This window comes from Medicago truncatula, chromosome 8 (assembly GCF_003473485.1).
Source record: "Medicago truncatula cultivar Jemalong A17 chromosome 8, MtrunA17r5.0-ANR, whole genome shotgun sequence".
Classification (NCBI taxonomy): domain Eukaryota; kingdom Viridiplantae; phylum Streptophyta; class Magnoliopsida; order Fabales; family Fabaceae; genus Medicago; species Medicago truncatula.
Window position 1 is genome coordinate 27,616,967 of NC_053049.1, and position 60,748 is coordinate 27,677,714.

At 33.1% G+C, this 60,748-nt stretch overlaps 5 protein-coding genes, 1 non-coding gene and 1 pseudogene across 6 annotated transcripts; 2 read left to right on the top strand and 5 right to left on the bottom strand.

Moving 5' to 3' along the window:
* The first annotated feature begins 1,860 nt into the window (after positions 1–1,860).
* On the top strand, positions 1,861–3,188 carry LOC25502825 (disease resistance protein RPV1-like; annotated as a pseudogene).
* A 1,095-nt stretch (positions 3,189–4,283) lies between these two features.
* LOC120577320 (receptor kinase-like protein Xa21) lies at positions 4,284–13,935 on the bottom strand. Its single transcript, XM_039828495.1, has 3 exons — positions 13,304–13,935; positions 4,944–6,929; positions 4,284–4,737 (listed from the first exon to the last, which is right to left on the bottom strand). Exons 1-3 carry the CDS (start codon positions 13,494–13,496, stop codon positions 4,385–4,387), a joined length of 2,532 nt encoding a protein of 843 aa, XP_039684429.1. The 5' UTR covers positions 13,497–13,935; the 3' UTR covers positions 4,284–4,384.
* A 2,912-nt stretch (positions 13,936–16,847) lies between these two features.
* Positions 16,848–20,094, bottom strand: LOC25502829 (LRR receptor-like serine/threonine-protein kinase EFR). Its single transcript, XM_024773544.2, has 2 exons — positions 19,434–20,094; positions 16,848–16,990 (listed from the first exon to the last, which is right to left on the bottom strand). The coding sequence occupies exons 1-2, from the start codon at positions 20,053–20,055 to the stop codon at positions 16,848–16,850; spliced, it is 765 nt and encodes a 254-aa protein (XP_024629312.2). The 5' UTR covers positions 20,056–20,094.
* A 3,289-nt stretch (positions 20,095–23,383) lies between these two features.
* On the bottom strand, positions 23,384–25,220 carry LOC25502830 (uncharacterized). Its single transcript, XM_039828497.1, has 3 exons — positions 24,588–25,220; positions 24,054–24,465; positions 23,384–23,856 (listed from the first exon to the last, which is right to left on the bottom strand). Exons 1-3 carry the CDS (start codon positions 24,631–24,633, stop codon positions 23,808–23,810), a joined length of 507 nt encoding a protein of 168 aa, XP_039684431.1. The 5' UTR covers positions 24,634–25,220; the 3' UTR covers positions 23,384–23,807.
* A 7,461-nt stretch (positions 25,221–32,681) lies between these two features.
* On the top strand, positions 32,682–34,966 carry LOC25502831 (AMP deaminase; the record flags this gene model as incomplete). The annotated part of the gene is made up of 7 exons (XM_024773009.2): positions 32,682–32,789; positions 32,976–33,029; positions 33,106–33,216; positions 33,377–33,550; positions 33,652–33,732; positions 34,043–34,141; positions 34,829–34,966. Coding segments are annotated over 7 exons (696 nt in total), but the record flags the coding sequence as incomplete, so codon positions are not given.
* An 8,918-nt stretch (positions 34,967–43,884) lies between these two features.
* On the bottom strand, positions 43,885–55,575 carry LOC120575828 (probable LRR receptor-like serine/threonine-protein kinase At3g47570). The gene is made up of 3 exons (XM_039829088.1): positions 54,934–55,575; positions 44,433–46,418; positions 43,885–44,237 (listed from the first exon to the last, which is right to left on the bottom strand). The coding sequence occupies exons 1-3, from the start codon at positions 55,553–55,555 to the stop codon at positions 43,885–43,887; spliced, it is 2,961 nt and encodes a 986-aa protein (XP_039685022.1). The 5' UTR covers positions 55,556–55,575.
* On the bottom strand, positions 53,895–54,001 carry LOC112417670 (small nucleolar RNA R71). The gene has a single exon (XR_003008263.1). It is a non-coding gene; the product is annotated as a small nucleolar RNA R71 (small nucleolar RNA).
* Positions 55,576–60,748: the final 5,173 nt, after the last annotated feature.

Genomic DNA, 60,748 nt, shown 5'->3' on the forward strand with positions numbered 1-60,748 from the left:
AAGTGTTTGGGAAAACTAACAGTTCAACTATCTGATAAGTATAAAAATGCATTATTAATTCATACTAAAATTTAGATCAATTAATTTTTTTTTAAATAATTAATATTTTAGTATTTAAATTTTTCTTAAAAAACTTATTAATTTAATATATGATTTATATTATATTTTTTTTCACTGCAATTTTATTAATTTTATAGTTATTTGATTTGAGTGTTTATACTTCATAAACAATTTTTATTCTCTAAAAACTAGTTAGATTTTTTTTTTTTATGCTTTGTTCGGGTTTGAACCAATGGTCTAACTCTTTATCCTTTAGCTCAAGACATTTGAGCTGCATAATCTCCATTTTATAAAACAAGAAAAATATTAAAGAATGTCCTTAAGACATTGGTTAAGAAGATAAAAATAAAAATATTATATTGAAAATAGAAAAAAATGATTAATTTTATTTTTTTAAAGTTAAAATATTGTTGTATCCAATTCAAACATTTTATTTTTAGTTTCCTTAACAAATGTCACTTGTTGGCATAACCCATAAAATAATTAAAGGTAGCGGTGACAATTACTCAAAGGTATTTTCCTAAAGAAAAAGAGTAAAGCTATATGTAGAGAAAAATAACTTCGGGAAGTTTCACAAGCGCGTGCTTTATGAGGCAAAAAGGTAATTGCATATCACATTTGTCTGACTAAATCCCTGAATTGGTGGAAATCACCCAAGTAGTTAATATTATCTCACTTCTTCTCTGAACTTTATTATCTCACTTCAATCTAATCCGAACAGAAGTAATTGGCTAAGCGTGCTAGAAATTGGGGTAGGTATGTGTAGAATTTACTTGTCTCTGTGGTGTTGCATATCATTTGAGTACTCTGGATTGAAAGAAATTATAGACGGTTCCAGAATAAGTCACAAACTATGATTAGAATCTTTCATCAGGCTTTGACAGAGGTTAGGCTAAGTAGCTCTCTCATCAAAGGGAAATATTTATATAAAATCAATTTTGTGAAGACTAAAATTTGAATTCATTATCAAGAGTAATTGAGGTGGTAATCAATAAACTATGAAAATGTAAGTAATTTATTTGTTATGTAATATACTTATAACCAAATTAATGTTTTAGATGTTTTTTTTTTCATTCAAAATTTTGAGGCCAAAAATCAGTGGCGAACCCAAAAAAAAAGTTCGGATGGGCAACTAAAAGTAATAATAATATATAAATATAAATTAAAGTTGTAATAAACATCAAGTACGAAGTTGAAATGATAAGGAGTTTGACAAAAATGTTAGGGTGAATACTTAAATAACGAGTCTTGTTAACGAGTGCCCCCGAAGCATTTTTTAAGCATTCCAAATTAAGAAATTATTCTTTAAAAAAAGTAAAATAGTCCAATTTCCAATGCATTAAATACACTTGTTTTTATAAAAAAAGCTATTGTTTAAAACCCTTAACGAGTGCCCTGGAAGCACTTGTTAACATTTCCCTTAAATAATTACATATTTAACAAGTACTATAAATTATGAAACTTTTTTGATACATTACAACTATTAACTGAGAGATATTTCCGTTGATAGGACAATATGCGGGAGATTTAAAACTCATGCAAATTCGTAGGACCATAAGCCTCCGCTAACATGCGTATAAGCATCACAAAAATCATGTATGTCACTTTTGAAACCGCGAAAAACTATAACCGTTGAAAAATTGTTCAAAGTCTCGCAAAATAGGCCTATAACTAAATTATTTAAATTTTTCGGATGGGCTACTTCACCACTTTGCGAGAATTTGGATCAACTAAAACCTAAAACCGACACAAAATATATAAAATCTCGCAAAATAGACCTATAGTCGTTAATTTTTTCGGATGGTCAGGACTCCGCCACTGCCTAAAGCTCATCGCAGGCCTTTGAGCCCTTTGCAGGATTTGGAGGTCATTTGGTACCCTCCCACCGTGGGTTTGTTGAAAGTTAACGTGGATAGCAAGCCTTTGAGCCCTTTGCAAGAACACTCTTTCCGTCGAAAAAGAGAAAAAGAAGCTGCAGATACTCTTTCAGTTATTCAAGGAGAACATCGTTGAAAACTTGAAATAAAACTCAAATTCATATTTTAAAACTAACCCAATATTTTAAACTCCTTTTGATCCTCAATTCACTCTTTCTTTAATTTCTACATACTTTAATAGGCAAAGAAGCTGCATAGATCGAGCATCGATCTATATAAAAAGGGAAGTTGTCAAGTATATTAGATAATAAGAGAGGAAAAAATTTCTATATCCAAACAACTCTCGTAAGCTATAGCAAATACTAAATGGCAAAATCATCTTCCTCTTAAACAAACACATGAGGTACTCCTTAGCTTCAGAGGCGAGGATACTCATAAGACATTCAAAAGCCATCTCAATAGTGCACTAAGAAGGTTAGATATCAAGACTTACATAGAGGATAATCTTGTAAGAGGAGATGAAATATCACAACCACTTCTCAAGGCGATCGATGAAGCAACTATGTGATTGATTTTTCAAAAAACTATGCAACTTCAAAATGGTGTTTGGATGAAGTTGTGAAGATACTCGAGTGTAGAAAAAACAAAGGGCAAATGATACTTCCAGTTTTCTATGAAGTTGATCCTTTTCATGTTCGACACCAATTAGGAAGTTATGCCGAGGCATTCATTAAACATGAGCAGCGTTTTGGAAGTACAATGAATGTTTTGCAAAAATGGAGGGATGCTTTGGGAGAAGCAGCCAACCATTCTGGGTGAGATTGCTCCATCAACAGGTAATTGTTTTTTATCATATTAATGTTATTTGATTAACTATTGGAAATTTAAGATTTTTAAAATGTTTGTATAAACAGAACAGAAGCTGAACTTGTTGAGGAAATTGCGATGGATGTGCTGCAAAAGCTGAAACATGTTTATGTTCGTGATCTGGATCACCAAATTACTAAATTAGTGCAACTTGCACAACTTCAGCTACAATACTATAAAAGCATAGATACTTATGAAAATCAACTAAGTCATGAGGCAACGGTTCAACGCATAACTGAACTTAAGATGAAGAGAAGCGTCCGCATGCTTCGTTTGACTCATGAGATGCTTTCATATATGAAAGATTCAGAAGCTTATGAAAAACTATTTTAGGTGCATTATAAATGTGCTTCTTCTTTTACATATTTATCAATGTATGTGTTACAAAACTTTTATTTTATTTTATTGAAAGAATGTGTTATAAAACTTTAATCAGCACAAAGTTTAGCGCATGTAGTTGGAGCACAATGTGTGTAACTGTGATTTTAGTGAACTCAAGGATATCAAAATAAAGATTCTTAGATAGCATTAAACAACAAGTAAACTCTTCAATTTTTCTTGAGGCATACTATACGTTTGTCTGTTGCTACAAAACAGAGTTAATAACTCATGCATTGATCGTGCAACAGAGTCCCATATAAATCCAACATTGTCGCTAGGCCCTAGCCATGGAAGGCAAGCCATGTAATAAGTAAATATCTAATAAAACTAAGGTTTTTGAGAACTGTCTGAGAACAAATTCAGTGTTAGAAAGAATCTCAACATAGAGTTTAGAAAGAAATTCGTGTTCTTAATCCATCAAACTACTGGTACCATAGTTACCGTCATCCTGAAGACAATGTTTACAACAATTCTGAGACATTTTGTGAGGTCAAATCGACAGACACGAACACCTGACGCGATACTACATATTGACATTTGAGAAAATGAATTAATTGAATGTGATCACCTAGGAAGACATTGTATTTTAATGTGTAAAGATCTTCTACAACATCTCCTGCGCACAGTCCAAGCTACTCAAATGAGGAATTGTTTAATGCAAAACTCAGTTTTCTTATAACCAAGAATAAAAATAAATCCTTTGTCTCATCTTACTATAGTTCTTATATATTATCTCTTAAATAGAAACTTATACTGTTCTTGTCTCATCAAACAGATTTTAAGATAAATTCTTAGCCAAAACTGTAAAATCAGTAATTATGCAAAAACCAGAATCATCCAAAGGTGAATGGACCACCATGCATTTGAAATTTAGTTTTTCTTTGTGAATTTTTGTAAAAAAAATTTCAGAGACAAAGGCAGCAACAACAATGCATGATATATAATATATTTTTGTACTTTTGACACAAGATAATGATTCCAAGCTTAGGATCTGAAAGTTCATCTTCATATATGTGGAAAATAATTTTAAGCTTGGAATTATTACAAGGGGATAAAGCACTATTAACCCTTATTCACTAGTCGATTTCTTTAAAAGCAAAAGGAAATATATTAAGGAAATAGCCTAGACTGTGTTTAAAACAATATTTACAACATCAAACACAATAACATCTGCCATCAAACACAAATATTGAAAATAACTAGACTGTGTTTGCGCCAACAACCAAAGTGTTGATTTTGATTAGCGTCGCAATAACATCTGCCATATTGATTCTTGCTTCAAGTGAATCTTCACAACAACTCAAGGCTAAACTAAAAATAGATGACATGTGAGTCAATATATAATCAATTTGGTCCCCAGTTATTTGGACTAAATTTGAATCCATGACCTCCATAATGGAATTAGGCAATGATCGACTGATCCATGTCTTCAAGCTTAGTTCTGCAACAAACATATCATCTGTTGGCTTTTTTCTTGTGAAGATTTCCATAAGCATAATCCCATAGCTGTACACATCTCCTTTGACAGAAACAATTCCTTTAGATCCATACTCTGCATGTTAATACTAGTTATTACGAGTTATCAAATATTTTTAAAAAAAATAAGGCTTAGATCTATACTGTCTACACATTAATTACTAATATAACATGTTGATGACTAACGTGTGATAGATTTTTGTTGTTGACATAATCAAATAGATTGGTTGGGACTGTAAATATGAAGAGGAAAATATTAAGAAGTAAAAGAAAAGAAATGACCTGGTGCGATGTATCCAACAGTAGCCAAAGTTTGTGTAAGAGTTTGAGATTGTCCTTCATCCATGAGCTTTGCAATACCAAAATCACTAACATGTGCAACCATATTTTCATCCAACAAGACATTCGAAGGCTTTAGATCACAATGAACCACAGGCATTGAAGAACCATGATGGAGATATTCCAATGCATATGCAACATCTATCATTATATTTAACCTTTGCAAGAAATTTAGACAATAGTTATTTGAATATAACCATTTGTCTACACTTCCATTTGACATGAACTCCATCACCAATGATTTGAAATCAAGATTTGAGCAACTGCTGATAATCTTTACCAGATTCCGATGTCGTAGATTTCTCATCGCATTGCATTCTGCATCAAAGCTCTTTGATTTTGCTTCTGATTGCAAATCAATTACTTTAACGGCAATCATCTCACCATCAAGAAGCTTCCCCTGATAAACAGAGCCAAATCCCCCCCTTCCAAGGAAATTACTCTCATTGAATCCATTAGTTGCTTGCACAATTTCATAATAGGATATTCTTCTTGGAGCTCCCAAAGTTGACAAACCCCTTCCAACATTATTTTTATTCTTTCTCCTTTTATTATGTTTTAAAAGTATGATGCACGCAACAATCAAAACGACTGACACAACTATAGGAAGTATGCATTTCAATATAAGCTTTTTTTCCATTGACCATTTCTTAACTTGCTTACCACATGTAGGTACTTGAAGGCGAGGATCACCACAAAGTGCATCATTATGCATAAATGATTGAGCTGTGAAATTTTTGAACCGTCCACCATCAGGAATCTCTCCTTGTAATCTATTATATGAGAAGTTGATGTTTTGAAGATACAAAAGTGATTCTAAGGATTTTGGAATAACACCAGTTAACATATTTTGGGACAAGTCCAAAGAGATCAAGCTTACCATTTCACCAAGTGATTTGGGAACTGAACCATTCAGTTTATTATCTGCTAAGGAGAGATTCTGCAATGTTAATAAGGAATTAATGGTTGTTGGAATGTTGCTTGAAATCTGATTTCTTGATAGGTCTAATAGTACAATTGCTCTCAAATTCCCAATCTCAGGTGGAAGAATACCAATTAAAGAATTTGATGAAAAATTTATCTCTAATATATCTCTAAGCCTCCAAAGAGATAAAGGTATTCTAGAGTTCAAACTGTTAGATCCTACATGTATCCTTATAAGAGAAATCATATTTCCCAAACATGTTGGTAAAACTCCAGAGAGCTTATTATTTTGTAGATACAACTCACCCAAACTCTTCATTTCACAAAGTTCCTCAATAAATGATCCTTGTAGTCCATTGTTGCTAAGATTCAAAACCTGAAGTTTCTGCAACCTTTTGAATGTAGGAGGTATTGGTCCAGTTATATTATTCCCAGAAAGAGAAAATTGTAGCAAGTTGCTCATGTTTCCAACTTCTAGGGGAATATAACCACCAATTCCACATGATTGTGCCCTGATGTATTCTGAAGTTATGTTTCCAATTGACTTAGGAAGATTGGGTATATGATTCCCGGATAAGTCTAGATATTTCAAATATCTACAATTTGTCAAGGAAGTAAAGAATTGATGAGAATCTTCTATTGTCAAATTGTTGTCATCTATGAGAAACGATTTAAGCAATCCTAAATCTCCAAAAGCAGTATTGGGTAGAGTTCCAGTGAATGCATTGCCATTCAATTGAAATTGAATAAGATTAGAACAGTTGAATATGTTATTTGGAATATTTCCAACAAAATTGTTATCATTCAAGAATAGATATTGTAGACTAGGAAGGCTATATCCCGTATTTGATGGAATTGTGCCTGAGAGGCTATTCTGATCAACCCCCAAAGATGTGAGTGATGACATGTTGAAGATTTTGGAAGGAATAGATCCACTTAACCTATTGTTATACAATATTAGCAGCTCAAGTTTATCAAGATAGCCAATCTCCTCGGGAATCGTACCTGAAAATGGATAAGAAACAATGTTATTAAGATGGTTATTTCTCGAGGGACAATAAACTAGACGACCACTTTTTTCCTTTTTTTTTTTTTTGCTTGCAGAGCTAACACATACTTCATGTCATGTGATAAATAGGATTGAACAATATTTGACATTTAAAAAAAAAAAAAAAAATTAAATTTAAAGATAAAATAAAAAGGTAAAGAGCTAAATAAAAAAAACAATTTGTCAAAAAAAAAACATACAACGAATTTGTCTTTTGTGGAATATCACGAATGCTTTTCAACCGTTGGATATTTATTTTTACGTTGGACGATGTTTGGTTTTCATGTGTTTTGGTTTAGCTATCTATTCACGTGTTTACAGTTGGCAATATATAGAAATCCTTATAAAGAAATATTAGAATAAAAAATTTAAAATTTAAACATTATCATTAAGGTTGTAACAGTTTGGTTTGGATCGGCTCTCAGTCAAAAAAATGTTCAAACCGATGAAATCTTCATCGGTTTGGTTTGGTTCGGTTTTCACTCTTTTTTAAAAAAGGAACCAAAGCAAACGAATCGGTTTGGATCGGTTCGGTTGATCGGTTTATTTGAAAATACTATTAAAAAAAATTCATATTCTCACAAATTTGTATTTCATGCATAAAACATACGTCATACTCAAATATTTCATGGAATTTGTATTTCTTGTTTTGTTTTTTCATGTTATCTATTTTTCAAACAACTTTTTATAACTAACCTTACTCAATATTTCAAAGGCATAGAAAACGATATATTTTCAAAAGTTTAAAGGCATAAATATGATAAAACTAACGAACATATGAATGATCTCAGCGGTGATGAGGAACGTTGGGATAGATCATGGGCGTGGTTGATGGCTAGGATAGAATATTATCTATGTAAAACTCTCCTTTGGTAGATCATGTAATTTGTAAGTCAAGTAAGTAAAAAGCAAGCTAATATGAAATCAAAGCACCCTTTAAAGAAATAGAAATAGTCATTCTCTTAACGGCAGCTAATTTAGCACCAATTCAAAATCATGAATGTGTAAGTTAACAACCTATTTGACAAAAAACCTATTTGACAAAAAGACTAGTTTTGTAAGTTTACTTTAATTAATTTAAAAAATATCATGTTTTTAAATTCCCCTTTTCGTGGGTTGTTGTTCCTGCTCCCTCTATGTTACTGATATATATTAATCCCATTTTCTTTCTCATATTGGCTTAATTACTTTTTTATTGACGAATAATGGTTTGAGTACGTTTTTTTTTTTTTAACAAATGGCTTAATACTTGTGATGTTTGATTCCCATTTTTTTTAATAAATAATCAATTTAATCCATAAACTAACACTCTATCCTCAATTTAGTATTTAAACAATTAAAATCCACTAAAATATCCTTAAACAATGAAAAATACATCAATTTAGTTTTCAAACTACCATGAAAAAAACCAATGTTGCTAATTGAGAGAGTAAATAGTTAAATTGACTGTTTCTGCATTTTATTATTATTTTTTAATAATTTCTAACAGCTAATTGAGGGACTAAATAATTATAGGATTAAATAGTTCAATTGATTGTTTTTTTTTTTTTTTTTATAATTTCTAACAGGAGTTTTTTTAATGGTAAATTTTGTATGTAAATTGTTGTATTAGTTATTTTTTTTCTTTATCGGGATTTAAACCCAATATCTTCTACTTCTTAACTCTTAGCTAAAAATAGTTCAGCTACCCAGATCCCTTCATTTCTAACGTAAGTTATATTAAATCTTTTTGATTCATCTGGGATGAACCTTTTCTTATCAACTCAGTCTTTTTTTATCAAGAATGTTATTAATATTTTTGAACGGTTGCCATTATTTCATGATCGATGATGAATATTGTCGGAAGCATTGTGGCTAATAAAAAAAGACTTATTTTTTCACCCTATTTATTTATTTATTTATGGCGTGACCTATTGTTTTTGACGAAAATTTCAATGTGATTTTTAGATTCCATAATATGAAATGAGTTTTCCCCCTGTTTTAGGTGGAAAAAAAAAAGGAATTTTTCATCAATTTGGATTTTAAAATCCGAACACCTTGCAGATCCTCTCCATTTTCATAGACAATTGAGATCTCAAGTTTATTGCATATGAACTTGACAGAGAAGGATTTGGTGCCTTTAGCTTCGGTGTCTTTAGTTCATTTTAGATGAGAATGAATGATTAAAATAAATTAATTAGATGATAGAGAATTAATGGTTTAGAGAGAGATAGGAACAAAATCCATCAAAGGCACCTAAACCAAAGACACATAATCCTCTCCCATCCTTATATTATCAATCAACTCATCCACTTCTCTTTGAACTACACCACTTATTATGTAATTGGCCACTTGCACCATATATATAGAAGACGTATGGAAACATTGGGGAGCAGATAAGTTGTCAAAAATCAAGTTCATTGTTTTATATTCTATTCTCGATTATTTTGGGCATTGTTTATGAAGCTCCAAAGTGCTGGCCTCGAGTGCACGAGTTCAGATACATAGTTGTGTAAACCTTGGGGAGCAAAACCGGATATTGGATTGCACCGGAGGTCCACCGAAAATTTGCTTTCATTTTAGTGACTTTTTCCACGGCACAACATCTCTCTTCTATCTTTCCGAAATCTATTTCCTATTAATATTTCCAACAGTAATATATTGTTTCCCTCTCGCTTTTTACTTTGTATCCCAATGGTTTCTTAATGTATAGTTATTTCTATAGGAATCCATTCAAAAAGGCATACTTCTCGTCCATATGAGGAGCTCTCAACTCGTGTTTTTCAACTTGTGAGAGTACTATTCTTACGGTATTTTGATGAGAGACTTGCGAAAAATACTATATTTCAATCAATCTTTCAAGTGTAGCCTTTTGCAACTATTCTTTCCTTGTGTCCTTCATTGCACACTTTCTAGACATTGGTAGCCTTATGCTTTTTTAGAAGGGTGTCGAGTTTATGGATTGTTCCCTTTTTGTTTCTTATCTTTTGTAGCTGCTTCTAAGTTTGTGTATGCATAATTTGAAAAGAGACATAAATAATGTATGGATTATCCATTCCCTCATAGATATCTTTAAGTCATCAAGGTGATAAGAGCTCTGTGTTGTCATAGTGGTATGAATACTACATGTGCATATCACGATCCTTTCCCTCATAATGTCTACAGAAGTGGAAAATTTTGTTCAACTTCTCTAAATTTTTCTTCTTCAAATTCTGGAAGAAAACCGTATTCCTTTTGGTGAGTAATAACGTCTCACTCTCCTTCTTCGATGAAGACCACATCTCGACTAATTTATATCTTGTTGTTGTTCATTTTTGACAACATGATTCCCTTTGAACTTTGATGATAACCAACAAAGTTGAATTTCTGTCGTCAAGTTTGGCTTTCTTATCGTCTAAAATATGAACATATGTGACCCTCAAGTGTGATATTCTAGAATTTCTTCCACTCTATGCATCTTGTGATGTTTTTCACACACTAATTGTTGGAGATCTATTAGTTAATTAGACTACACACGCCACAACTTCAACCAATAATTATTTTGGTAGTTAATTCATATCCTCGGTACGTCCATATAGCTTTTAATTATCTGCAAGCTGGTTCTCTCCATAATAGCTTTGTTATTCTTGAAAAAAAATCTTATGATCTCTGCTTCAAGAAATAATCTCATGTGTTTTCTTCAAAAATCATTGATGAAAAGAAGTTATTTTTGCCTAGTGAACTTGGCTTTGATCGATCCACAAACGTCCACATTTATTCAAAAATTTCATCATTTTGTTGTAATTTTTTTTGGATAATAAAATTGTGAAAAAATCACTAAAAAAAAGCTATTTCAAATAGTTTTTCATAAAGAAATAAAATAAAAACTAATTTAAAGATGTCATTTTGAAAAAAAATGTGATTTTTACAATGTAAAATTTCGAACGATGAATATTTAAGTTAGAGAATGTTAAAATCTCTTTTTTTAACTTATGCCAAGAAGTGAGTTTGAAATAACTTCCACTATTTTCTAGTAAATTTCCAAAAAATCCATTTTTAAAAATACAAAGAAAAATTCATTTTTTAAAAATCTATAACAAACGGACCCAGCATGGAAAGTTGAATAATGCAGCCTTCTTAAGTGATTGTATAAGAGGAAGGAAAGCAGGAGAGGGGGTAACGTCTGGAAAAGGAAGAAATAGGTCCCTCAAAGTATATGTACCGTCATTCTTAAAGTTGGAATAATGCATGTACACATCTATTCCACATATATGCGGTGACATCTATTCTTAGTTAGTGTTTGATAATCACATTGTATTGTTTGATTTGTATACCAATAATTTCATATTTTGTGATAGGTCAATTGTTTAACCATACTGCTTTTGCTTTTTTATAATCTGGAGGAATAGGAATAGCTAACTATGCTTATCTATTGAATAGATGAGATTGCAAGGTGCACAAAAATTATAAATCCAATTCTAATCCATATTATGGTTAACTATGGTTATCTACCAAATATGTTATGGATGTGAAGCAGATTGCAAAGGTGCGTATAATAAAAATACTTCACAACAATCCTTATTATATAGGAGAACATGTATTATAACTTTGATTTTGCCCCACCTTAACACTCAGTAGTCAATACAGCCTAAAAATGATTCATTGTGTTAACAAATTGTGCATGGGATTAAATTTATATAAACCGAGGAATCAATTACTCCCTCCATTCCTTTTTAAGTGTCTTCTTAGTGTGAATTTTTCATTCCTATTTAACTATTTTTTTGCTATTTTAAGGGTATGATTTATCAATTATACCCTTTGTTAATTACTTTTATCCTTTTCAATAAAACTAATTAATGCTATCTATTTGGAAAACTAAAGTTTGTTTTATTTTAAGCAAAGTTTGTTTCTTATTATCTTTAAATTTAAACAAATTTTGTTATAAACAATGGTTTCAAGAAGAGTTTAAATTCTATAAATAAGATGAGTAGCAGTTGTTAAAAATTTTAAGTGCAAAGTAAAAGAACAAATTTGAGAGAAGAAAAATAAAAGACTTCATAAATTATCGGGATCGTGTGAAAGACAAATTGCATGCAAAAGATTGTAAAAAAATGATTTGGGGTTTTTGTTCTAATTGAAAGCTAGATTTATCTTCGCATATAAATATCTTAGATCAATGACAAAATAAATTCTCTCCAAGTTTGCTGGACAAACGCCATTACGCAATCTTCTTGAGAGTACGATATGATATACATTTTGTAAACTTAAGCAGCCACAATACCAGAAGAAGCAGTAGGGGTGCCTTTGAGTCATTGTCTAAAAAAAAAAAAAAGTAGCACAATTTTGGTTGGAGTCATGGTTGTTGTATTAGCAAAAGGGGTGCCTTGGAGTCATTGTTTAAAATTAACGTGAGTTATCTCACGTAGAAATTAAAACTAGCGTGAGTTAAGTCACGTAGATATTTACACTAACGTGTGAGTTAAGTCACGCAGAATTAATAATAGCATGAGTTAACATGAGTAGGGGTATTTTTGTAATTTACTTTGAAAATGAGCAAAAACGTATGGGTAAAGAGCAGATTTCTTGCATTTATTTCTTTCCGTTTCTTTTTTATTGGGTTGGGTCATAGTTAAGTTTCTTTTGTTGTGAAAAAAAAAAAAGTCATTTTTTTTTTGGTTGAAAGTTGGGTGGTCGTAGCTTATTTTTATTTTCAGTGTTCCAAAAGTTAAATTAACTTAATGAATTCTTCAAAAAAAAGTTAACTTAATGAAAAAAGAAATAAAATAATGTTAAAAAAGGGTTATAATTTAAATACAATTAAAAGGGTAAGTTGGTCATTTAATGTTCAAAATCAATTAAAAGGCTTATCCAACCACTTTTAAATAAGTGTATCCAAACATAATCAATTCACATCCAACTCACTTTTAACCAAAATCAATTCTCCTAAACTCAATTTTATCAAAATCAATTCTTACCCCCGGCCATACCAAACACACACTTAGACTACACCACTTATTATTTCATTGGACTTAACACTTTATTATCCAACTACACACATGTACACACACGTCATTAAATTTAGTGATCAGAAAATTATGAAAATAATTTATTCTGAATTTTTAATTCTATTTCTTAAGGGTTAACTATGCATTTTTTTACGAAAAGTTGTTCATATTAAAGAACATTTTCAATTAAGAGACTATTTTATTTAAGAATATTAAGAGAATATGATTCTAAAAATAAAAAGATAAAATTCAATAAAAATAAATAAATAAATGCTTTTTAAATGCTTCTACGAAATGTAAAATAATTGAAAATGATCAATATGCATCTTATTTCGGGTAAATATGTCGAGATAGAAAATAAAACATACCTGTCAAAAAGTTTGATGCTAAATTTATGTATATCAACGATGTGCAGTTACCAATTGATTGTGGAATGCTTCCTTCAAATTGATTGTTCTTTAAAATAAAGTTTTCAAGTTGAGGTAGCTGATTGAAAAAATCATTTGGTAAGTTGCCATTCAAATTGTTATAGCCAAATTTGACCACCCTCAAAGAAGTCATGTTGTTAAACGATGGAATTTCACCTGCATGTGTGTAATATTAATATCACATTAAATGTTTATTAAGATAAGACATCAAATTTTCTGACTTAACATGTTGTGATCTTGACTAATTTTCTCTTTTTGGACTGGAATTATTTGGTGTTCTGATGCTCTGTTTTTATTTGATTAGCGATTTTACAGGTTTAAGCAATGTATCTGATTTGCTTGTGTCTTGTAATTGAGGATATCTTGTACGTCTTGTGCTTGGTATTGGTGTTAGTAATATTTTGCTAAAAAAAATAAACAGGTAATTGGGATGATATTGCGAGAGTATTTTGACTAAAATATGCTAGTTGGGATTTTAGGAATCAACACTATTTGATGAGCTTCTTTATTGGTTAAAAACGTATGAATGATATTTCGAGAGTATTCTTAATAAAATATGTTTATGCATGTCCTTATTTTTTTTTCCCTTTCATTTTGAATAAAATTTAAATTATAAATAAAATAGATATATTTATTAACTACTCTATCGTCACGGATTGAGATTATTTTTTTCCAAACAAGCGGTGAAAGAATTGAGGATCCTATTAAATACTTTTATTTTTTTCCAAATCAAATAAAAATAACCAAAAACATACTTCTTCTCCCCCCATTCTTTCACTTAGATTTTTAGGTAATAATTTTCAAATAAGCAATGAATTTAGCACAAGATAAATTAGGTAAGAGGTTCCTACGGAATACCGTAGACGCTTAGGGTGCTAGCACCTTCCCTTCGCGTAACCAACCCCCGAATCCAAAGTCTCGATGAGGGTTTTTACTCATCTTTTCCTTTCCCATGAATAAAAATCGAGAGTTCAAAGATTGACGATTCAAATCAATTAATAGTTTGATATCCGAAAATCACGAGCACAAAGAGTTATGGGGCTTTTTAACAAGCACAGTAAGTTATCTTATAATCGATAGATTATAACTGTTAAGCTCTTATGACTAATTAAAAAAGACCTATTTAGTAACCGTTATGTGATTACGAGTTTATAACTAATATGTTTACTAGCTTTAAGCTTATCATTATTTATTTTTCTAATTTTTACAACTGTTGTCTTAATTGGAAGAAAAAGAAAGTAAACAAATGTTTTTAATTTAATTTCATATTTATAATAAGTTAGTTGATAGCTAATAGTAAATGATTTAATAAGTTAATCGAACCATTAATTTTATCGGTTGTTTTACCAAATAGTGTTATGATGCCTCCACCACTCTTTTTGTGCTTTATTAGACCAGTGTGGGATCTATTACATCTTAAACTAAAATTTGAATATTATAGTGATAATAAATTGGAAAGAGATATATAGTTTTATGAAAATTTACAAAAAAATCGGATTGTTGTCAATCTTAAATTATTGTGTGATATGTTTTACTGGCAAAAGGGGATTGCGGCCAATCTTAAATAAAATCTTAGAAATACAGATTTTGCAAAACCTGGACACTTTCATCGTTAAAGAATTAAGTTGTTTATCAAGTTTATAAGCATATACTATAGAGAAACAAGTATAAAAACAATAATGTTGTCAGTGAAAATATCTTACCCTCCAAGTTGTTGCCCATAAGATATAGTTGTTGAAGTTTGGTCATGTTTCGGATGCCACCTGGCATGGGTCCTTTGTTGAAACTATTGAATGATAGATCTAATCCCTCCATCTCTTCACATTGATGCCAGATAGTCGGCATCTCACCGGAAATATCATTATGATAAATATAAAATATTCTAAGATTTGGAAGCCCATGACAAATATTTGATGGAAGATTGCCTGACAAATTATTGTAGCTAAGATAAAAATCTTGCAACAATGAGTTGTTGAATTTGAAAATCGATGATATGTCACCTGAAAAACGAAAGACGAATACTTAATTAGCATAGCTCAAACACCCAGTCAAAATAAATAGTTAAATACCACCGTCATCACTAAAAACAAAATTGTCTTATTTTATAAGTTGTTTTACAATATTAATATGAATCGTTAAATATATTTTATTTTCCTATCATATTATTTACCATTCATTACTCTTTTTTTCTATTTTTTTAAATTTATCTTTCTCAAATTATAATGAAGTGTAATTTTGTATAATAACTTATAATCTCTTTATTTCATACATCATTAATAATATTTATAATTTTGTATGAAATTATCAAGTGACTTGAAATTTATAATGGGTATTGTAAATGACGGTACGAACATGATGTTTTAGTTTAAACTTACATCTTTTACATCGAAGTATATGATTGTACCGTCCAAGTTATTTCTTTTTATTTTTTATTTTTTTATTTACAAGTGTCCAAGTTAGTTATTCTTGAGTTCTTTATTTTTTATGATTAAAATTTTGATTAGGAAAGAGACATATCCCATGTTGATCTAGGAATGGTTCATGAGAAACAATAATCTCAGTTGATGTAATGTCTAAGAGTGCAGCCATGTGAGTTGCCAATTGATCTTGGAATGGTTCTTCAAATTGATTGTTGCATAAAGTGAAATTTTCAAGTTAAGGAAGCTGATTCATAAAATCAGTTGGTAGACTTCCATTTATGTTGTGTTCTTGAGTTTTCTTTATGCTGCCTAGTGTTCTTGTCCTGCTGCTCTGTCTGTTGTTCATCGGGTTGTTGTCGTTTTGGTGTTCTCTGGCTCTGGCTTTGTATTATTTTTTTTATTTTTCTTTTAAAAACACCGTAAGTTACAAAAGTTTTGAATTTAGTCCATGTTGTCAATTGTTGTTAAAAAAATTTGATTTTACAAACAAATGATGATGTGGCAAAAATTTGGCTAAATCATAAAACCGAGGATCAAACCAAAAAAAAATCATAAATCGAAACGACAAAAAAAAAAAAAAAAAACTCAACACTTGTCTTAATTGAAACGACAAAAAAAAAAAAAAAACTCAACCGAGGATCAATTTTTTCTAATTTTTACAACTGTTGTCTTAATTGAAAAAAAAAAGTAGACAAACGTTTTTCATTTAATTTTATATTTATAATAAGTTAGTTTATAACTGATAGTAGATGACTTATAAGTTAATTGAACCACTAATTTTATCGGTTGTTTTACTAAATAGTGCTATGATGCCTCAACTGCTCTTTTTGTTCTTTATATAAGACCAGTGTGTGGTATCTATTACATCTTAAACTAAAATTTCAATATTATAGTGATGATAAATTGGAAAGAGATATGTAGTTTTATGAAAATTTACTAAATAATCGGATTGCTGCCAATCTTAATTTATTGTGTGATATGTTTTAGAGGCAAAAGGGGACTACGGCCAATCTTAAATTAAATCTCAGAAATACGGATTTCGCAAAACCTGGACACTTTCATCATTAAACATATACTACTATAGAGAAACCAGTATAATAAACAGACAATGTTGCCAATGAAAAAATCTTACCTGAAAGCTGGTTATCCGTAAGGGCCAATGATTTTAGCCGTGTAAGATCACCCAATATCCCTTTTGGAATTTCACCTTTAATTCAACAATGAAAAAAGGGAAAGACAAATACTTAATCAGGATAGTTCAAACACCCAATCAAAATAAATAGTTAAATTATAAATAAAATAGATATATTTATTAACTAGTCTATGGTCACGGATTGGGATTATCTTTTTTCCAAACAACCGGTGAAAGAATTGAGGATCCTATAAGGCAAATACTTTTAATTTTGTATTTTTTCTAGGAAATTCTTTTACGATTTAAGAAGAGTTATGAGGCTTTTTAACAAGCACAGTAAGTTATATTATAATCGATAGATTATAACTGTTAAGCTCTTATGACTAATTAAAAAAGACCTATTTAGTAACCGTTATGTGATTACGAGTTTATAACTAATATGTTTAGTAGCTTTAAGCTTATCAGTATTTATTTTTCTAATTTTTACAACTGTTGTCTTAATTGGAAGAAAAAGAAAGTAAACAAATGTTTTTAATTTAATTTCATATTTATAATAAGTTAGTTGATAGCTAATAGTAAATGATCCCTTCAAAAAAAAAAAACTAATAGTAAATGATTTAATAAGTTAATCGAACCATTAATTTTATCGGTTGTTTTACCAAATAGTGTTATGATGCCTCAACCGCTCTTTTTGTGCTTTATTAGACCAGTGTGGGATCTATTACATCTTAAACTAAAATTTGAATATTATAGTGATAATAAATTGGAAAGAGATATATAGTTTTATGAAAATTTACAAAAAAATCGGATTGTTGTCAATCTTAAATTATTGTGTGATATGTTTTAGTGGCAAAAGGGGATTGCGGCCAATCTTAAATAAAATCTTAGAAATACAGATTTTGCAAAACCTGGACACTTTCATCATTAAAGAATTAAGTTGTTTATCAAGGGGATTGAGTCATTGAAGCTTAATAACTCTACATACAAGGAGAATTGATTACATTTTTCGAGGTTAGTCATGATTTAATTAATTTAAATTCTTTTATTGAATTTGATTACACATGTTCCCTTATTATTTAGGGGATGGACATATCATAAGGCAAATACTTTTAATTTTGTATTTTTACTAAGAAATTCTTTTACGAGTTAAGAAGAGTTATGAGACTTTTTAGCAAGCAATAAGTTATCTTATAATCGATAGATTATAACTTATAAGCTCATATATGACTAATTAAAAAAGATCCATTTGGTAACCGTTATTTGATTACGAGTTCATAACTAAAATGTTTACTAGCTTTAAGCTTATCATTTTTTTCTAACATTTACAACTGTAGTCTTAATTGAAAAAAAAATGTTTTTCATTTAATTTCATATTCATAATAAGTTAATTGATAGCTAATAATAGATGACTTATAAGTTAATCGAACCACTAGTGTTATGATGCCTCAATCGCTCTTTTTGTGACTTGTGGGATCTATTACATCTTAAACTAAAATTTGAATATTATAGTGATAATAAATTGGAAAGGGATATATAGTTTTATGGAAATTTACAAAAAAATCGGATTGCGGCCAATCTTAAATTATTGTGTGATATGTTTTAGAGGCAAAAGGGGATTGCGGCCAATCTCAAATAGAATCTTAAGCTGGTTATCACCTTTAATTCAACAATGAAAAAAAAAAGGAAAGACAAATACTTAATCAGGATAGTTCAAACACCCAATCAAAATATGTGTATATCCTTTAAATTGAAAGGGGATATAATCAATTTGGAAAAGCTTTGTAGCACTTATATGAAAAATAAATGTTTTATATTTTTTGTTGTAAACCATGGGTTTAATCATATAGGAATAATTCAAGATGGTTTGCCATGTTATGGAAGACTAGCTCCTTTTGCTATAACAACTTTAGTATCCGCATTTGTAAAAATTACTCGTACCCGTACCGTCGTGGACAACAACTTTAGTACCCTTTCCCATACCCTATGGGTACTTAAGTGCCCATACACGCTCCCATTACCTGCACTTTAACTATGAAAAGAAAATAAAAACATCACAGTTGAAATAAAACTATGGTTTAAATCTTTTAAAATTAAATATGAATCGTAGTATTTAGTCAAATTAAAAACATCCAAAATATCTTTAAAAAACTGTACACCGGCAGGATGGAGTTGTTATTGTATTAAACAGTTTTTTGGTTTAGGTTTTAGTTTCGGTTTAAATAGCAAAATAAATTATTTAATTATACACTAAAAATAAATAAATTACTTATGATATTAAATAAATATGTATATGCGGGGTTGCGGGGCTGGACAGTATAATACCCTTACCTGTGCCCATCTTCAATTAAATTCGTGTGTATTATCCGGACCCGTCCCCAGACCCATGATAGCGGAGTTTTACCCTACCCATTGTGGGTATTTTTTATGCGGGTATCCAATATTGAAATTATAAAATCATAAATAGTGTGAATACAAGAAATATAGAAAATATGACACATAATATCAGAGCTAGCATTACCTGAAAAGTAGTTAAGATGTAAACCAAGATATTCAAGTGAAGACATGTTTGAAATTGTTTGAGGTATGGGTCCAAACAACATGTTTCGACTAATATCAAAACTTTTTAACTGGCGAAGATTACCAATCGATTGGGGAAGAAAACCGCTAAAATTGTTAGCGCCAAGATGCACAATTTGAAGTTGTGATAAGTCCCCCAACGCTTCAGGAATTCCACCAACAAACTCATTAAAGGTGATAGAAATAACCTTCAATCGATGCAACCGATATATCTCTTTAGGAAACTGACCACTGAAGCTATTGCGGGAGAGATTAAGTATAACAAGGAACGACAAATTCCCCAGGTTTGGGGAAACAGTACCTCTAAGACTCATGTTTCGGAGAATCAAACTATGGACTCTGTTGTGTCGCTCATCGCAAGTGACACCAACCCAAGTGCATACAGAAGAGGATGTTGACCAATTATTAGACAACATATCATAGGGGTCTGAAGTAATTAGTGATTTGAATGCTAAAAGGGCAGATTGGTCAGTTGTGATGTTTTTTGTATTGGTAGCTAAGCAAGCCACAAAACAATGCAATGATATCAAAAAAAGTAAGAGACGAGATAATACATTCACCATTTTTCCTTAGTGTGTGTATGAGAGACAAGGCAAGGGGCTGATGGGATGATACATATATAGTGGTTTAAAAATGAGTTTCCTACGCTATTATTAATAATATTAACGTTTATTTCACTCTCTACTTTTCGTCATTTTGTGTAAATGTGATAGATTCTCATACCGAGAGTGTTGGTAGGGGCAGTGCTTCAAATCAACCAAGTCTAGATAGATAGATAGATATTGGAATGATTTTTTTCCCAAGTTGCAATTTAAAAGTCAGTCAAGAAAAGAAGGACAAGAGTATAGCGTACATAATTGCATGGAAAATTCTAATATGTCCAAGAATAATTCATTACTATCCGACGATGACTATTAAGCATTGATTTTCTACCTCTTAATTCTCATCTTCGCGCATTCTTGTGGAAAAAAATAATAATGGTATTTTTATTTGAGTTTAATTAGTATATTATGTCAATGTCAAAAAAAAAAAAAATTAGCATATTATGTCAATGCATAATATTGTGCATATGCATTAAATAATGTATTGTCACGTCAATTAATAAATATGATAACTCATGCGTTTTTATATTAATTAATTGATGTGGGAACACATTATTGAATGTATTTGTAAAATAATTGTATCCTTAGGACACATGTTATATTAATAACTTATGCTATTATGACACATGTTAAGAAATCCTAAAAAAGTACGGCAGCTACATGCCTACTATGGAAGGCATCTATCGTTTTGGGATCAAGCACAAAGTTGATGTGATGAGACTACATATCACTATGTTGTTCTGCCGTGAAACGTTGTAACAACAAAAAGATCGCTTCTGTTGTCAAACTAGTGTCAGTGACAGTCTGTTGAATGTCGTTCCAAATGTCAGCCTCAATCCAAACTTGGATTGCAAATGGCGAAGTAAAAGACACGTGAGCCAAATCTTAATCAGAAGAAACACAACTAACACACTTTGTAGGGCATTGGACACCTTTATCCTCTAAACGAACTTTTGTAGGCAAACAACCTCAGCACATTCACGAGACGAAGTTTTTATTCTCTGAAGCTCGAATACTACAAAACGGAGACGTACCCGTATCGGGATACCAATACTCCACGGATACTCGCGGATACGTACCCATGAAGTATCAGAATTAATTATTTTAATTTTTAAAAAATATATTAATGGATACTTATATGATAATCCACAGATACACAAGGATACTTATAAGATACTTCGCATATATGTATCCTAGAAAAAGATGAAGGGTAAAAAAGTGAGACAATGTTGTAAAAATTCATGACAGATATATATGATTCAATTTTAGATATGCATTAGTAGAATTGTTTCACGATGAACCACTTAAAATTATACTTCTTGTGAATGAAGGTAATGAGAGAGGGGTGATTCAGTTAATCAACATTAAATAAAATATGTGTTGAGTTCTTTTAATTATTCTTCTCTCGATAACAAAACATATGAAAATATAATATGGTTTATAAGAAAACCTTTACATTTTTTCATTTAATCACATGTATTGTTTTAAAAAAAATTGTGTCTTTTATAATAAAATAATAATGACGAGTAATCGAAGTTTATTTTCAAGTATTTTACATAGAAATAGGTTTTAGTATAAAAAATTTGTTAACGTATTTCGGTCGTATCGTATCTTAAATTTAAAAAGATTCGTGTATCTGCGTATCCGCACCTGTATTTGTATCCGGCTTCATAGTTTTTTATTTTCAGAAAAACCTTTAACCGCCAAATCCAGCCTAGAAACCTAGTTTTCGGAAATGCGATGTATCCACCGAACCTTCCATACAAAGCCCATATACACTTTTTATTTTATCAATTTGTCATCTGACACCTAATCAAACATATCGCAAAGAGAAATGATATTTGTACAACCATTTTTGTACAACCTTCTATCTCATACTCACATTATCTTCTTATTCTCTCTCTTCCTTTTTCTCTCTCTATTGTTTTTGACCAATAAGAAGAGAACACAACAAGGTTGTCCCAAAAGTTGTACCAAAAGAGTTGTTCAAATATCACTACTCTATCGCAAAATATTAGTATATCAATCTAACAAAAATTAATCTGCCATAATCAAACATATCGCAAAATACTAGTATATCAATCTAACAAAAATTAATCTGCCATCTTTTTTTTACTTGTTTAATCTTCTATTATTGCATATTGTATTAAAAAAAAAAACATTTTAAGGGGATTTGAACCCACTTCCTCTTGCTCCTTTAAAATATTTTATACCATTTGTCCAGCTATTAATTATTGATAACACTTGAAACCAGTTAATATATATTCCATAAAATATTGGCACCCCCGACAAATTAACTCAAAATCCGCCACTCGAGACTAAAGATCTAACCAAAATTACACATTCAGAAACCAATTTAACATACAAAAATCAAAATTAAACAGCACTGAAATTCCTTCGGTATAATTTCCATTATTAAGGACTCATACCATAGTTTAACTTTAACAATTAATTTGGCTACAAATACACACATATTTTAGCATCTTGGATATATTTTTTTTACATTCTCAATCAATCATAACCGTCATATCATAACAAATGTTTGACTTAAATCATAACTACTGAATTCTTATGTGAAATTCACAAGCGTACGGTTCTATCAAAGTAGTAAAATATCGTTCAACAAGGAGTTGTTGTAATTACCGATTTCCTTTCTAAATATCATCAGCTGAAAGGTTTAAAGTTTAGAAGTTTAGCAGATTGATTGATATAAAATTCAGATAATAAAAAGCGTCTCGGGATTATTGGTTAGTCGTAACGACAATTCATTCACAACCCAAACCTATATTTTAATCTTAGGTTAAATCCGTTTCTAAAGACAAGTTTCTCTAATGTATTTTATGTTTCCTTTCGGCATCCACAAGTGTATTTCAATGGCAATCAAACCTATTCTCATGGTTGATTGCTATCGAAATCCATTAAGAACGAAACTTTAAGGTCTCAAGGTTTACAAAATTATTCTCATGTTGTGCAAAACTTGTCTAATCTCACTTGTTCTAATACCAACCTTCATCTTTCGATCCTTCGATTAGTATTTGAAATATGAATTAATAATGGTGAGATTAGATTAGAAAATAGATTCATATAAGATTAGGGTTCTAGGCTTGGTTTGATAGGAATTAAGTCATTAGACTCATCCAACAATCCCAAGACATAGAGATCTAATCAGTCATGTTCATCATAGACAAATAGATTAAAGTAATGGAGTAGAAAGACATGAAAGTAAACGGCTGAAAGTAAAGTTGCAGAATTGTAAAGAGCAAGAATTGTAAAGAACAAGAAATTAGGGTTGCAGAAAAAATAAAGACTTTGATTCAATGGAAACAATTGTCACTAAATATTCCAAGATGAACATGACTGAGTAGATCTCTATGTCTTAAAAACAGCCCAAATTGGAACATAATTTTGCACAAAATCAGCTTAGGCCCACGCGCACGGTCGTGCTTGCAAGGCACACGACCGTGCTTGGTTCAATGCACAACAGCAGAATCTGGAAGTTAGGACCGCGCACGGTCGTGCGTTTCACACGCACGGTCCGTGCGTAGCTCTCAACATTGTGAATTTAACTGGGCACGGTCTCACTGGAAGGGGCGCACGGTCAGTGCAATGGCACGCACGACCCTACGCGATAGATAGGTCAGAATTTCCCTTCTTTCTCTTCTCAAACAGGCTTCAATCTTGCATCTTTCATGCTTCATGCCTCAATCATGCTTTTAGATCCCTTCTTTTGCTTTAAGACTTGGTCCTTCATCACTTGTGATCCTGAGAATAAAACAAACAAAATTGCAGTAAAATAGTTCTAAAAAGGAACTTAAACAAACAAAATTCTATAATAATAAATACTCAAAAACCACTTAAATTATGACTTATCAAATTCACACATATAATTGGTTGTGATTTGCTGACGAATCGTTGAATTAAACAACCAAATGAAAACTTGAAGAGAAAGTCATACATACTTATCTAGAAAACCGATCAGATTTGAAGGAAAGAGCAGAAGGAGTAGAAGATCCAAAATCAAGAGAATCAGAATGAGGAATTGGAGGAGGAGGAGGAGGATTTCCAACATGAATCTCAAGAACATCAACATCCCAAAGAATCCAATCCTGAGTAGCACTTCTATGATGAATCTCAAGCGAACTGAATTTCTCCAAGGCAGTAACCCACCATTACCTCTAAGAAAATTCCCATATCTTGTTTTCAGCTTAACCTGTGCACCTTCCCATTCCACAGATGAATCGAGTCTCCTTGGCAGTGTTTGAATTACTTTTTGACCCATGACGCCTAGAAGTAAAGGCTGGTTTGATGCTGTTAAGTATTTGTTGTAACAGCTTTTGAGACGGATGATGTTGTCGTATTCTGGGATGTGTTCTACAGTCCATTTAGCGTTTTTTGATGATCCATTAATATTTCAAATGAATCCTATATTAATATTCTAAAATCAGAGATAGTGGGAAACAAATATAACACATTATATCAAAAAGTACGAGTACCTGAAAAGTAGTTAGAAGATAAATGGAGAACTTCAATGGAAGACATGTTAGAAATTGTTTGAGGTATGGGTCCAGACAACTTGTTCTGTATGGTATCCAATTCTATCAACCCATGAAGGTTACCGATAGATTGGGGAATAAAACCATTAAAATTGTTAGCGCCGAGATACAAATATTGAAGTTGTGATAAGTTCCTTTATGCTGGAGGAATCCCCCCTTCAAACTCGTTGTAGCTGATATGAAGAACCTTTAATCGGCGCAACGAACATAACTCTTTAGGAAACTGACCACCGAATCTATTGTTTTTTAGGTCAAGTATAACAAGGAAGGACAGATTCCCCAAGTTTGGGGAAACGGTACCTCCTTGACTCATGTTTCGGAGAATCAAACTGTGAACTCTACCGTGCCGCTCATCACAAGTTACACCAATCCAATTGCATACGGAAGATGAGGTTGACCAATTATTAGCCAACACATCATAAGGGTCTGAAGTAATTAGAGATTTGAATGCTAGAAGAGCATATTGATCAGTGGTGATGTTTTTTGTATTTGCAGCTAAGCAAACAATAACACAACAATGCACTGAGAGCGAAAAAAGAAAGAGATGAGATGATAGATTAACCATTTTCCCGTAATGTGTGTGAATTATAGATGACGGGAATGATAAATACATATATAGTGATTTAAAAATGAGTTTCCTACGCTATGATTATTATTAACGTGTATTTCACTCCCCACTAGTGTCGTTCAAGTCAACCAGGTCGACAAAGATAGATATTGAAATGATTATTGTCTTTGACGAAAATACGATACGACCAGGAAGCAACTATAGATGAAGAGATTTCCACTTATTCTTAAAATAATAATGTTAAAGACGAAGGGCAAATGCAAAGAATCCCTTAAAGTTAAGTTTCTATTTTAAAGTCAATCAACGAAAAAAGGACAAGAGTATAGCATACGATAATATGTTTTATTATTATTTTTACTGAATCAAGAGTGAGGAAGACATCAAAGAACCGTTGGACATCCCGACTAAATCGGCACCTTCTTGTATAAATATATTGTCTATACAATTAAACTAAGCTCACAAGAACTACAATAATATGTTTTTAATACCTATAAAATCATCAATTTTTTCTTTTAGTTCTTACGAAATTTTGACTAAATTATATATTTCTTCCCCTAAAGTTTTTTTTTTCTTTCCATTTTAATCTTTTAACTTATAAACAATAGACACTAAGATCTCTTAAAAAAATTGTCAAAAAAAAAACAAATCTCTTAAAAAATTGTTTTATATTGATCTTCTAAATTATAAACAGTATACACTTTTGTTAATAATTACTACTTCCGTCTCTAATTATAAATATCGTAAGGAATCTAAATTTCATGCATTTTGTACCTTAAAAGACCAAAGTGTGTAAAGTATAAAATTAAATAAACAAAATGAAACCAATAAATCTTAAAGGATTTTAAAGTGTCAAATATTTGTAATTTAAAAATATTAAAACAAAAAACTAATGGAACCAAATGAAACATTTTTTTTTTTACTAAATCAAGAGTCAGGAACACATCAAGGAGCTGTTGGACATCTCGACTAGGTCGGCACCTTCAAGGGACTCCAATCCTCTGCCGCTCACTCATAGAATATATATATATATATATATATATATATATATATATATATAGAGAGAGAGAGAGAGAGAGAGAGAGAGAGAGAAGGGAAAAATTTTGTACAAAAGGGGGGGGGGGGGGGGTGGGTCAAACCAAAAAAGAAGAAAAATTACGGAAAACGAAAATTAGGTAACCCATAACGGTCCTTATAGAAATCATCCCTAACAAAGATGGGAAAAGACTCCCACCAACCCGTATCTAAAATAGTGTGACCGTGAGTAGCAAGCTTTTTTGCGCAACCATTGCCCTTGTGGAAAATGTCTGAAGAGAAAACCTCCATACTATGAGACATTGAAACGCATGTAGTTCCGAACTAACCAAAAGGTATGGAACATGTGAATAATGCCGAAAATAAGTAAGTCACGAACTTGTGAGCTGCCGCGTGTGGGGATACAAGAAAGAGTGGAGACAACCGTAGATGTATCAATAGAGCGATGGAGCAGCTCTCCAAGCCAAGTCCAAAGTTGTGAAGCAATAGGGCAACAAAGGAAGAGGTGTGCCGATGTTTCAAAATTCTGCAAACACAAAACACAAATTGACACCACCGTATAACCACGCCTCTGAAGGTTCTCATATGTAGGCATTTTATCGTGCATAAGACGCCAAAAGATAAAGGAGTGTGAAGGGGGGATGCTTACTCACCAAATAAGGGCCACCGAAGAGAGGACACCCACTGAGGGGCGAAGGAAAGCGTAAGCATGCTTAGAAGAAAGATCACCGTCGGAGGAATGTAACCAAATCAAATGATCTTGCAACGGGCTGATTGGAATAATAGTCTTAATAATGCGGTGAGTCACCAAAGGTAAAAATAGCTGCACCTGCGGGAGATCCCACTGCCCATTTGTGATGATAGATGAAACTTTCTCGGGAAGAGAGGGAGCTAACGAAGCTACGAGGTCAAGTAACGACAACAAGGAATCACCCAACCAATTGTTGGTCCACATATTAATTTGTTCATTGCTGCCCACAATCCACATCGAATTGCTAAGAACAGTTTCCATATGGTTGCGGATGCTCGGCCAAACGAAGATTTAAAGTGACGGTGGAGAGGTCTCCTAGCCGCAAAAAACCGCTTCCGAAACAAAATCACGGGTTGAGAGGTCAAGACCACCCTCCTCCCAAGGCATACATGTTTCCATGCTGCCGTACACACTTTCTTTGTATGAATATCGTCGCTCCAAATAAAATTCTTTATCCAAGTGTCTAACATCTTTAGCAACTTCATCGGCCATTGGCAAACATGAAACAAATAAACCAACTTTCCATGGATAATAGATTTTATTAGATGAACCTGGCCCATGATTGATAATAAAGAGCCCTTCCAAGTAGCCATTTTCACCGTAATTTTATCTACGATAGCCTGGAAATGAAATATTTTGGCTTCCCTCTAAAAATAGGGCATCCCAGCTCCCAAGTAAGTAAAAGTAATGACACCTTCGGTAAAACCAAGCATGTTCGAAATCATAGTAGTGCGACTATTTGTTATAGCTCCGGTGTAAAACTTGCTCTTAAGAGGACTAATAACTTGTCCCGAAGCTTGTGAATAATAGTGAAAAATTTGCAGCAAGCACATATTTTCCTTGGAGGCAACACAAAAAATAATAATGTCATCGGCGTAAAGAATATGAGTCGGAAAAGAAACTCCCTGGTAATAAGACATAGGAAAGAGTCTTCCTGAGTTCGCAGCAAGAGATATAGCACGGCTTAACACTTCCTCGTTTTGAGAGTTGGCAGCAAATGAAACCTAATATTAACATAAAAGACCCCATCAATTGCGTGAATATAGTTATGTTAGGCCACCGAAGGACCAAAGATTTCAAAAAATATATTTAGCCCTTTTATTTATTTTAGTTATCCTTTATTTTAATTTAAAAAGAACAATACTCCCTCCGTCCTTAGTTATAGGAATACTTTAAAAAAACGCACGTATTAAGAAAAGTGGTTAGAGTAATAAATTATCTCAAATGTATTAAGAAAAGTGGTTTTCACTTTTATGTTGTATTTTAAAATACTTTAAAAAATATTCAGTGTAGGGGTAAACTTGTTATTTAAAAAATATTTAGTGGAGTAATATTTTTTAATTTAAAAAGAACAATACTCCCTCCGTCCTTAGTTATAGGAATACTTTAAAAAAAACGCACGTATTAAGAAAAGTGGTTGGAGTAATAATTATCTCAAATGTGTTATTTTGACAAGTTTACCCCTACACTAAATATTTTTTAAAGTAGTTTAAAATACAACATAAAAGTGAAAACCTAAAGGCGTATTCAGTCCGATCTTTTGATGAGCATATGTCATTTCTTATGGCTGGCCTTAAGGCAAGATACATGTAAATTTTCTGTGTCAAAGATCGAGACTACATACGGACCTCTCCCTCGGCTAGACAACTTTTTCGCTTGAATGAATTTCCCTATCTGTGCACCTCGAGAAACCAATTAGTTCAAATCATAGCAGGTTTGTCCAACCAATTAGTTCAAAGCTCCGTTGCTGAGATGGTTAAGCTGATGCTTGAAGTTTTCTGCAAAAAGTTAATCAAAATCATGTTAGTTTTTAATTCAAGTTAGTCGAGATAAGCTCAAGTTAGTTAAGATAGAAATTGGTTGAAAAAGTTTGTTATGTTTGTTAGCTACTTTTAAGCAAGTTTGTTAGTTTTGAATAATTACTTTTTTAGCAAGTAATGTACATAGCTTGTATATACCTATGATGTAAACCCAATTTCATTGTTAATGTGAGTAACAAGTTTTCAATCAATAAGAACTTTCCCTTCTTTTCTCTCAATTCTGTATGTTCGAAAACAGATAACTTGCACCGCAAGTTATCACTGCCGCGCTAACAGTTCAATGGTTAGTTATGTTGTTGAAAGATGAGATTTGGATATAGAATTTTATATGTACAGGTTGTTATATTTAGGGATGGAAAGTATATGACGCTGAAGGAGGTGTTTGAGAGTTTGGATTTGACCGGGTATGCATTGTCCTCTGATAATTTAATCTAGGTTTTTGAAAAATGTGGTCAGAATATATTTATGGGCTTGCATGTTTCTAATTAGTAATGATTATGATGCAGATATGATCTGAATGTGGATTTGTTGGACGTCCATGCAGATAAGAGCACATTTCATAGATTTGACAAATTCAACCTAAAGTATAATCCTTGAGGACAGAGTAGACTCAGAGAGATATTTTTAAAGCAGGATAATCTTATCCATGGTTAGTTTGGAAATGAGAATGATTCCTATTATTTAAGTGTAAAGTTTAGGAACTCCTAATGATTATTAAAAGTGTTAGTTGATGTTTTTCGACTCCGTAAAGCTACCCGTATAGGTTTCTGGCTGAAGTAACAAAGCAAGTTTTGTTAGATCTTGAAGCAAGTAAATATCAGGTAAATTTTTCAGTGATCTAAGTTGCTTATTTCACATGTGATATTTGACATCTCAAACCACTTTTGTTATAAAATAAAATTTTCAGATGGAAGAACAGAATCTCTGTTTATGGAAGAAAACAGAGCAAATGGGATCAGCTTGCAAGTTGGTTTGTGAACAATGCTCTTTATAAAAAGAATGCCGTATTTTGGTTTGGCTGCTATTGTTGCAGCATTATTCTATCTCTTTCTATCATGCCTGGTATTGTGGGCTCGATAATATAGATTCTTTTCACTTTTGGCTGTGTCAAAATGTCTGATCTGTCTATCTTATCTTAAGTGGTTTGATATTTTCACTGAGATTTGTTTAGACTTCTTATGAGTTTATGTTAAATGTCGTTTCAGTTATAACACACCATTTTCCTATTAAAGTTTGACTTAATTGCACTTTTCCCCCCTATAGTTTGCCAATTGTGCGATTTTGCACCCCATAGTTTTAATGTGTGCCACGTGTGTAATTTCATTTTAAAAAAAATTAAAAAAATTGTATTTTTCAGATTTTGAGAGAAGGAGACACGTGATATTTCTTCTTAAAATCTGAAAAATCACGTGCCCCTTTCTCTCAAAATCTAAAAAATACCATTTTTAAAAATGGATTTACACACGTAGCACACATTAATTGATAAAAAAACTAACACTAAATGTCATGGGGACCATAAAATCAAAAAGGGGGAAACTATAGAGGGCAAAATCGCTCGTTTAAAACTATGGGGTGCAAAATCGCACAATTGACAAACTATAGGGGAAAAAGTGCAATTAAACCTTAAAGTTTTAAAGGACTCCACTACTTAAATGGGTCTTTGTAGAATTTTTTAGCCTTAGGATCAGCATAAAAATGACGGAGAAATAGAAGCATATGTAAATCATCGTATGCAAGCAGGATGGTTGAAATGGAGAAGAGTCTCGGGTGTTTTGTGCGATAAGAAAGTACCACTTAAGTTGAAAGGAAAGTTCTATCACACAACAGTCAGACCGGCGAGGATGTTGCGCTGGATTAGTGGTAAGACTAGATGAGATAGGAATAGGAACGATACCATTAGAGAGTGGGGGTAGCAACTATAAGAGAAACCATTCGAAAGGATTTAGAGATCAATGAGTTGGATTCAAATATGGTAATTTGATCTATGTAACTAACCCCACTTAGTGGGATATGGCTTGGTTGTTGTTGTAGGACCAGCATAATTTTTGGCTTGAAATTGCAATAGACAGTTTTACAACGCAAAAATAATCACGTCAAAAATAATCACTTGTCACTTAATATTAGGTCTCTAAAGTGCGTTATATGGTCCATCTTATCAAAAGAGAATCTTTTCCTTTTTTCTTTCCTTCCTAATTATAGGATTAACCCATGGCTCATTACTCATTAGTGCTATTACCTTCTCAAGAAATATATAGCAAGCCTGTTACACTTATCATTGTTGTAAATAACAATATTTTGTTATCCACCTTTTTCCTTTTTTACAATCTATCTATCCTTTTTGGATGGATATTCTACCTGAAGTGATTTTTATGTTACTTTTATTTTGCGAGTATAATGATTGTTGACAATAGAAAAATGTGACTTCCTGGTTTGAGCAATGGTATGCGATGCTGATTGGAATGATCATTTAGGCTAAAGACTATCACAACATCCCTGTTCCCACAAAAGTAGACCCCAAAAGGAAGTGACTTAAAAAAATTTGACCTTGAAACCACATGAAGGTAAAGTTCCATGTGAATAGTGGAACATACAATATAATGTTCTGTTTTGAATTTTTGTGGTGCTGCATTCTCTAGAGTCTTTTATATTTATCATTTTGCTCATTGACTCTTTGTTTTCTTCTTTCTTCGCACAGTTACCGCGTCTATATAATATCTACAGGAGTATGGGAATTGTTACCTCCTTTCAGAATATTCTGGATAACGTGTTTATTCCTCTATTTGAAGCCACAGTAGATCCAAGTTCTCATTCTCAATTACATTTGTTTTTGAATCAGGTTCGTCAATCTGTATATTTATGCTCTTGTGCACACCTCTACTTTGTATGCATGGTAGTAACAGTCTGCGGGGCAAGAAATGTTACAAGAATTTTAAAGAAAATTGTATTAGATTAAAGATAATATGGACACCTATTTGGTCACTCAAAAATAAAAGTTCCAATTTTGCACTGAAAAATATCAAATATCTATCCAATTATTCTTTTATAAGATGATTTTCGGGAATATTGATTTACTCGTAATCAATAGAAACAGCTCAAAGAGCTTTGTGAATTCTCTAGAATCTATGAACCCTAGCTTCAATTTCTAACATTATGACATTCTCACTTAAAATTCTTATAATCTTATCTCAATAGCGTTATTACTGTAGCATGGAAAAAGGTCTTGCTCCATATTGCAACTGTCTGTGGCCTATACTGAATGCTTTAGACGAAAATACTTGTTTCATAGCCTTGTTTGTTTTCTTGATTTTTTTTTTTTTTGTTATTTACTTCAGTGTTCTTCTACATAAAGGTGGTTGGATTTGATCTTGTAGATGATGAAAGCAAACCAGAAAAGCGTCCAATGTAACACCCCGTTTTCCCAACATAAAAATTTCATAAAAATAATCAGAGTATTCACATAAAACGGAATGTCACATTCTTTTCTTAAAATCATAAACTGAATAAATAACTATTTATCCTTTAAAATTCAATAACAAAATCTTTAATACTTCGCAACGGAATTTATTCAATAACTAAACAGTCTTTGATCGTACGTTATATTTTTTTTTCTTTCTAAAATAGGTTTCTCCTATTTATAACCCTTTATTCTATTTTATCTTATTTCTCTTTCTCCCTAAAATTCTCTCAAATCTCATAACAACCCTTAAACTCAATATTATTTTATTTTCAAATCTTATTCTATTAAATAATATAATAAGCTACCTAATAAATCATATAATCATATAATATATTCTAAACTCTTCTTAATAAATTTTATACTCAATTAAATAATTAAATAAAACAAATAATTCAAAAGGGCGTTACATCCAACTAAGCATATGCCTACTCCTGCTCAATGGACAAATGAATTCAATCCAGCATACTCTTATTACCTCTATTACTGCTATGCAAACTTGTACACACTCAACAAGGTTTATGTTATTCACCATTCGTCTCTTTACTGAACTCTAGCTAGGTCTTTAACAATTGACCAATGCCTTCACTTCCCTTTTTTCACTAGTGAAAATGAGAAAAAGGTGGGGGCAAGACTGGACTCTAGAAAGGAATTTTTGGTTATTAGCCCACAAAATTAATATCTTACTGTCGGTTGGTTTCAGCTGCGCGAGTCTAAAGGAATGACAACAATTAAATTGCGGCCTCATTGTGGAGAGGTTATTTTCTGCACCCTAACTGTATGGCAAAATTTTGTATGTTTATTAAGTTGGTAATATTGATTTACTCATGCAGGCAGGTGATAGTGATCATTTGGCTGCTGCCTTCCTCCTATGCCATAACATTTCCCATGGCATTAATCTACGGAAGACTCCGGTTTTGCAATATTTATATTACCTTGCGCAGGTTAGCTCTCAGGCAGGAATATTCATGTAACATATTTGTTGTTTTATACTTTAAATCTTTGTAACGGGAAATTAATGTATAAATCATTTTATTTCCAATATTTTAGATTAGATCATTCTCTGTTTTGATGCATGATAATATACCAATATCTTCTCTTTAGGTTGGATTAGCTATGTCACCGCTTAGCAACAATTCCCTTTTCCTGGACTATCACCGCAATCCTTTGCCAATGTTTTTCCAGCGAGGGCTGAATGTCTCTCTCTCTACTGACGATCCTTTGCAAATTCATTTGACAAAAGAGCCACTGCTAGAAGAATATAGCGTTGCAGCAAAGGTTGTTTTCTGCAAATTCTTGGCATATTTGTTTCAAGGGTGATCAAATATTCTGTTTCCTTTCCTACAGATTATATATCATACTAAAATGTGCATTTGCAGGTATGGAAACTCTCTGCTTGTGACCTGTGTGAGATAGCTAGAAACTCTGTTTACCAATCTGGATTTTCACATCAAGATAAGGTAATTGGGAAGAATGTGGGAATTTTATGCTTTTACATAAATGTAATTATACTAAACGCAAACTATTGACTGTCAATTAATATGCATGTTTTGACTTTTTATGTAATGATTTCTTTTTCTTTTTTTTTGAGGTTAAAAAATTTGCTATTTGAGGGTTCTATCTTTTTAGGTCCTTTTTGAGTGTATATCAGGATCATTCTCATATTTTTGTAGTCTCTCAAGCTCTTGTTTGCTAAATTCATTTCATATTTATTCGTTAGTTTCTTCATTTTTTTTACATTATTATATAATAAGTTTTTTCCTTTTACAGTTACACTCGCTAGGGGATAAATATTTCTTAAGAGGTTCTGAAGGAAATGACATTCACAAGACAAATGTTCCCAGTTTGAGGATCTCTTTCCGATATGAGGTTGGAAGTTTGATACAAACATTTTATTTTAACTGGGCTTTTTTATTTAGTATTGAATAATGCTAATTAGTACGATAACATTTTTTCGTTCTAAACGCATGAATTGAAAGGCCTTATTATTATACACGTTTGACCCAATCAATTAGTACTTCTTTCCAATCTTCCATTATTTTGTTTTCATCTCCGATATCAACTTTCAATCGGAATTGAGACCAGCCATTAACGGTTTTTTGGCTGGTAAACATAACTTTATTCTATTGAATGTTAAAAGCCTCCAATGACTTCCTTAACAAAAAAGAAAGCCTTCAAGGACAGCGATGATGGCTCTCTTCTCTTGGATGGTAAAAACCAAATATATTTACAAGCATTCTTCCTTGTGGCTTTGCAATAAGTAAAGCCCAACTGTTGTGAATTGATGGCGATGGTTTGTAGAACTGGAGGGGCACAAATCTTTGGCGGTGTGTTGAGAAGGGAACCAAAGATAGTTCTATCATCGAGGGATTGATATGTTGTGTTAATTTTTTTATATTTCATTTTAATTAATTTTAAAATATAAACACAAAAACCAAGGTTTCGTGTATTTCGTGAGCGTATGTCTTCATACCAAACAACATCTCTCTTTAGTTATTTGTGCATGATTTCCATTCTTGTATTATATCCTGATTAAGGTTCTTGGTGCTTGTGCAGACATGGAAGGATGAAATGCAATATATTTATGCTGGTCAAGCCACCTTTCCTGAAGATGTAGATCCTTGAAACATGCCAAATGAAAGTCATTGTTCACCCTTGATATTAGATATTTACGTTTTGGCAGTGACAAGCTATTATTCGTTTAAACCAAGTCACACTTATGCTTATAACATAATTAACAAGCCAATGAATCCCATGCTCTCTTGCAAGTCCTGTTTCATATTGCCCCTCAATACTACTACTATCACTACTACTAATGATGATAATGTTGGAAGTCAATAGTATTATAGTAGTTAGTAATTAATAATAGTGTAACAATTTTGTTCTTCATCAGTATGAATAGGCTGAATTAGGGTTTCTAATCCTTTGTAACAAAAACATGAGTCTTTTAAATGAAAGATCCTCTTATGCATTTGTTTATTTTAGATTGTTGCAGAAAGATTTTAAAAAATTAATGTGTTATTGACATTTTTGGTGTAAATTGGGTAGTTTTTACGTTAGCATAGACTAACCCCTCGAGTCGGGTAGGACCACAATTTTAGTTGGTTGGTAAAGTAAAATTACCTGAGACATGTTAATTTTGGTATAGAATGTTGTTTTAATTCTGCTTGTGAATTGTTTTGTTTCAAATCTTGAAATAAGTCAATTGGATGAGTAAAATTTTGATTTTTTTTTTCTTTCCAGATTTTTAAGGTACAATCATTCAATGGAATCGATTTTGTTTAGATGTTTTAAGGTACAAACATTCAATGGAATTTATTGTTTAATATTTAATTTTCAATTGATATTGAAGTTATTTTATTTAATCTTTGTTTAAATAGTACTTCTTTTTTTAGTGTCGTTTTGAATAGCACTATATTAAGAAAATGGATTTTTGAAACTTTTTTTTACTTCCTATCATACCCTCATTTTAATCCATCAATAAAATCATATTTTTTGCACACTTTCTTTTTTCAATAAATTGACCGTCTTATCTTTATCTCAAAACTAACAAATTAAGTTTAGTTACTATCAATTTCTCCAATAAATTCCTATTATTTTTTAACACACTATCCCTCTTGCATAACAAACAATTGTCAACAATTTATCCCTCTTCTCTTTTTTTTTTTTTTTTTTTTTTTCCAATATAAGTTTCCTACTATTTCTTCTTATAGAACATTTATGGAGTCTTTTATCTTTTCTACTAGATTTGTTCTTTTAGCATTATTGTAGGAAATATTTTGTAAGGTATTATTGAAATAATAAATAATTTAACCCAAATTCCCATATTCCCTTTATAAATTGTTATAGATAACATTGTTCTTGTTGTAGTGATGTCTGTTTTTCACAATTAGATCAATAAACCCATGATATCTCATTTTATTCATCGGTGAGATTTATTGAACTAATGATAAAAACTAATTTGTTCAAGATGCAAACCATAGAACTAGCCTAAAATATATCTCAGAACTCATTAGTATTAAAGTTTTTTGGTTTTTGTCATGAGAAGAGGCAGTAAATACATCAGTATTTTAAGAGCCACTAGAATGTGTAATTGAAAATCTGAGTCAACTAGTTCCCACCTTTGGTCTTCAATGCAGAGTAGACTTTTGATGTCATATGATATGTATGATCTAGCTGGTATTATTCTCAATTCATTTAGAATAACTTTATACTTTGCCAATTTGCAAGAACACATGCTTGTACGTATTTTTAATAATCACTATTAAAAAACTCAGTCAACTTATCCTCCCATGGCTAGCTAATTATGCGGAGTAGACTTTTATTTAGCTGTAATCACTTTTTTTTTTATCAATTAAAGAAGAAGCTGCAGACACTCTTAAATCAGTTCTTCGAGGAGAATATCCTTAAAAAGTTGAAATAAAACTCAAAAGATATAGCATATCATTTTGTAATATAATTGTACACCTTTGGACCGGGTACATGTTAAACATGTTCTCATTTTTTATAAAGTATTTATAAATTAAAATTAGCCGATCCGACCCTATTTAGTGGGATAAGACTTAGTTCTTGCTGTTGTTTCTACAAGTTAAAATTAATATTTTAAGTTAAATACTTGTACACCCTCTTTTTTTAACTTTAGAAAATAACCCAATATTTTAAACTCCGTTGATTCTCAATTCTCTTTGCTTTAATTTCTACATATTTTAATGAGCAAAGAAGTTGCATAGATCAACCATCGATCTATATAAAAAGGGAAGTTCTCAAGTGTATAAGGTACAAGAGAGGAGAAACTTCCATATATCCAAACAAGTCATAATCTAGCTATAGCAATTGTAGATGGCAAAATCATCCTCCTCCTCCTCTACCAAACCTAAACAAACACATGAGGTATTCCTTAGCTTCAGAGGCGAGGATACTTGTAAAACATTCACAAGCCATCTCAATAGTGCATTAAGAAGGTTAGATATCAAGACTTACATAGATGACAATTTAGAAAGAGGGGATGAAATTATAGGTGTACTGAGAACAAATCCTTCCTAATTACACTATGACATCATCATCACTGTTGACTTCCCTTAATTCATGCATAACTATTATTGTTTAGGATCAATTGTCATTAGTCAGTACAATTGACTTACCTTATTCATGTACAATTGTTTTGCTCTACTGTAATTCTAATTCAATGCATTTAATTATTATGTAAATGCATTTGATTACCTTGTAAAGCTTGGACAGCTATAAAGCCTTGTACAACCGTGTGTAAAATATAGCAGAAATATATTAGCCTTTGTTAATTATTATGGTATCAGTTTTGCCATTTGCTTAACAGCATACCCTTTATTTTCGATCCAACCATGACCACTTCATCATCCACCACTACTACCAATTTCATATCCTCTGACCAAAAGGATCTCATGGAATTTAACACTACAACTCATCTTCCAATCAAACTCACATCCAAAAATTACCCAGCTTGGTTCAAACAAATTAATTCTCTTCTCATAGCTCGTGACCTTGTCGGCTATGTCGACGGCACGAAGCCCTGCTGCCACCACTGGTTCAGGAGCTTCTGCAGTATCAAATCCTGCACATTCCATATGGATCCGTCAAGATAAATTTCTCTATCTTGCGCTTCTTGGATCCTGCGACTCTGAAGCACGCTCAGTTATGGCTTCTGCCGACACCTCTCGCGAGGCCTGGGTTGCACTTGAAAGAGCCTTCGCCAATAGGTCTCAATCAAGAATCATGTCGCTTAGAGAGCGTCTCAGCTCCATATCAAAAGGAAACTCTGCTGTTTCCACCTATCTCCAATCTATTCGAAACATTGCTGATGAATTAGCCCTTATCGCCCACCCCATTGATGATCTTGAAATGGTCATTCATGCTTTAAATAGTCTAGGACCAACTTTTCGAGAGTTCACCACCTCCATTCGCACTCGCGACAGTCCTATCCCCTTCAATGAGTTATATGACAAATTGGTGGATTTTGAAATGTGTCAGCAACGCGAAGAGCGTCTTTCCACCAACACGCCTGTAACTGCAAATCATGTTCAGCGTCGTCATCATGCCAATGGACGCGGGCGTCCTTCATATCAGCCAAACACTGAGAATCCATCTTTCAACCACAAGAAACCTGCACATGTTGCTCCTGTCATCTGTCAGTTCTGCGAAAAACCAGGCCACTCAGCCAAAGAATGCTACAAGATACATGGCTATCCTAAAAAACCTCGCAATCCAACTGTTAACCTTGCTCACAGATCCAACTCATCCCCTCCTGATTGGCTCTTTGATTTTGGAGCATCGCACCACATCACCAATGATTTCAACAATCTCTCAATCAAGAGTGATTATACTGGAGATGATCACCTGCAAGTTGCCAATGGTAATATACTTCCAATCACACATATAGGTTCAACAATTTTATCTAAATCATCTTCTCCATTAATACTCTCTAATACTTTATGTGTTCCATCAGTTACACAAAATCTAGTTTCTGTTTCTCAATTGTGTCAAACTAATGATGTATCTATTGAATTTTTTCCTTGGCATTTTGAGGTAAAGGAGCTGCAGACGGGGGAAGTACTGTTGCGAGGACTGAATGAAGATAATGTGTACAAGTTCAACCCCAACTCAACCATCCCTCAGACATCCGTAGCCACAACCGCAACCTCACTTCAGCTTTGGCATCATCGCCTTGGCCATCCAGCTCCAAAACCTCTTCTTCATGCCCTTAAAACTAATAAAGTTCCCTTTACCGGCTCTTTCAATGCTTGTCATAATTGTTTTTCCAATAAAAGTCACAAACTTCCATTCTCTAAGTCTACAATTTCTAGCAATTATCCTTTAGAGATTGTATACTCAGATGTATGGGGACCTGCTCCTTTCAATTCAATAGATGGTTTTCGTTATTATGTTATTTTTATTGATCACTTCTCTAAATATGTTTGGCTTTATCCAATGAAATTCAAATAAGAGGTTTCCATTCTTTTTCCCATTTTTAAAAAATTGGTAGAGAAACAATTTAATACCACCATTAAAACCTTTTACTCTGATAACGGTGGTGAATACATAAAACTCAAATCATTTTTCCAACAACATGGTATCACCCACCTTACTACTCCACCCCATACACCTGAACATAATGGCCTCTCTGAACGCAAACACCGTCATTTAACTGAAACTGCTCGCTGCCTTATCCACCATGCTTCCCTCCCACTTACATTTTGGTCCTTTTCCTTTCAAACTGCAGCCTATTTAATCAACCGCTTGCCAACTCAAACCCTACATATGACCACACCCTACAATATCCTCTTCAAAACATCACCCAATTACATCAAATTAAAAACATTTGGTTGTCTATGCTTTCCTTGGCTTAAACCTTACACCAACAACAAATTGGAACAAAAATCAGAACCATGTGTTTTTCTCGGGTACAGCTCCACTCAAAGTGCTTACAATTGCTATAATTTCAAAACAAACAAAATTCACCACTCACGCCATGTTCAGTTTTTGGAAAATGAATTTCCATACTCATATGACTTTAACTCTACAACTACTCCTACAACCTCTCCCACTACATCTCCTTCCAACATTAACCAATCATTTACTCCTCTCACAAATCACATTCCTTTATCTACGTCAGAGTCTAACTCACCGTCAAACTCCATCTCACCAATAACCCCTATAGTCTCAACCAACCAAACCAACCAGCACCATATCACTAATAACCCCACTATTACTTCACCTCAAAATTCAAACTCCACTCCATCCAATAATCCTCCAAACATTAATATCTCTCCAAATCCAAACTCAAACCTACACTCTACATATACTCCAAATCAAACGCCCTCCCCATCCAATGAAACCTCCGACAACTCTCCAACATTGTGCACATTATCTCAATCTCAGTCAATTCCAGCAACACAGCCCCCTCTAGTTCCTACTCACAATATGGTCACTCGTGGACAGAAAGGTATCTTTAAGCCAAAGAAATTATTTTCAGTAAGCAAGTATCCCATTCCTCCTTCTGTGGAACTAACTTGTGTGTCTAAAGCTCTTCAACATGTTGAATGGAAGCAAGCGATGTCAGATGAGTTTATGGCTCTAATGAAAAATGGAACATGGTCTCTTGTACCACCTGAACCTCACTTCAATATCATTGGTAACAAATGGGTTTTTAGATTGAAAAGAAATCCAGATGGACCGATAGCTCGCTATAAAGCACGGTTGGTTGCCAAAGGTTTTCATCAACGTCCTGGAATTGATTTCAAGGACACGTTCAGCCCTGTAATCAAACCTCAAACAATCAAACTAGTGCTTTCTATTGCTATCTCAAAGAAGTGGCTACTCAGCCAAATGGATGTTAACAATGCCTTCTTGCATGGAACTTTATCTGAGGAGGTCTACATGTCTCAGCCTCCAGGTTTTATTCACCAGAATTTTCCGCATCATGTATGTAAACTCCACAAATCTCTTTATGGTCTAAAACAGGCTCCGCGTGCATGGTACAATGAGCTTAAGTCTTTTGTTGTAGCATATGGGTTCAGCAATTCAAAATCAGATCCTTCACTCTTTATTTACAACAAGGACAATGTCATTTCATATTTTTTAGTATATGTTGATGATATTTTGCTTACAGGAAATGATTCATCCTCTCTTCACAACTTCAAGCAAGCTCTTGCCAAAAAGTTTTCTCTGAAAGATCTTGGAACACCTAGTCATTTTCTTGGAGTTGAGCTTCTCCCTACATCCACTGGTATCTTTATGACGCAGCATCATTACATCCGTGAGTTGTTACAAAAGGCAAATATGCTTGATGCAAAACCTGTAAGCACACCCATGTCTACCTCATGTTCACTTGCTTTAGAAGATGATCCTTCAACGTGTGATGCCTCATCCTATCGCAGCATCATTGGCTCACTCCACTACTTGTCGATCACTCGCCCAGATGTAGCCTTTCCGGTAAATAAGCTTTCCCAGTTCATGCAAAAGCCAAATGCTACTCATATGCAAGCTCTCAAGAGGGTACTTCGTTACCTCAAAGCCACTATATCTCACGGATTGCACTTAGTCCCAACAAAGTGCCTCACTCTCCAAGCCTTTTGTGACGCTGATTGGGGTGGTGACATCAATGATAGAAAATCCACAGGAGCATATATAATCTACCTAGGATCAAATGCAATATCATGGTCCTGCAAAAAACAGCCCACTGTCGCTCGATCCTCGACCGAAGCTGAATATCGCACCATTGGCTCAACTACGACTGAACTCCTCTGGTTACAACAGGTCCTAAAAGAACTTGGAATCAATATTCAGCAGCCTCCAGCTATTTTTTCAGACAACATCGGTGCAACATATCTATGTGCGAACCCAGTTTTTCATACTCGAATGAAGCATCTTGCAATAGATTATCATTTCGTTCGTGACCTTGTAGCCAAGAACCAGCTCACCGTGTCACATGTACCATCCAGCCATCAACTAGCTGATCTCCTAACTAAGCCACTCTCTTCGACGAGACATAGTTTTCTAACCTCCAAGATTGGCGTCGTTGAATCCTCCTCCATCTTGCGGGGGCGTATAGGTGTACTGAGAACAAATCCTTCCTAATTACACTATGACATCATCATCACTGTTGACTTCCCTTAATTCATGCATAACTATTATTGTTTAGGATCAACTGTCATTAGTCAGTACAATTGACTTACCTTATTCATGTACAATTGTTTTGCTCTACTGTAATTCTAATTCAATGCATTTAATTATTATGTAAATGCATTTGATTACCTTGTAAAGCTTGGACAGCTATAAAGCCTTGTACAGCCGTGTGTAAAATATAGCAGAAATATATTAGCCTTTGTTAATTATTAGAAATATCACAAGCACTTCTCAAGGCGATCGATGAAGCAAAACTTTCTGTGATTATTTTTTCGAAAAACTATGCAACTTCAAAATGGTGCTTGGATGAAACTACAAGTACAAGTACCAAAGTTTCTCTCATCCTAGAGACAATGTTTTTAAGTGTAATGAATTTCGATAATGAATATGATCTTCACATATTTGGATAATGATTTTAAGTATAATGAATTTCAAATATCCTTGTTAGAGGCTTTTCTTAACTTGTTACATGGGATTTTATATGAATATGATTGGTTTTGGCTAGCCATCAACAGTGCTTTCACACATTTTCCTCTATCTTTATGAGTTATATGAAGCTGCATTTTTTTTAAACTGCAAAATTTATTAATCGCAAGCAAGCACAACACGCGCAAACACTTACGAAAGCGAGTGCCGTTAATAAGCGGAAAACACTTGCAAAGCATCAGCCACAAAGACAACTAGCTACAACCAGAAAGTGTTCCCCCTCAGAAAACAGGAAACAGAAAACGTAGCAGGGGCTAAATCTCGACAGAAGAGAAACTGCCTAGCAGAAACATAGCAGCTGAAACGAACCGCTAAACGCCCACAACAGCCTGGAAAACCAAAAAAAGCATCACAGATCACCACCAACCACTCCCTACTTTTGACAGATACAATCACCGTGGTCCCAACACCAAGATAAAACCTTAATCTCCTCCACCATTTCCTCCACTTGTACACTCGAATTTTTGAAAATTCTCTCGTGTTGGGACTTCCAAATCACCTAAATTGTAGCATTCCAAATAATCCAAAACCCCTTTCGCAACTTCAAATCTCTTGCTTCCCCACTTAAGCAATGAAAATGATCCAAAAGGTTTTGAGGAAGAGCAAAATAGATTTGTATCCAGTCCAAATATTTGCGCCAAACTCGAGATGCTATATGACAGTGAAGAAAGCGATTGTTCGAGGTCTCTGCTACACCATCACACTGCGCACAATTAATAGAGGATTCCGGGTCTAACACATTCCGTAAAGCAAGGTTTGTTTCAGTTGGAATACGGTCCTGAAGGAGCTTCCAAGCGAATACACCACTTATTTAAAGCTACTAAAAATTAAGCTAGAAGAATGCTTTTTTTACTAACAAACTCATTGTCAATGCAGACTTATTTATCATAAAATTTCAAAATCCATTTCAACTTCACATACACTTCTGTGATCTATATCAATTGGCAGAAACCCAATTCAACTTCTCCTTGTTTCTAACGCACAAAGCTTTCACCCTTACCTAAAATATATTAGAGACTTGAAAGGAAATATCACTTAGGTTTCTTAATATTCTTTACCATGTTTGATCTTAAATTGAGAATACATGTCTCTAAATTGATAACAAACATGTTCAACTATGTTTTTCTTCTCAATTATGTAATGTAGCAAACTAGTAAGCAGACACCACCTAGTATGACACAAGAAAAAAATATGCAAGAAAAAAATGATTAGCAAGTTCATAAATAGAAGATCTGTTCATCCCACACTCACAACGAGTCAAGACCAGAGAGGAAATAAATTGAGAGAGGATACAACATAAATGAAACATCACCCATGATTTACGTACTAGTTGATTCTTTTAACAGCTAGAGTTGATTCTTTTCTGCTCAATCTCATACAACGATGAAGAAAATTGAATGGACAAACCAGAAGAAGCAAGACATTAATCAAGAAACCATATTGAAAACATCCCACACAAATGAAACTAACTAGACCCTGCTTGCGCTAAGAACCAAAGTCTTGATTTTGATTAGCGACGCAATAACATCTGCAATATTAATTCTTGCTTCAGGTGAATCTTCACAACAATTCAGGGCTAAACCAAAAATAGATGACATGTAAGTCAATATGTCATCAATTTGTTCCCCAATTTGTTGGACTAAATTTGAATCCAAGATCTCCATAATTGAATTAGGAAATGATCCACTGATCCATGTCTTCAGGCTTAGTTCTGGAACAAACATATCATCTGTTGGCTTTCTTCTTGTAAAGATTTCCATTAACATGATCCCATAGCTGTACACATCTCCTTTGACGGAAACAATTCCTTTAGATCCATACTCTGCATGTTAATACTAGTTATCAGATAGTGTAAACAATAAGGCTTAGATCCATACGATGTACACATTAATTACAAATATAACATGTTGATTACTGACGTGTATTGTAGATCCTTTTTCTTGACAAAATCAAATAGATTGGTTAGGACTGAAAACATAAAGAAGAAAATGTTATGAAGTAAAAGAGAATAAATGACCTGGTGCAAGGTATCCAATAGTAGCTAAAGTTTGTGTGTAAGTTTGAGATTGTCCTTCATCCATGAGCTTGGCAATACCAAAATCGCTAACATGTGCAACCATATTTTCATCCAACAAGACATTAGAAGGCTTTAGATCACAATGAACCACAGGCATTGAAGAACCATGATGAAGATATTCCAATGCAGATGCAACATCTATCATTATATTTAACCTTTGCAAGAAACTGAGACAATAGTTATTTGAATATAACCATTTGTCTACACTTCCATTTGACATGAATTCCATTACCAATGATTTGAAATCAAGATTTGAGCAACTGCTGATAATCTTTACCAGATTTCGATGTCGTAGATTTCTCATTGCATTGCATTCTGCATCAAAGCTCTTTGATTTTGCCTCTGATTGCAAATCAATTACTTTAACGGCAATCATCTCACCATCAAGAAGCTTCCCCTGATAAACAGAGCCAAATCCCCCCCTTCCAAGGAAATTACTCTCATTGAATCCATTAGTTGCTTGCAAAAGTTCATAATAGGATATTCTTCTTGGAGTTCCCAAAGTTGACAAACCCCTTTCAAGAGAAGTTTCGTTCTTTTTCCTTTTATTATGCTTTAAAAGTATGATGCACGCAACAACCAAAATGGCCGACACAACTATGGAAAGTATGCATTTCAATATAAGTTTTTTTTCCATTGACCATTTCTTAACTTGCTTACCACATGTAGGTACAAGGAGGCGAGGATCGCCGCAAAGTGCATCATTATGCATAAATGATTGAGCTGTGAAATTTTTGAAATGTCCACCATCAGGAATCTCTCCTTGTAATCTATTATATGAGAAGTTGATGTTTTGAAGATACAAAAGTGATTCTAAGGATTTTGGAATAACACCAGTTAACATATTTTGGGACAAGTCCAAAGAGATCAAGCTTACCATTTGACCAAGTGATTTGGGAATTGATCCAATCAGTTTATTTTGTGCTAAGACGAGATTCTGCAATGTTTGTAAGGAACTGATTATTGTTGGAATGTTGCTTGAAATCTGATTTCTTGATAGGTCTAATAGTATAATTGCTCTCAAATTCCCAATCTCAGGTGGAAGATTACCAATTAAAGAATTTGAAGAAAAATTTATCTCTAATATATCTCTAAGACTCCAAAGAGATAAAGGTATTCTAGAGTTTAAACTGTTAGATCCTACATTTATCCTTATAATAGAAGTCATATTTCCCAAACATGTTGGTAAAACTCCAGAGAGCTTATTATTGTCTAGATACAACTCACCCAAACTCTTCATTTCACAAAACTCTTCAATAAATGATCCTTGTAGTCCATTGCTGCTAAGATCCAAATACTGAAATTTCTGCAACCCTTTGAATGTACCAGGTATTGGTCCATTTATATTATTGTAATACAGATCAAAAGATAGCAAGTTGCTCATGTTTCCAACTTCTAGGGGAATATAACCACCAATTCCACATGATTCTGCCCTGAAGAATTCTGAAGTTAGGTTTCCAATTGACTTAGGAAGATTGGATATATGATTCCCTGATAGCTCTAAATATTTCAAATATCTACAATTTGTCAAGGAAGTAAAGAATTGATGAGAATCTTCTATTGTCAAATTGTTGTTAGATATGCGAATCGATTCAAGCAATCCTAAATCTTCAAAAGCAGTATTGGGTAGAGTTCCACTGAATACATTCGAATGCAATTGAAATACAATAAGCTTAGAAGAGTTGAATATGTTATTTAGAATATTTCCAACAAAATTGTTATCATTCAAGAATAGATATTGCAGACTAGGAAGGCTATATCCCGTATTTGATGGAATTGTGCCTGAGAGGCTATTATTTTCAACCACCAAAGCAGTGAGTGATGACAAGTTGAAGATTTTGGAAGGAATAGATCCACTTAACCTATTGTCTCCCAAAACTAGCAGCTCAAGTTTATCAAGATAGCCAATCTCCTCGGGAATCGTACCTGAAAATGGATGAGAAACAATGTTGTTAATAGAAACACTACTTTAATGTTAATAGAAACAATGTTATTAAGATGGTTATTTCTCGAGGGACAATAAATTATCCGACCACTTTTTTGCTTGCAGAGCTAACACATACTTCATGTCATTTGATAAATAGGATTGAACAATGTTTGACATTTTTAGAAAAGAAAAAAAAAAAGAATTAAATTTAAAGATAAAATAAAAAGGTAAAAAGCTAAATACAAAAAAAAAAAAAAAAAAAAAAAAAAAAAAAAAAAACAATTTGTCAAAAAAAATACAACAAATTTGTCTTTTGTAGAATATCATGAATGCTTTTCAACCGTTGGATATTTATTATTACTTTCGACGGAGTTTGGTTTTTGTGTGTTTTGGTTTACCTATCTATTAGCGTTTTTATAGTTGGCAATATATAGAAATCCTCATAAAGAAATATTAGAATAAAAAACTTAAAATTTAAACATTATCATTAAGGGTGACGATTTGGTTTGGATCGACATAGCATCGCCATATCAGCATTGTATCGAGCTCCCCAGGGACGGCCCTGCTCACAAATCTGTATTTCATGCATAAAACATACCTCATGTAAAATATTTCATGGAATTTTGTATTTCATGTTTTGTTTTTTCATGTTATCTATTTCTCAAACAAGTTTTTATAACTAACCTTACTCGATATTTCAAAGGCATAGAAAGCGATATATTTTCAAAAGTTTGAAGGCATAAACATGATAAAACTAACGAACATATGAATGATCTCAGTGGTGATGAGGAACATTGGGATAGGTCATAGGCGTGGTTGATGGCTAGGGTTCCTATTTTAGTAGAAATGAAATCGAGTTTGAGTGATGAGATGATATGATGATAGAAGAAAGTGAATGGATTAAGTAGTACTTTATGCTGGGCTTTAATTTTGGGCATACTCATAAGTGTGTGTGAAGAGGGATAATAATAGTAAAATGGGGAGTGAGGTTAGCATCAGTTCGATTCATCGGTTTATTGGATCTCAAAATGAAAAACCGATAACCAAACCAAACAAGATTGGTTTAGATTGATTCGGTTCGGTTTTGAACTGAACCAGACAAGGTCGGATACATTTCCGGTTTGGAATTTTAGTTTCATTGATTTTGTCCGAACTTCTTACACCCCTAATTATCATTAATAAAAAAATTATATTTAAGATATAAATTAAAACTTTGTCGAATATGTATTGGGCAAAAAAGATCTAGAGGTGAACCCTTACTATTTTTAGTAAAATATTTAATTTTACAACAAAAATAATTGGAAGTCAGCATTTTATAAAAAAAAATTTCAAATTATCTTCTAACTATTCTAGAAATATTAATCAGTTTTTTTTGTTCCAATTTTGCCCTTCCTGATGGCTTTAAGGGGCCTTTTAGTAAATATGTAATTGATGAGTTTTCTTTCTTGACAAGTCATCGTTTTTTCCTTATATATATATAGGCAGGTTATACGACTTTGTTTCATTTTCTTCTTCTGTAGCGTTAGTGTCTTAGTGAGTTTTGTTTCATCGTTTCTTCTTCATTTTCTCTTTCGTTCATCGCCATCGTTCAATTAAAGGCTGGTTTTTTCATTTTTTCTTCTCATGCATGTCTCTTTTTTTGGGTTTATGTGGTTTCTTTTCTTTTGTTTTTCGTTTTGATTGGTTTTTCTACTCATCCAGCTTAGTCGAATGAGAAATTGAGTTTTGTATGCGTGATATGTTTGTTTCAATCGTTTGATTTTGTTTATTCTTTGGGTTTTGATCGATTTATGTTTTTTTAACAAAGGGGGAGATTGTTTATAGGGTTTTTGGTTGAATGTTTTGGTTGAGATAATTTGAGTGGATTTTGGTTAAATTGGATTTTCCAATATCTGATTTTCTTTGTTTTTGGAAGGTTTTGATTTGAGTTTTTTTTTTTTTTTTTGGTTGTTTGTGTTTATATGGTGATGATTGGTTTCTTTTGTAGGTTGTATGTGTTATTGTATGTTTCCTGATTTTTTTTATTACTTTTTTGCATGCATGCATGTTGACTTTTTGTGTTGTTACCTGTTTTGTTTGTTTCTGGTAATAAGGACATTGAATATTAAGATTCAGAAATTTGATGACACAAAATTTTGAATGATTGGTTTCTTTACTTATTTGAGTTGTGTTTGGTCGAAAATCTTTGATTTGGGTAATGATATGAAAGATTTGTAAGGCTTTGATTTGGTGTTGAAATGAGTTTGAATCTGTATGAGTTTGTGCTAATCATGTTTGTGTCGTTGAAAGACTTTGATTTTTGTGGTTAATGTCAAGGCAATTCAATGACAATGAGCAAGACTTTTAGGTACCCAGCTGAGTTTTGGAATTTGGGAAAATTTTTTGTTAAAGAAATGCATTTTCCATCTGTAATCTTGTGTGTAGAAGTCCTTTTCTGGTATAGCATTTATGCAATGAATCTTTGAGAAGCATTTGAATTACATTGAGCACTGCTACCTACATAGGCTGTTTGCATTTAATAAGTAATATCGACACATGCAGGAGAAGCCCTTTGGCATAAGAGTAACTCTCTTAATATTTTGAAGTCTTCACCACAATCGATTTTCATGGTTTGCAAAACTTTTGTATTCTTTAGAATATATCTTGCCAAAAGATGCTCACTTTCTTGAACAAAGCCTTTCCCCATTGAGGCTTGTTAAGCTTGACTTGGAGGCTCAATTCAATAAATTCTTAAACATACATAAAAAGATTTGCATTAAGATTCCCTTTGCTGAAGCTTTATCTCGTATGCCTCTATATGCCAAGTTTTTAAAAGAAATTTTCTTAAAGAAAAAGGCTATAGAGAACAATGAGACAATAACTTTGACAATGGAAAGTAGTGCAATCATCAAGAAGCCACCTCCAAAGCTTAGAGATTCAGGTAGTTTTGCCATCCCTTGTATGATAGGGAGTGAAACCTTAGAAAGAGCCTTATGTGACTTAGGTGCTAGTATTAGTTTGTTTCCCTTATCCCTCTTTAAAAGGATGGGAATAGGAGAGTTGAAACCTACCGAAACAACATTGAAGTTAGCTGATCGCTCTACTATACAACCTATCGGATATGTTGAGGACATCCCCATTAAAATAGAAGGGATATACATCCCGACTGATTTCATGGTTCTTGACATAGATGAAGACAATGAGTGCCCTATAATTCTAGGACGACCTTTCCTCGCTACTGCGGGTGCTATAGTTGATGTTAACAATGGTAGGATTGTTTTTCAAGTGAGCGATGGGATGGTAGGATTTGATTGAAGAATGTTATGAAAGGTCCCGCTCTTTATTCTTGTTGCATGATTAAAGATTATGATGTGAAAGAACGCTTTTTAGCATCATCTACACAATATGATCTCTTTGATCCTTTCTAAGGACACTTTCTTAACGTCAAGCTAATGACCATAAAGAAGAGCTTCGTGGGAGGCAACCCACGCATTTAACTGCTTTGTTTTGTTTGTTTTTTGTTGTTTTAGGTTATTTTGTAGGTAATTGTCCAAGAACGATTCAAGAAAATGAAAATTTTTGAAATTATGTGTAACACATTTAGAGTGTGAATTCCACGATTCCTTGACAGTGATTAAGGTGATTGCATCTACACATTTGTCAAGATCTGGAAGTTCATAAAAATGTTTGGAGCTATAGTGTGTTTTTGCTCAAACCACGTTATAATGCCCATTGTTCATGTCAACAACTATTGCCACCTAAAATGTTATACTTTTGTAAGCAAGTTTATAGTAGTTTAGCGTGTAGACACTTGATTTTATAGATCTTTGTTGTGATCAAGGCAATCCAATGCATATGGTATTGAACTTCTTAGATATGACTATGATCCTCATCCTGATGATTTAGGGCCTGTTTGTTTGGGTTTTTTTTTTGAAAAAAAAAATCTATTTTTTTGATTGTGGTTATTCATCTTGATTTATCTTAGCATTTTTGTGTTGTTTATGGATTTAGGGTGTTCCGATCCATATCGTAACTCAGTACAGAGACCTTGAGCATTGGAAGGCATTGCTTGAAGATAACAAGACTTATGTTTTACATAATTGTCTTGTGTTCGATAATGATGCTGCGTTCAAGTATGTTGATCACCCGTTTAATGTGGTGCTTGGCCCTGGTTCGAAGGTGACAAGGAATGATAAGCTTACAGACATTCCGTCTCATGAATTCAAATTTAAGTCCTTTAAGGAAATTGAAAATGGAAATTTGAAACCGGATGTTTTGTATGGTATGGTTATTATTCTTTTCTGTTTGAATTTCTTTGTTTTTTGTTTTGTAGCTATGAAGTTGATAATGACGAATATATAGTTTTTTAAGAAATCATTGGCTTTATTCATGAGATTGTGAAGACGTCGGTGTTTGGTTCTGGAAAAAAGCCTTGCACCAATCTTGTGCTCAGAAATGAAGTGTATGTTTCTATGGTGTTTGAATGTTGGATTGTGTAATTTTGTTTGTATTGGATATGTATTTGAGAATCTTCTTGATGGTGCAGTGGAAATTTGGTTGATGCGACTTTATGGGATAAATATTCTCTGGATTTGATGAAATTTCTTGCTGAACGGAATGATGTGGGCCCTGTTGTTCTGATCTTAACTTATGCTTAGTGCAAGCTTGCAGGTTAATTCTTTGGTTGTATATTTTTTGGTTAGTTTTTTCCATCGTTTGTCATTTTTTTGGTGTTAATTTGTTGGTTCTTATTGTTCAGATAATGGTAAGCCGAATATTTGCAACAATTGGTCCGGCACAAAGATGTTTATGAATTTGAAGCATCCAGTTGTTGAGAGATTTATGGCTACGTAAGTCCACTATAAAATGTCCATTTTAGATGTCAGTTTTTATATTTATTTCCAATGTTTTTGATGCATATATGTGTTGATGCAATTGTTTTTTTTTATTATTATCAAGCAACAAATGCAACAAAACGGCAGGAGAGGGCCTGCGCCCAGCCAACAACAAAGGGTCGTAATAAATAGTGTTCGAGCTCAAGGTCATGGCTTATGTCGAAATCTGTGTGAAGGTTAAAGTTCTTCTCGGAGATCACAGAATGATGAATTTTCAAATCTCGCACAAGTTAGGCATATTGGTGAGTTTAGGGACTTCATCCAGGTTATTTTTGTTTGTATATGAGGATATTTTTACATATTTTGTTAATGATGCATTTGTTTGCTAATTTATTTGTATGATTCATGTTAGAACATATATTGTATTACTATCGGGAGAACAAAGAAGTTTAATCCTAACCAGTTTGGCTGTTACTATGAGAGTTGTCCTAAATGTCCGAGATCTTGGAAATCAAATGGTGCTGGCTATAGATGTGGATGTAGAGAGGATGTTGAGGTTCCGTTTACAAGTTTGTTTATTTCAACGTTTATGTGATTAATCGATGATTTTTGCTTTGGCATATATTTTCTTATAATTAAAATTTCTTTTTACCATAAAATTTACCTTTTTTGACAGATATAAGGTGGTGGTGCAAGTTGTGTATGAAGGTCAGAAGGCTGATTTTGTCTTTTGGGACAAGGAATGTGTTCAGATTCTTGGTGTGATTGCTGATACTCTTAGAAAGACTATGCAAGAGGTGAATCTGATTGTGAAATTTATTTTTCGTTTTATTTTAAATGTATAGCAGCTCTTTTTGTAGAAGTTCTGGTTTTTACAATTGTGTCTGTTTATGAAGATTGGCGAGGATGATCCCATAATATATCCCAAACATTTGGACAATTTACTCAATCTTCAGTTGGCTCTACACATGTAAAGTATCAACCATATTATCATCAGTCATCTGTGCAAGGATTTTCTTCTGATCCCGCTGTTATTCAGAGAATCAAGTGTCACCTTCAGCCTGATGTAATACAATCAGATGTGCAAGAGGTTGGTTGATGAAGTTTATTGAATTTACTTACTTATCATTTTTCTCTATTTTAATTTCAATTGATTTATCTATTTATTTAATTCTGACTTATATTTTTTTATTCATTCTTTTTTATTGCTTTGCAAACACGGATATTAACTCATCTATTGATCGTCAGTATCTAGAGTTACATATATGCATGATTATTACATCAGTTGTTTCATATAAATGCCAGCTTACAAGTGACGAGTCATTAATTAGATGTTTTAGTTTAATATTTAGTTTCGTTTTAATTAAATTTAAGTTTATTTTATTTTAATATTATTTCTTTTTTGAGCTATTTTACTTCAATTGCATATTTCAGGAATGAATATTTGATGGATTGAGTCTTGGAGCAAAAGAAAGGGGTTTTGGAGCTGATTCGGTGCGAAAATACGAAGATTCGGAGACAAAAATATATCTCCCCCAAGTCAGAAGCTTGGCACGACCCGTGCTAAGGTTGGCACGGCTGTGCCACCTCCCAGATAGCCTTTTGCTGCTTTTGCTTAGATTCTAAGCTATTCTATTTAGTTTTACCACAAAGCCCTTTGTTTGTGGAACATTCTAGTGACGTAATTGCTTAGATTTTAAGTCAAATGTAACCTATAAATAGAGTAGCTAGCCATCACAAATATTCATCTTTTCTTTGGAATTCAATAAGTAACAACTGTCTTTTGAATAAAAGTTCTTTTCTTTTCCTTTACTTTCTTGTTATTTACTTTTATGCTTTCTCTCTTCTTCTTCATGTCTACGATGAACATGAGTGAGTAGACTTCTTATGTCTTGGGATTGTTGGATAAGTCTAATGACATAATCCTAATCAAGTCAAGCCTTAAACCTTAATATTATGTAACCCTAGTTTCTCTTCTAAATTCACCATTTTAACATGGATTAAATATTATCAAACTGCGGAAACGAAAGTGGAGGGTTTGATAATCGTTAATCCATCATTCCAAATGTTAATTCATAAAACGAAAGTGGAGTTTTAATATTCGATCACGTGAATTTAGACAAGGATTGCGAAACATGAAAATAGTCTAGTGAACCTTGAGACATATAGAGTTTCGAACTTCAAGGATTCTTATAGTAATCAACCATGAAAATAGGCGTGCTTGCTAGATGAACACACTCACTGAGACCGATAGGAGATGTGATAGGCTTAAGAAAAGCTCGTCTTTAGAAACTAGGTCTAAAATAAGGTTTTAGGTTTAATGGCTTGGCTTGTGAATGATTTGTCGCCTATGACGGACCAACGATCCCAAGGCTCTCTTTTATTATTATTTTCTCTTTCAACCATTTGAAAACAACAATCTTGCAACTTGATTCTCTTCTAATCACCAACTAAAAGTTAATTGAATTGAACAACTCCCTTCTTAAGACTTAGTGGCACCATAAAAGAGAACCAAGAAGTCGTAACACTTCATCTCTTTCCCTTTTCCTTAAGGGATAGAGCTAGCGCTTGGTTCCATTCCCTAGAAGTCGGTTCCATCACTTTATGGGATCAAATGAGGCGAGCATTCCTTCCCCGATTCTTTCCCCATCTAAAACCGCTAAACTAAGAGATCAAATCACGCGGTTCAACCAAAAAGATGGGGAGTCTCTATATGATGCGTGGGAGCGTTTCAAGGAAATGCTTAGACTTTGTCCCCACCACGGCTTGGAAAAGTGGCTCATAGTCCACACTTTATATAATGGCCTAACATATACCACTAAGATGTCTGTTAATGCAGCTGCAGGTGGAGCCTTGATGAACAAGAACTATACGGAGGCTTACGCATTGATTGAAGACATGGCTCAGAATCACTACCAATGGACCAACGAAAGAACCATCACCGCCTCTACACCCTCTAAAAAGGAGGAAGGTATGTATGAGGTCTCTGATTATGATCACCTTGCTGCTAAGGTTGATGCCTTAACTCAAAAATTTGAAAAACTTAATGTTAATGTTGTCATACCTTCTACTACATCTCCTCCTTGTGAAATTTGTGGTGTATTTGGTCATATAGGTGTTGATTGTCAGTTAGGTAGTGTTGCCAATAATATTGAGCAATTGAACTACGCTCAATACAGCCAAGGAACTAGACCCAACCAAAATTTTTATAAAAATCCCCAAGGTTCCTATGGACAAGTAGCACCACCAGGCTATACAAACAACCAGAGAGTAGCTCAGAAATCAAGTTTGGAAATTTTGTTAGAAAATTGCATGATGAATCAAAATAAACAACTTCAGGAACTCAAAAACCAAACGGGATTTCTAAACGATTCTCTCTCCAAACTCAATACCAAGGTAGATTCTATAGCCACACACACCAAAATGCTTGAGACCCAAATCTCCCAAGTGGCCCAACAAGTGGCCACCTCTTCTCAAACACCGGGTGTCTTTCCCGGTCAAATCAAGACAAACCCCAAAGCTTATGTCAATGCTATTTCTTTTAAGGTAGTAAGTTAGAAGAGACCGTTGTTAAATCCTATATTAAATTCTCTTTTAATAGAAGGAGGAATAAATCCTATATTAAATTCTAACATCAGAAATAATGTGACTACAAGAAATATATAGCAAATATGACACATAATATCAGTGCTAGGAGTACCTGAAAAGTAGTTGGATGATAAATCGATATATTCAAGTGAGGACAAATTTGAAATTGATTGAGGTATGGGTCCAGACAATCTGTTCTGAAAAGTATCCAATACTTTCAACTGACGAAGTTTACCAATAGATTGGGGGACAGAACCACTAAAATTGTTAGCAGCAAGATACAAATATTGAAGTTGTGATAAGTCCTCCAACGCTGCAGGAATCCCCCCTTCAAACTTGTTATAGCTGATATGAAGAACCTTTAATCGGCGCAACCGACATACCTCTGTAAGAAACTGACCACCGAAGCTATTATTTTTTAGGTCAAGTATAACAAGAAAGGACAGATTCCCCAAGTTTGGAGAAACGGTACCTTTAAGACTCATGTTTCGGAGAATCAAACTACGGACTCTTCCGTGTCGCTCATCACAAGTTACACCAACCCAATTGCATACAGAAGAGGAGGTTGACCAATTCTTAGACAAGATATCATAAGGGTCTGAAGTAATGAGGGATTTGAATGCTAGAAGAGCATATTGATCTGTTGTGATGTTTTTTGTATTCACAGCTAAGCAAGCCACAAAACAATGCAATGATAGCAAAAAAAGTAAGATACAAGATAATAGATTCACCATTTTTCCTTAAAGTGTGTGGATGAGAGACGATGCAAGGGACTGATAGGGATGATATATAGTGGTTTAAAAATGAGTTTCCCACGCTATTATTAACAATATTGACGTTTATTTCACTCTCCACTTTTCGTCATTTTGTGTAAATGTGAGAGATTCTTATATCGAGAGTGTTGGTAGGGGCAGTGCTTCAAATCAACCAAGTCTAGATAGATAGATAGATATTGGAATGATTTTTTTCCAAGTTGCAATTTAAAAGTCAGTCAATGAAAAAAGGACAAAAGTATAGCGTACATAATTGCATGGAAAATTCCAATATGTCCAACAATAATTCATTACAATCCGACGATTACTAGTAAGCATTGATTTAATGATTTTCTACCTCTTAATTCTCACCTTCGCGGATTCATGTTGTTATGTATAGCCACAAAATTAATTCTTCTTTTTCTTGTGGAAACAACAATTATGGAATTTTTTTTTTTTTTAAAGTAGTCTAGTGGCTAGAATTCACCTTCTTCAAGGTGAATAAATGGGGTGTCCGAGGTTCGAACCCCGACCCATGAATATAATAATGCATGTTCCTGTCAACTGAGTTATGCTCACGGGGACACAATTATGATATTTCTATTTGAGTTTAATAAGTATATTATGTCAATGCATAATTATTTTACACATGCAATTCAATAATATGTTATCATGTCAATTAATGAATATAAAATCCTATGTATTTTTATATTCATGAATTGATGTAGCAACACATCATTGTATGCATAAAATAATTGTATTATTCTTTTAATGGTATTTTTATGAGTTTAATTAGTATACTTTATCGGTGTAAAATAATTGTACATTGATAGAGTGTACCAATTAAACTCTTTTTATTTTATTTAAAGTTGTATATTTTTAATCTATAAAATATTTTTGCGGAAATATATATTTATTTATTATAAAATTATCATCTTTTTTTAGAGTGTGTTTTGTTTAGAAGAGAAGTTGTGAAAGAAAGAAAAATGTGAAAAATATAATAGATTTGATTGATTATTTAGTATAAGAGAAAGATAAAAAGAAATAGAAAAGAGTTGATTAAATCAAAAAGTAAAAAAAATAAACCCTTGAGATTAAAAATATCACATAAAAATTATTTAATTGATTCAATTACTTGATTTAATTATTTGAAAGAAAATGCTTATAGCATTTATTAATTAAAAATAAGAGTATAAATACAAAAAGGAATATCAAAATAATTGATGGGACTGCGCAACTACATTTGTTTGTTGTCTATTAAACTCCACCTGAGAGTTTGTAAAATGTGAAACAAATAAATTCCTTGAGGCTGAGATGATATTGCCAAACTTCGTAGCATCTGCATGCCTACTATCATACTATGGAAGGCATCTACCATTTTGGAATCGAGCACAAGGTCGATGTTATCAGACTGCATATCACTCAGCCATTACAAAGCATGAAATAATCCTAGCGCTTCACCGACATTCACAGGACACCAACGAGTAAAGCATAGAGTTTTTGCCAGCACAAAATCCCCATCTTCATCACATGAACACATTCTAATACATGTTTTATTTAACTAACGTGAGAAAGAGACATCAATGTTACATTTGAGACGCCCACGCTAAGGAAATTGCCATCGAGAAGAAGCTAGGAAAGAAGTTGAAGCACCAATCGGAGTGTTCGTGTCTGCTAATGTAGATCATTGTCCAATGGAATATGTTGTGGTTGTTGCAATACGAGGAGTGGTAGCATGGAGCTAATTTTGACGAGCATCGTTGGTGGTTGCGTTTGCAAGTGTCCACTCCTACAACAAATGATGAGCTTTACCAACTACTTGAGCAATTATCTTTGTAACATCATTCTACATTTTGTGGCAGCGGTGCTTCGATAAACTCCAAAGCAAACTAGCCATACAAGTAGCCAGTTCTGGTGTGAAACATTGTAATTACAAAAAGATCGCCAAACTAGTGTCATTGACAATCTATTGAATGTTGTTCCAAAGGCCAGCCAGAACCAAACTTGCAATGTAAATGGGCAAGTAAAAGACAAGTGAGCCAAATCCTAATTAGAAGAAACACAACTAACACACTAGGGCATTAGACACCTTTATCCTGTAAACGAACTCGTGTAGGCAAACAACCAAGACACATTCTTCAGACTAAGTGTTTAAGATTACTTTTGGAATTAGCACATGTTTAAGTTTGGGGTAGGGATACTAGAAAACTAAAAGATCATTAATGTCTGTTCAAAAAATGAATATTAAAAAAAAGTGAATTGAACCATCTAAGATCAGTTTACACAAAAAAATAGAGACAAAAATCAAGTATCAAGTAAAAAGTTCTCGTGTATTCACGCTTGAGTTGCATACAATGAAATAGGATTGAAATTGTTTAGAATGAACAAGGAGAATAGTGATTACTTAACTCCAATTTTTCTTTTTAGACTTTCTACAAAATATCTCACATGTACCTAAGCCACGTTATAACCTTAAAGACCTCAAAAGTGTGTGTTGTAATATTGACTTTGATTGATTTGTTTAGAAACTTTTCAAGTCTATGGTAATATGGCAGCTCTGTATGCTGTGGAAAGGAGATAAGGGTCAGCTGGACCAAAATTGTAGTATCTGGCCTGGAGGATTCGAACATTGCATACAAGTACACCATCTAACAAGTTGTATTTACAAAATAATGGAAATACAAGAGGAGTTGAGCCACTATGAGAGCAGAACAAGAACTTTTAATAACAAAAAAAGTTTATAAAACAAGAAAGCATCCGAATCCAAAGCTAGCATTCATAATAACAAAGAGGTAGCCAACAACAAAGACTGCTCGAGCAAGGTTGAGTTTTGCATAAATGTGATAAAGTAGAATTTGAATATTGAAACCCACTTGAATTGGGTTACAATGTACATTAGCCTTGCACTTTAATAGATTCAATACTTCATTAACCCTGTTCTTCAAACTCTTTTGCAACAGAAAGCAAATGTTAGAATAAGATTAGAGGTGTACCCAGGTCCGGCTGTGTCACTTTTGACCAAATTCTAAAAAAATTCCAAACAACAACAACCAAGCCTTATCCCACTAAGTGGGGTCGGCTACATGGATCAAATGACGCTATAGTGTTCTATCATACACCAAATTTGGATCAAACTCATTGACCTCTAAATCCTTTCTAATGGTTTCTCTAATTAGACTAAATTGCATAATTTCAAATTTTAGCACTTGAAATAAATTGAATCACTTATAGATTCATGCATAAAAGTCTTCAGGCAACTGGCCGAGTTTGCTGGTTTGAAATCATAAACATGTTCACTTCAGGTTTATTTGGGTTGATTTGAGTTCAATCTAAACTATAAAAGAACCTAAACAAAATGCTTCTGGTCGAGTCAACGGGTTGGCCCGCACCATAAACACCCCCTCGATTATATACACGATATATAAAACAACTGAAAGTGAGAGGAAGAAGAATGTGAAGAGGGAGCGAAATTATTTGAAGTCTTATGTGAAATCTAAGCAACCAAACAAGCATCACCGGATTTTAATAATTTCTTCTTGGAAGTTTGCTTTTTTCTCAGGCATCAAACATTAATTCAAAAAAATGAGAATCAACATTTGTTGCTTTTAATAACATTAAAGGAACCATATATATTTTATAGTTGAAAAAAACAGCTTTACTAGAACTATAGTTTAACCAATTATCTTTTCTGAACTTCCCATTCTTACATATGTGGCACTGACATGATAATTTTTCTTAAACTATCAGTGGTGTAGTGTTAGTGTCATGTACATTGTTTGTGTTTGTGTCTTACAACTTTGGTACTGTTTGGATTGGCTTCTTTATAAGTTATGAAAAATAGCTTATGCAAATAAATAAGCTTTTATGTTAATTCATAAGTTTTCAGTAACAAAAATTGTATCTTCATAAGTTGTTTTTCATAAACTTCCTTGACAAGCTGTTTTGCATAAAGTTCAAAAATAAACCAATCCAAACGGACCCGTAACATGTACTTCAAACAAAATAGTTGTCAAAACAAACACTACACATGTTTCATTCAATAGGCAAATTTTCATACGTTACCCCACATTCATATCTTCAATGGCCTAAACATGTTACACATGTGGCATCGTAAATCTAGGAATATTAAATTGCTACTTTGTATATACTAAACTTTAACACATGAATGCATCTCAAATTGTAGATTACACATTCAAGAGAAGAAAATTAGAAAAGGGAAAGGGAAAGTCACCTTTTGAGGAGGGAAGGACCAAAACAACCTGCATGGTAACATTGTTTGGAGGAAGATGCAAACGAAGAGTAAAGTTTTCCATTCAAAGGACTTTGATTACACACAATAACTCCATCAAGTCCCGTCTCTTCCGCGAACTTACAAGTCAGCTGCTCTACGTCATTCACATTGAAGACCAAGGAATAGCCCTGCACATTCTCATCATCCACATCTCCATTATCCTCAGCAACATGGTAGTATATGGTTCTCCCCTCCATCTTTGGTGGCGAACCAACGCTATCTGTTGACTGCAAACTCGACCAAACAAAATCATCACTCAGTGCTGCCAGTTTCATTTTCTATATAACTATATGAGTATATTGGATAAACTTCTCAAAGCGTATTTGCAAATAAAATAAAAAATAATAATAATCTCAATAATTACTACAAGTTTTTCAAACAACAGTTTCTTGTATGAATTGAAATTAGCTTCTGCATCTCAATTTTGTCATAAACCCTTTCATTTAACTTCTCTATAAACATCTAAAAGAGGGTCTAGTTTAAAGTAAGTGAATATTCATTACCTTATTATTTTGCTTGAGAAGCTCCTATTAACCAAAAGTAAATTTAAACAGGATCCAGTCAATCAAGTCAAAGCAAGTAGTCAGTCATAAGACCCTCATCTGTCTCTGAAACGCTAGTCGCGTTTAAACCATTGGATTAATTTATCGACCCAGAGATCACACTCTTAGTTCTAAGATTAATCCAACAACCAAAATGTGATTCCATAGATAATAGAGAATCCAAGTTTTATCAATCATATTAGTTTCTCAACAATCAGAATTATGCTCATAGTCCTAATCCTAAACGAGTGTTTTGAGTCAAATTAGTCCTCAAACTCAAGTCAAATATTGAGAGTGAAAGCAGGACTAAAGATCTAACAAAAATTACACATTCAAAAACTA

Excerpts from the sequence above, each read along its gene's own strand:
- LOC120575828 (XM_039829088.1), bottom strand. The coding sequence starts at position 55,555 with ATGGTGAATCTATTATCTTGTATCTTACTTTTTTTGCTATCATTGCAT. Across the intron at positions 46,419-54,933 it reads ATCATCCAACTACTTTTCAG|GTACGATTCCCGAGGAGATT; the intron begins GTACTCCTAGCA and ends ATCCATTTTCAG. Across the intron at positions 44,238-44,432 it reads TATTGGATACCTTGCACCAG|AGTATGGATCTAAAGGAATT; the intron begins GTCATTTATTCT and ends ATTAACATGCAG.
- LOC120577320 (XM_039828495.1), bottom strand. The coding sequence starts at position 13,496 with ATGACTTCTTTGAGGGTGGTCAAATTTGGCTATAACAATTTGAATGGC. Across the intron at positions 6,930-13,303 it reads AGCATCAAACTTTTTGACAG|GTACGATTCCCGAGGAGATT; the intron begins GTATGTTTTATT and ends ATCCATTTTCAG. Across the intron at positions 4,738-4,943 it reads TGTTGGATACATCGCACCAG|AGTATGGATCTAAAGGAATT; the intron begins GTCATTTCTTTT and ends ATTAACATGCAG.
- LOC25502829 (XM_024773544.2), bottom strand. The coding sequence starts at position 20,055 with ATGGTGAATGTATTATCTCGTCTCTTACTTTTTTTGATATCATTGCAT. Across the intron at positions 16,991-19,433 it reads ACATCTTAACTACTTTTCAG|GTGAAATTCCAAAAGGGATA; the intron begins GTAATGCTAGCT and ends GTTGAATTAAAG.
- LOC25502830 (XM_039828497.1), bottom strand. The coding sequence starts at position 24,633 with ATGTCTTCCATTGAAGTTCTCCATTTATCTTCTAACTACTTTTCAG. Across the intron at positions 24,466-24,587 it reads ATCTTCTAACTACTTTTCAG|AACACATCCCAGAATACGAC; the intron begins GTACTCGTACTT and ends AATGGACTGTAG. Across the intron at positions 23,857-24,053 it reads CTGATCGGTTTTCTAGATAA|GATCACAAGTGATGAAGGAC; the intron begins GTATGTATGACT and ends TTTTATTCTCAG.